The sequence below is a fragment of the Sardina pilchardus genome, chromosome 4, assembly GCF_963854185.1.
Source record: "Sardina pilchardus chromosome 4, fSarPil1.1, whole genome shotgun sequence".
Taxonomy (NCBI): domain Eukaryota; kingdom Metazoa; phylum Chordata; class Actinopteri; order Clupeiformes; family Clupeidae; genus Sardina; species Sardina pilchardus.
The window spans coordinates 34,337,089-34,392,088 of NC_084997.1; the positions used below are offsets into that span (position 1 = coordinate 34,337,089).

Below are 55,000 nucleotides of genomic sequence, written 5' to 3' on the forward strand. Positions count from 1 at the left end.
TGCTGGGTAGATTGAGGTATTTTGAAATTTGCGGTGTGATTTTGTGAATTGTGTGTGAATTTTCAAAATTGTGTGTGAGTTTTCAAAATTGTGTTTTAGCACAAAAAGTTTAATTTTGATCATTTACTCTACAAACTATATGTCGTTTTGTTGCAGTGCTTCATTTTGCTGTGTAGATTGAGGTATTTTGCAGTTTGGGGTGTGGTTTTGTGGATTGTGTGTGAATTTTGAGAAAACCACTCTAGTTTTCAAAATTGTGTTTCAGCAATTGGAATGCTCATCACACCACTCAGTGTTCAGCTCATGTGTGTGTGTTCTTTCTCTCTGCAGCTCCTGTGACTCTGGATCCCAACACTGCAAGCCGATATCTCATCCTGTCTAAGGATCTGACCAGTATGATATATGATGCTGAGGAGGAGCAGCAGCTTCCTGATAACCCAGAGAGGTTTGATGAGTATGCCAGTGTCCTGGGCTCTGAGGGCTTTAACTCAGGGACTCACTGCTGGGATGTGGAGGTTGCTGAGAATCCACGGTGGATTGTGGGTGTGATAACAGAGTCTCTCCAGAGGAAGGGAGAATATGATGATGTCAGTGGAGAGTGGTGTGTGGGGTATGATGATGATGAATATGAAGCACGTGCTTCTCCACATGCCTCCACTCTCCTCACAGTGCAGCAGAAACTCCAGAGGATCAGAGTGCAGCTGGACTGGGACAGAGGAAAGCTGTCATTCTCTAACCCTGATAATAACACACATCTACAAACCTTTACACACACATTCACTGAGAGAGTGTTTCCTTACTTTGATGGCTGTAGGGTATCTCCTCTGAGGATGTTACCAGTGCAGGTCTCAGTTAGAGTAGAGCAGCCCAGTTAGAGCTGATGGTGTCTCTGTGTGGACCAGAACTGATCAGCATGAGGAGATGAATCAGTTAGAGGAGACTCTGAGAGAAAACACCACTGTGGACTGAGAGAAAGCACCAGCATCAAACACACCCTCTTCTCCCAAGTGATCATTTGACATTCATTGTACACTCCACCTTTTAAATGTTGTGTAGGGATAAATGTTTTTGATATATAATTAATTCGGTAAATTTCACTTATGCCTCCATCAGAATCTGCTTCAGAGGCGTGTAGGCAACATGTCACTGATCAGGTGTGACTGAAAGACTGCTGCACTGCCACTGTAAGGCCAGCAGGGGGCAGAGTGCCATAGCATAGCAGGCATGATGAGGGGGTGGGATGAGAGGCAAACAGGGGCGTCACTAGGCCTGTTTTACTGGGGCACGGTAAAAAAAATGTTAAACAAAGTGCTGCTGTCAATGTCTTACATGTACACAAAGATGCAAAAAACAACGGTGACGGCCCTTTGCAGTGCAGAACCATCAAATACGGCCAGTAGCCTTAGGAGCCTACTGCAAACTATCTAACGAACTACACTCTCACGTTGTGGAACGCCACTTTGCGCTGCGCTAGGGTGTAATAAACATGCAGGATGGACAGCTGATAATTTAAGATCAGTAGACTGTTGGAAAAGTGAAGGCTATTTAACTTATAACTTAACCCTATGAGCCCGATTGACGCAAAGTGCGTCAAAAAACACACTCATTCTTCCAAGTTGCGATGCAGCGAGATGAGACCTTTATTGCACGAAAGAGCAGAAGTGGGGCTTTACAACGAGACTAGACACTTGTCGGTACAACCAAGTAGGAAAATGAAAATAAAAAAACATGAAATTAAATCAAAGTATATCATATTTACAGCTTTGCGTTCACCCGCGCATCCATTAGGCTACTCTCGCTTGAATTACTCGCAAAACCGGGATGTCACGCATAGGCTATCAGATGAAAGAGGAGAAACAGAGCTTTCCATTGATACCAAATACATCGATCCTTCAGTGTTATACAAACAGATGAAGTGACAAACAAATAATAATGTCATATAGCGTTACTCTCGTTTGATTTACTCATGAACCCGCAATCAGACAGATATGACACGCATGTCAGATGAAAGAGGAGATACAGAGCTATCCACAGATACCAAATACAACATTCTAGGTTATAAAACAGACCAAGTGACAGCAAAATAATAACTTAATTTAGCTCCACTTACCCCTTGTTTTTGTGTTTTTTGTAGCCTGTTCATAATCCAACGTTATCCTGTGTTTCTCTATCTATGGCAAGGCACATTCATAATCCGGTTTTGAGATCTAGCAAACTAGCATTGCATCCAATTCGAGGCATATATTGCATCCAAATTTGTTTGACAAATAAACTGTTTTTTTGCCTTAACTTTGTTCATTGCAATGTAGTAAAAAGTTCTTATAGAGAATCATCATGTGTGCACGTCATGTGTGCGCTACCTCGTAAACAAGTCAGGTCAGATCAGCTCTCACAAGTATGGAGCACACAAAGTGTCAAAAAATCATTTTTCATCGATAAATAAAAATTGCCATTTTATTTCTGTAAGGCATACACCACATATTTCTGTAAATTGCTCAGCCCCAAAGTGTCTCTCCACCATGGTTCTTAATGCCATTTTCAGGGCCAAACATGAAAGTCATGTCGAGCTGTCAGCTTGCTGTGGTGAGATACACATCAAAATGTAAGAATTTGTATAGGTTTTGGTATTTTTATTATTTAAAAATCAAAATCAGACATAGCCTATTTTTTTTTTTTTTTTGGGGGGGGGGCTTGTGGCGGGGGCAGTGCCCCAGTAAACCATAGGCTTCAAATACATCAATAATCATAAATAAGTGGGATTCTACACACATGATGCGTGCAGCAAAGACACAACATGCACATCAGTGAGCACTGGTGATGGGGGCATATGTATCATGGGGTAAAGACACAACATGCACATCAGTGATCACTGGTGATGGGGGCATATGTATCATGGGGTAAAGACACAACATGCACATCAGTGAGCACTGGTGATGGGGCATATGTATCATAGGGTAAAGACACAACATGCACATCAGTGAGTACTGGTGATGGGGGCATATGTATCATGGGGTAAAGACACAACATGCACATCAGTGAGCACTGGTGATGGGGGCATATGTATCATGGGGTAAAGACACAACATGCACATCAGTGAGCACTGGTGATGGGGGCATATGTATCATGGGGTAAAGACACAACATGCACATCAGTGAGCACTGGTGATGGGAACATATGTATCATGGGGTAAAGACACAACATGCACATCAGTGAGCACTGGTGATGGGGGCATATGTATCATGGGGTATGGTGCTTACTGGACCACTGTTAGAGTGGTGTGGAACGTCTTCACAATAAACATCTCCTACCAGATTGATCTCCTTGATTATTTCCAAGATATATTTTAGATCTCCACACTGTGTTCTGTGTACAGCTCAATTAAAGAGGCTCTGAAAACAAAAGTAGTGAAAACTGTGTGTGACTCCCTGAGGGATGTTGCAAATAGTCCACACACACCAGGAAGTTAATTAAAGTGTGGGAGGAATGAGTCTGATTTGAATGTTGGTGAGTGTGACTCAGAGGAGGATAAACGATACCAAACATATTTCAGTAACTCAGGGAACTGGTGCTACCTGTATGCTGACTCCATACTTGTAATATCTTAATGTTACTTGTAAGGGAGGAGCCTTCCAGTAATTTCCATGTCAGCTGGCATGAACCCAGACGAATGAGCACACACTCATAAGAGACAGTATGTATATATTCTTCTGAATGCAAACAATTCAGGTGGATAGGCTGGAGAGGCTGAGGTATGACTGAAGTGTAAACGTTGTGAATATCCGTTGATGTGAATGAACAGTAATCATTCTCAGCGTTCATTTGTTCTGTTCTATAAAAAAAAAAAAAAAAAAAGTAAAAATATTTTAACTGGGGCAGCTGTGGTGTACTGGTTAGGGCTTCGGGCTTGTAACCGGAGGGTTGCCGGTTCGATCCCCGATCAGTCCACCGCGGCTGAAGTGCCCTTGAGCAAGGCACCTAACCCCTCACTGCTCCCCGAGCACCGCTGGTTGGGCAGGCAGCTCACTGCTCTGGGTTAGTGTGTGATTCACCTCACTGTGTGTGTGCTGTGTGTTCACTAATTCGGTTAAATTGGGTTAAATGCAGAGTAACGAATTTTCCTCACGGGATCAAAAAAGTATATATTCTATTCTTTCTATTCTAATCTCTAAGTGCTTTGCTTTACACATGCACATGAGACTCCACTAACCAATCAGAATTAATCATGTCAAGGCTTGTCCCTCTGACGTGGTAGCGTGGCTTCTTCCTGTAGCAGCAAGTGAACGTTAAACTGTTCATTTCTTACGCTGAAGCTGAAAGGAAAACAGGTTAACACTTACTACAGGCTCAATCACTTGGATTTGTGGTTCCAGAGAAGACCAATCCAGCCCTGAGACTGAAGATCTGAAAAACTGAAGAAAGAGAACAAGTGATGGTAATAATTTATGAGTATTATTTTGGAGTTCTATACTATTGCAAGCAGCCTTGAATGATGGATCTGTGCAAGCAAGGATACTTGTTGTGTTAGAATGAAAACACTTTCCCTTCCCCCCTGTGAAATGCTAATTGACAACATTCCTTGTTGGAACTTGAAACCAACTCGCCCTAAGACAAAGGATTCTACCTTGATGTAATATATCTATATGTCATGAAATGTAAATGTATTCATGTCTGGTATCATTATGATAGTCTTAGTGTAAGGATTGTCATGATTCCAGTGTAAGAATGTTTGGAATATTCTTTAAGTGATGTTTCTGACATATATGATCTCCCTCCACATGTAAGTCTAATCAGAGTGAGAAGGTGTGGCTAGGTGTGACTAGGTGTGAGTGAGTGTGACTGAAGCCATCTAAGTGAACCAATGACTTTGCCTTGTTTTTGGCGCCCTGTTCCCTTTGTTCATACTCGTATAAATGTGATGAAATTGCAGTGTTGGTCAGAAGAATGAGAGATTAACTTTGAAGGAAGAGGAAGTAAGGCCATATAGGCCTGGGGGTCAATCCCAAGGCCTGGCCTATTCAGACTAAAGCTATGTTCTACTCTCTCTGCTTGTGAGAATAAAACCTGATTCCGAAAATCGTCCGATTCCGGTCACCAGCCGATCTATCGGTGCATCTCTAATTAAACTATTTATCAACGTCCATCAATATCTGTGTCTAATTCAATTGCTACTTAGCAACCTCCATAGCAAGCAACTCTAAAAATACATAACTTATAACAACACACTGTAAAATACACAACATGTAAATCCTCATTCGCTCTGTTTTACCCCATCTCTCTCTTTTCATTATTATTTGTGTTAACTACAAATTAGATTTTAAATTTCATTTTTGGCATTTTCATGCACTGGTAATTCCTTGGAATTGCATTTCTAGTTTATTGTGTTGTCTCTATAATAACAGCCTACCATGCTGTTGTTTATTATGGTGTCTTTATACAACAGTGAAGTCTATTCTAATAGAGTAATCACTCACTTTCATTTTCCAGGATGTAAGGTAGACTTGCTTTACAAACTCAGTTGTGAAACTATTCTAACCTAACGGTAACACTTTAGTTTGGGGTGTCACTGTTACAGTGTACCTACCTAATTAGGTACAGTGGTACAACCTGTGTAACAACATGTACTATCAGGTACTATCATTGTACTTGCATTATGTATTTGTGGGTACCTACATATAGTTGTTACATTGTAATACTGAGTGCTTTTACAAAACTTTGCCAATTTGCCTACATTTTTCATCAGAGGCAAAGGGCTGACCTGAGACCTGCTGGATGGGGTAAATCTGGTCATGAAAGATTCGATATACAAACCATTCTTAGCTCCAGTCAAGGGGTCATTGTCTTCAGTGTACATGTAACTGTGCTGCTACAACCTTGTTACGGGTTTATGTCACTGTATCAAAGAGTAATAAGTGTGTACCATCACAGTTGATAAATGTAACAGCTACACTGCTACACCTTTGTTACTCTTTGATACTGTGGAATAAACCTGTTAAGTGCACCAGTCAATTACTTGCATGCACATATGACATGTGTGTGTTGTGTCTTTGATGTCTTGGAACATGTCTGCCATTACCCTATGTAGCACATGTATCAACTGTGTTGGTACACACTTATTACTCTTTGATACAGTGACATAAACCCGTAACAAAGTTGTAGCAGCACAGCTGTTACATGTACACAGATGACAAAAGGCCTTGACTGGAGCTAAGAATGGTTTGTATATTAAATCTATCATGATCAGATTTACCCCATCCAGCAGGTCTCAGGTCAGTTCTTTGCCTCTGATGAAAATGTAGGCAAATTGGCAAAGTTTTGCAAAAGCACTCAGTATTACAATGTAGCAACTATATGTAAGTGCCCACAAATACATAATGTAAGTAATGATAGTACCTAATAGTACATGTTGTTACACAGGTTGTACCACTGTACCTAATTAGGTAGGTACACTGTAACAGCGACACCCCAAACTAAAGTGTTACCATTCTAACCAATCAGAGTGCTTCTGTACCATCAAGGCTCCTCCCTTTGACTAATTTGAGTCTGTACTGTAGTCTTGCCGCGTTCAGACCAGCTATAATAGGGACCGGCCCCGTGATTACGTTCTTGTTCCTAGTGTCAGCGTCCATGTGCAATGCAGCGAGAATGTGTGAACAACCCATCCCACCAATTATATATAATATTTCCACCTTTTCTTCTTTAAGGGGAAGGGGGTTGTCCCGTGAGGACATTTGTTCTCTGCATTTTACCCATCCGGGTGTATTGTGCACTGTGAGTACACAATATACTATGTAAATTCCAGGTTGAGAGTTGTGTTTCGCAAAGATCAGTGATTTCATAGTGCCTGTTAACAGGGTCCTTCGGGATGTCTATACCACCTGGAACTACACACTTTAGCATTTTAAGTCAAATCTGTTGCTCATGTCAAACATCACAACAGATTTAATGAAATAGGTCTCTCTCTCTCTCTCTCTCTCTCTCTCTCTCTCTCTCTCTCTCTCTCTCTCTCTCTCTCTCTCTCTCTCTCTCTCTCTCTCTCTCTCTCTCTCTCTCTCTCTCTCTCTCTCTCTCTCTCTCTCTCTCTCTCTCTCTCACACACACACACACACACACACACACACACACACACACACACACACACACACACACACACACACACACACACACACACAGAAAAAGCCTCTTCCATATTTGCTAAAATCACATTTTATAATTAATCAAAATGTTTTAAATGGATGCTACTGTATGTGCTTATGGTTTAGCTGATCAACCATTTCAAATAGCTGTTTCATATTGTAGTACAATACTATTCAGAGTCCTTTTCAACCCAAGCCCCTCCCTCTGTTTCTCGCCTTCTTGAAAGAGGAAGTGGGTGACTGCGATGATTGATTCATGTGTAAGTGTAACGCTGTGTCAAAGCATTACAATGCACACACAGACACAGCATTTGGTTTCAGCCACCGTAAAACAGCTCGATCGATTGTATTTTCTTGTTAGGAAACTGAAGTGATCTTCAAGTAAACTTCAAAAGAGAGTCAACCAGCAACTAGACGATGGCATCCAGACCTTTCTCAGAAGAGGAATTCTCCTGTCCGGTGTGCTGTGACATCTTCAGGGATCCCGTCCTCCTCTCCTGTAGTCACAGCTTCTGTAAGGTCTGTCTGCAGCAGTGGTGGCACTCTAAGGGCTGCAGAGAATGTCCAGTCTGCAGGAGGATATCCTCAGACACTCAGCCTCCTCTGAATCTCCAGTTAAGGAATCTGTGTGAGACCTTCTTACAGGAGAAAAGTCAGAGAGCTTCAGCAGGGTCTGAGGTGCTCTGCAGTCTGCACAGTGAGAAACTCAAGCTCTTCTGTCTGGAGGACAAACAGCCTGTGTGTCTGGTGTGTAGAGACTCCAAAACACACAGACACCACAACTTCAGTCCCATCAGTGAGGCTGCACTAGATACTAAGGTATGGATTTTCACATCAAACGTTCATTTAAAGCTGCACATAGGAAGGATTATATATTCATAATAGGAGTTATGAATGTCTCACAAAACTAGAGTGGAAATAATGTTCTCCCCAGCAATGGGCATGTGAGCATGGCCACTGAGTGTGGCACGGTGTGGTGCTAGATTTGTGTTTGGGGGCATATGCACGTGATTGGTGCGTGTGGCACGGTGGGGTAAAATTAACAGACTAAATGTAATAGTATTAGTCTATTAGTAATTTAGCAATAGTAATTTATTATTTTAGCAATAGTAATTTATTATCATTTTAGCAATAGTAATTAGAGTGCATGAAAATGCACTCTACTGTTATGCTGTTTATTCTTATTAGAGTGCATGAAAATGCACTCTACTGTTATCCAACATCTTCTTATTAGAGTGCATGAAAATGCACTCTACTGTTATCCGATTTTTTTTTATTTTTATTTTTCCTCTAACGTTTTTGTGTGTGCAATTCAGCTTCAACCGTTTAACGTAGAAACTTCATTCAAACTGCGGTGCATAGGTCTTACTTAGGTGACTTCAGCTATGTATTTTTCAACTTTGTAACTTTTATACTTTTTAAACGATTAAATAAAAAACTATTAAAATGTCCCCATAGACTTAACATTACATTATGACATCATAATAGGGCAATTAGAATCTTATGCCAGGTGGCCAGTCCAGGTGCAGCAGCTCTCTCTCTCTCAGGCTATAAGCATACAATCTCATTAAGACTACAGATCCTGTTTCATACTTCCTCTGTCCACAACTGTTTCAAAATAAAAGTCCTCACTGCAATAATACACTATTAAATCATTTAACCATTGAAAATACTCAACTATTCAACTGTTCAACCATTCCAACTGTCAGTTATCATCAACTATGCCTCCAGTCAACTACATGAAACCTCCATGTACCTAGCAACCAACATAGCAACTATTAAAATTAAGCTTTTATGACAGTTTCCATAGCAACCAACATGATTATACTACAGTAACTTCTTTATTTCTGATAGTGGCCATCATGGATACCCTAGCAACAAATGTTTCAAAATAAAAGTCCTCACTAACAAGTTAGCATGGTTAGCATAGTTAGCATTGTTAGCATTTTTAACATAACTGCTAGAAATGGTTAGCTAAGTTAGCTAATCAACCTGGTTAGCATTGTTAGCATAGTTAGCATTGTTAGCATAGTTAGCATGTTTAGCATAACTGTTAGAAATGATAAGCTAAGTTAGCTAATCAGCCTGGTTAGCATAGTTAGCATTGTTAGCATTTTCAGCATAACTGCTAGAAATCATTAGTTCAGTTAGAACTTTAATGTTTAAGCTTTAAACTGTCTACCTTCACACTATCAGCTTTCTTTAAACTATGCAACCACCATGTTTACCCTAGCTACACCTTAGTAACTATATCTACATTATCTACTGTATCTATACATTTTTGCATTTTCATGCACTCGTAATTTCCCTGGAATTACATTCTCTAGTTAGAGTGCATGCAAATGCACTCTACTGTTATCCGACATCTTCTTATTATTACAGTGCATGAAAATGCACTGTACTGTTCTTCCTAGGCTTTTTCTTATTATTATTATTACAGTGCATGAAAATGCATTGTACTGTTCTTCCAATTCTTCTTATTACAGTGCATGAAAATGCACTGTACTGTTATTCCAAGTCTTCTTCCGCAACTTCTTCTTATTATTCTTCTTCTAACGCACGCAATTCAGCTTGAACCGTTTAACGTAGAAACTTCATTCAAACTTTGTTGCGTAGGTCTTGCTTATGCCATGTGTGCTTTGTATTTTTCAACTTTGTAACTTTTATACTTTTTAAACTATTAGTTAAAAACTATTACAATTTCCCCCATAGACTTAACATTGCTCATTATGACATCACAGCAGCAATTAGAATGTTACGCCAGGTGGCCAGTCCAGGTGCAGCAGCTCTCTCTCTCTCTCAGGCTACATACACTGGCTCTCTTAAGACTAGCCAGTTAAATTGATTACACCTGTATCTGTATCCACTACTCTCAGTAGAGAGCTGTGTCTCTCCAGTCTACAAGAATATAAGGCACATTCCATCCAACTTTCTATCCATTCATCTTCTTCAGACCATTCACTCATCCACCCATTAAACTGTCTATCAACATCTATTAAACAATCTGCCTATCAACATCCATTAAACTCTCTGTCTATCAACATTAATTAGACTATCTACATTCAACTTTTAAATGATTTACTCTGTCTCAGGCTTTAAGCACACTCTCTCTTAAGACTAGCCAGTTAAATTGATTACACCTGTATCAACTACTCTGAGAGCTGTATCAGTGTCTCTCTTAACAAGAATATAAGGCACATTCCATCCAACCTTCTATCCATTCATCTTCTTCAGACCATTCACTCATCCACCCATTAAACTGTCAATCAATATCTAATAAACAATCTGCCTATCAACATCCATTAAACATTCTGTCTATCAACATTAATTAGACTATCTACATACAACTTTCAAAGTATTTACTGTGGGTGCCTCTCAAGCAGCGTTTATATGTCCTCCCTCGCTCCTCGATCCTCAATGATCTACATAAAGAAAGATAGAAGAAGGGCTAGACTATCCCATTGTTGCCGCTCCATCATTCTTTATGTAGATCAGTGAGGATCGAGGAGCGAGAGAGGACGCGTAAACGCTATATGAGAGGCACCTTCTGTCTCAGGCTTTAAGCATACAATCTCATTTAGACTACAGATTCTGTTTCACTACTTCCTCTGTCCACAACTGTTTCAAAATAAAGGTCCTCACTGCAATAATACACTATTAAATCATTTAACCATTGTAACTACTCAACTATTTAACTGTTCAACCATTCCAACTGTCAGTTATCAACTATGCCTCCAGTCAACTACACGAAACCTCCATGTACCTAGCAATCAACATACCAACCATTAAAATTAAGCGTTTATGACCGTTTCCATAGCAACCAACATGATTATGCTGCAGTAACTTCTTGCTTCCTGATAGTGGCCACCATGGATACCCTAGCAACAAATGTTTCAAAATAAAAGTCCTCACTAGCAAGTTAGCTAGTTAGCATGGTTAGCATAGTTAACATTGTTAGCATAGTTAGCATAGTTAGCATTTTTAGCATAACTGCAAAAAACATCTAACTAAGTTAGCTAATCAACCTGGTTAGCATTGTTAGCAATTTTAGCATAGTTAGCATTTTTAGCATTATTGCTAGAAATCATCAGTTAAGTTAGCTAATCAACCTGGTTAGCATTGTTAGTTTAAGTTAGCAATGTTACCATAGTTAGCATTGCTAGCATAGTTAGCATTTTTAGCATAACTGCTAGAAATCATTAGCTAAGTTAGCTAATCAACCTGGTTAACACTGTGAGCATAGTTAACATAGTTAACATTTTTACCATTACTGCATGAAATCAGTAGCTAAGTTAACCAATCAACCTGGTTATCATTGTTACCATAGTTAACATTTTAACATGAATAGAAATCAGCAAATCAAAATGTTTCAGCTTTAAACTGTCTACCTTCACACTATCAACTCTCTGTAAACTATGCAACCACCATATTTATCCTAGCTACACCTTAGTAACCATATCTACATTATCTATCTATTTTTGCATTTCATGCACTGGTAATTCCTTGGAATTGCATTTCTAGTTATTAATCTTCTTCTAACGCACGCAATTCAGCTTGAACCGTTTAACGTAGAAACTTCATTCAAACTTTGCTGCGTAGGTCTCGCTTATGCCATGTGTGCTTTGTATTTTTCAACTTTGTAACTTTTATACTTTTTAAACTATGAATTAAAAAACAATTTCCCCATAGATTTAACATTGAGTTATTTCCCCATAGACTTAACATTGCTCATTATGACATCACGGCAGCAATTAGAATCTTACGCCAGGTGGCCGGCCACCTGGGCACCAACTGTCAGTTTCTCTGGCTTTAAGCATACAATCTCTCTGAAGACTACACATATCCTGTTTAACTGTTTCCTCTGTCCACAACTGTTTCAAAATAAAAGTCCTCACTGCAATAATACACTATTAAATCATTTAACCATTGAAACTACTCAACTATTGAACTGTTCAACCATTCCAACTGTCAGTTATCATCCACTATGCCTCCAGTCAACTACATGAAACCTCCATGTACCTAGCAACCAACATAGCAACCATTAAAATTAAGTGTTTATGACCGTTTCCATAGCAACCAACATGATTATACTGCAGTAACTTCTTGTTTCCTGATAGTGGCCACCATGGATACCCTAGCAACAAATGTTTCAAAATAAAAGTCCTCACTAGCAAGTTAGCTAGTTAGCATGGTTAGCATAGTTAGCATTGCTAGCATAGTTAGCATTTTTAGCATAACTGCAAAAAATCATCAACTAAGTTAGCTAATCAACCTGGTTAGCATTGTTAGCAAATTTAGCATTGTTAGCATAGTTAGCATTACTGCTAGAAATCATCGGTTAAGTTAGCTAATCAACCTGGTTAGCATTGTTAGTAAAGTTAGCATTGCTAGCATAATTAGCATTTTTAGCATAACTGCTAGAAATCATTAGCTAAGTCAGCTAATCAACATTTTAACATGAATAGAAATCATTAGTTAAGTTAGAACTGGAATGTTTCAGCTTTAAACTGTCTACCTTCACACTATCAACTCTCTGTAAACTATGCAACCACCATGTTTACCCTAGCTACACCTTAGTGACCATATCTACATTATCTATCTATTTTTGCATTTTCATGCACTGGTAATTCCTTGGAATTGCATTTCTAGTTATTATTATTACAGTGCATGAAAATGCACTGTACTGTTCTTCCTAGGCTTCAACTTCAACTTTTTATTATTACAGTGCATGAAAATGCACTGTACTGTTATTCCAAGTCTTCTTATTACAGTGCATGAAAATGCACTGTACTGTTCTTCCTAGTCTTCTACTTCAACTTCTTATTATTACAGTGCATGAAAATGCACTGTACTGTTCTTCCTATTCTTAAACTTCATCTTCTTATTACAGTGCATGAAAATGCACTGTACTGTTCTTCCTAGTCTTCAACTTCTTCATCTTCTTATTATTCTTCTTCTAACGCACGCAATTCAGCTTGAACCGTTTAACGTAGAAACTTCATTCAAACTGTGTTACGTAGATCTTACTTACGCGATGTGGGCTTTGTATATATCAACTTTGTAACTTTTATACTTTTTAAACTATTAGTTAAAAACTATTACAATTTCCCCCATAGACTTAACATTGCTCATTATGACATCACGGCAGCAATTAGAATCTTAGGCCAGGTGGCCGGCCACCTGGGCACCAACTGTCAGTTTCTCTGGCTTTAGCATACAGTCTCTCAGAAGACTACATATCCTGTCTGTTTCCTCTGTCCACAACTGTTTCAAAATAAAAGTCCTCACTGCAATAATACACTATTAAATCATTTAACCATTGAAACTACTCAACTATTGAACTGTTCAACCATTCCAACTGTCAGTTATCATCCACTATGCCTCCAGTCAACTACATGAAACCTCCATGTACCTAGCAACCAACATAGCAACGATTAAAATTAAGTGTTTATGACCGTTTCCATAGCAACCAACATGATTATACAGCAGTAACTTCTTGTTTCCTGATAGTGGCCACCATGGATACCCTAGCAACAAATGTTTCAAAATAAAAGTCCTCACTGCAATAATACATTATTAAATCATTTAACCATTTAAACTACTCAACTATTGAACTGTTCAACCATTCCAACTGTCAGTTATCATCCACTATGCCTCCAGTCAACTACATGAAACCTCCATGTACCTAGCAACCAACATAGCAACCATTAAAATTAAGCCTTTATGACCGTTTCCATAGCAACCAACATGATTATACTGCAGTAACTTCTTGTTTCCTGATAGTGGCCACCATGGATACCCTAGCAACAAATGTTTCAAAATAAAAGTCCTCACTAGCAAGTTCGCTAGTTAGCATGGTTAGCATTGTTAGCATAGTTAGCATTTTTAGCATAACTGCAAAAAATCATCAACTAAGTTAGCTAATCAACCTGGTTAGCATTGTTAGCAAACTTAGCATTGTTAGCATAGTTATCATTTTTAGCATTACTGCTAGAAATCATTGGTTAAGTTAGCTAATCAACCTGGTTAGCATTGTTAGTAAAGTTAGCATTGCTAGCATAATTAGCATTTTTAGCGTAACTGCTAGAAATCATTAGCTAAGTTAGCTAATCAACATTTAACATGAATAGAATTAACATGAATTAGCTCAGTTAGAACTGGAATGTTTCATCTTTAAACAGTCTACCTTCACACTATCAACTCTCTGTAAACTATGCAACCACCATGTTTACCCTAGCTACACCTTAGTAACCATATCTACATTATCTATCTATTTCTGCATTTTCATGCACTGGTAATTCCTTGGAATTGCATTTCTAGTTATTCTTCTTCTAACGCACGCAATTCAGCTTCAACCGCTTAACGTAGAAACTCCATTCAACTTTTGTCCCGTAGGTCTTACTTACGCGATGTGGGCAAAGTATTTTTCAACTTTGTAACTTTTATACTTTTTAAACTATTAGTTAAAAACTATTACAATTTCCCCCATAGACTTAACATTGCTCATTATGACATCACGGCAGCAATTAGAATCTTACTCCAGCTGGTCAGCCACCTGGGCACCAACTGTCAGTTTCTCTCAGGCAATCTCTCTGAAGACTACATATTCTGTTCCCCTGTATCCTCTGTGCACAACAGTATCAAAATAAGTCCTCCTAATTCCATCCAACTTTATATCCATTCATCTTCTTCAAACCATTCACTCATCCACCCATTCTAAACAGTCTGCCTATCAACATCAATTAGACGTTCTATATTCAACTTTTAAACAATCTACTCTGTCTCAGGCTGGCTCTCTTAAGACTAGCCAGTTAAATTGATTACACCTGTATCTGTATCCACTACTCTCAGTAGAGAGCTGTGTCTCTCCATTCTACAAGAATATAAGGCACATTCCATTCAACATTCTATCCATTCATCTTCTTCAGACCATTCACTCATCCACCCATTCTAAACAGTCTGCCTATCAACATCAATTAGACGTTCTACATTCAACTTTTAAACAATCTACTCTGTCTCAGGCTGGCTCTCTTAAGACTAGCCAGTTAAATTGATTACACCTGTATCTGTATCCACTACTCTCAGTAGAGAGCTGTGTCTCTCCATTCTACAAGAATATAAGGCACATTCCATTCAACATTCTATCCATTCATCTTCTTCAGACCATTCACTCATCCACCCATTAAACTGTCTATCAACATCTATTAAACAATCTGTCTATCAACATCCATTAAACTCTCTGTCTATCAACATTAATTAGACTATCTACATTCAACTTTTTAATTATTTACTCTGTCTCAGGCTTTAAGAGTACACTCTAGCTCTCTTAAGACTAGCCAGTTAAATTGATTACACCTGTGTCAACTACTCTCAGAGAGCTGTATCAGTGTCTCTCTTAACAAGAATATAAGGCACATTCCATCCAACCTTCTATCCATTCATCTTCTTCAGACCATTCACTCATCCACCATTAAACTGTCAATCAATATCTATTAAACAATCTGCCTATCAACATCCACTAAACATTCTGTCTATCAACATTAATTAGACTATCTACATACAACTTTTAAAGTATTTACTGTGGGTCCCTCTCAAGCAGCGTTTATATGTCCTCCCTCGCTCCTCGATCCTCAATGATCTACATAAAGAAAGATAGAAGAAGGGCTAGACTATCCCATTGTTGCCGCTCCATCATTCTTTATGTAGATCAGTGAGGAGCGAGAGAGGACGCGTAAACGCTATATGAGAGGCACCTTCTGTCTCAGGCTTTAAGCATACAATCTCATTAAGACTACAGATCCTGTTAACTGTTTCCTCTGTCCACAACTGTTTCAAAATAAAAGTCCTCACTGCAATAATACACTATTAAAGGGATATTCCGCCATTTTTGGAAATACGCTCATTTTCCACCTCCCCTTGAGCAAAACAATCGATATTTACCTTGTTCCCGTTCATCCAGCCATTCTGTGAGTCTGGCGATACAACTTTTAGCTTCAGCCTAGCATAGATCACTGAATCGGATTAGACCATTAGCTTCTCGCCTGCTAGCTTCATGTTTAAAAGTGACTAAGATTTCTGATAATTTTCCCATTTAAAACGTGTCTCCTCTCAAGTTAGAAAGTGCAATAAGACCAACTGAAAATGAAACCTGGCGTTTTTCTAGGCTGATTTGACATGGAACTACACGCTCATCTGGCGTAATAATCAAGGCAACTTGCAAACATACCATAGGCGCAGTGATATCGTACGCAGCATCTGAAAATAGTCCCCATAGACATCAAGCAGTAGTAGTGCCAGTAGCTGCAAGTTGCCTTGATTATTACGCCAGATGAGAATGTAGTTCCATGTCAAATCAGCCTAGAAAAACGGCAGGGTTCATTTTCAGTTGGTCTTATTGCACTTTCTAACTTGAGAGGACACACGTTTTAAATGGGAAAATTACCAGAAATATTAGTCACTTTTAAACATGAAGCTAGCAGGCGAGAAGCTAATGGTCTAATCCGATTCAATGATCTATGCTAGGCTGAAGCTAAAAGTTGTATCGCCAGACTCACAGAATGGCTGGATGAACGGGAACAAGGTAAATATCGATTGTTTTGCTCGAGGGAAGGTGGAAAATTAGCGTAATTCCACAAATGGCGGAATATCCCTTTAAATCATTTGACCATTGAAACTACTCAACTATTTAACTGTTCAACCATTCCAACTGTCAGTTATCATCAACTATGCCTCCAGTCAACTACATGAAACCTCCATGTACCTAGCAACCAACATAGCAACCATTAAAATTAAGTGTTTATGACCGTTTCCATAGCAACCAACATGATTATACTGCAGTAACTTCTTGTTTCCTGATAGTGGCCACCATGGATACCCTAGCAACAAATGTTTCAAAATAAAAGTCCTCACTAGCAAGTTAGCTAGTTAGCATAGTTAGCATTGTTAGCATAGTTAACATTTTTAGCATAACTGCAAAAAATCATCAACTAAGTTAGCTAATCAACCTGGTTAGCATTGTTAGCAAATCTAGCATTGTTAGCATAGTTAGCATTTTTAGCATTACTGCTAGAAATCATCGGTTAAGTTAGCTAATCAACCTGGTTAGCATTGTTAGTAAAGTTAGCATTGCTAACATAATTAGCATTTTTAGCACAACTGCTAGAAATCATTAGCTAAGTTAGCTAATCAACATTTTAACATGAATAGAAATAATTAGTTAAGTTAGAACTGGAACGTTTCATCTTTAAACTGTCTACCTTCACACCATCAACTCTCTGTAAACTATGCAACCACCATGTTTACCCTAGCTACACCTTAGTAACCATATCAACATTATCTATCTATTTTTGCATTTTCATGCACTGGTAATTCCTTGGAATTGCATTTCTAGTTCTTCTTCTAACGCACGCAATTCAGCTTGAACCGTTTAACATAGAAACTTCATTCAACCTTTATTGCGTAGGTCTCGCTTATGCCATGTGTGCTTTGTATTTTTCAACATTGTAACTTTTATACTTTTTAAACTATTAGTTAAAAACTATTACAATTTCCCCCATAGACTTAACATTGCTCATTATGACATCACGGCAGCAATTAGAATCTTACTCCAGCTGGTCAGCCACCTGGGCACCAACTGTCAGTTTCTCTCACATACAATCTCTCTGAAGACTACATATTCTGTTCCCCTGTATCCTCTGCGCACAACAGTATCAAAATAAGTCCTCCTAATTCCATCCAACTTGATATCCATTCATCTTCTTCAAACCATTCATTCATCCACCCATTCTAAACAGTCTGCCTATCAACATCAATTAGACGCTCTACATTCAACTTTTAAACAATCTACTCTGTCTCAGGCTGGCTCTCTTAAGACTAGCAAGTTAAATTGATTACACCTGTATCTGTATCCACTACTCTCAGTAGAGAGCTGTGTTTCTCCATTCTACAAGAATGTAAGGCACATTCCATCCAACATCCTATCCATTCATCTTCTTCAGACCATTCACTCATCCACCCATTAAACTGTCTATCAACATCTATTAAACAATCTGTCTATCAACATCCATTAAACTCTCTGTCTATCAACATTAATTAGACTATCTACATTCAACTTTTAAATTATTTACTCTGTCTCAGGCTTTAAGAGTACAATATGGCTCTCTTAAGACTAGCCAGTTAAATTGATTACACCTGTATCAACTACTCTCAGAGAGCTGTATCAGTGTCTCTCTTAACAAGAATATAAGGCACATTCCATCCAACCTTCTATCCATTCATCTTCTTCAGACCATTCACTCATCCACCCATTAAACTGTCAATCAATATCTATTAAGCAATCTGCCTATCAACATCCGTTAAACATTCTGTCTATCAACATTAATTAGACTATCTACATACAACTTTTAAAGTATTTACTGTGGGTCCCTCTCAAGCAGCGTTTATATGTCCTCCCTCGCTCCTCGCTCCTCAATGATCTACATAAAGAGAGATAGAAAAAGGGCTAGACTATCCCATTGTTTCCGCTCCATCATTCTTTATGTAGATCAGTGAGGAGCGAGGGAGGACGCGTAAACGCTATATATTAGAGGCACCTTCTGTCTCAGGCTTTAAGCATACAATCTCATTAAGACTACAGATCCTGTTTCACTACTTGCTCTGTCCACAACTGTTTCAAAATAAAGGTCCTCACTGCAATAATACACTATTAAATCATTTAACCACTGAAAGTACTCAACTATTGAACTGTTCAACCATTCCAACTGTCAGTTATCATCCACTATGCCTCCAGTCAACTACATGAAACCTCCATGTACCTAGCAACCAACATAGCAACCATTAAAATGAAGTGTTTATGACCGTTTCCATAGCAACCAACATGATTATACTGCAGTAACTTCTTGTTTCCTGATAGTGGCCACCATGGATACCCTAGCAACAAATGTTTCAAAATAAAAGTCCTCACTAGCAAGTTAGCTAGTTAGCATGGTTAGCATAGTTAGCATTGTTAGCATAGTTAGCATTTTTAGCATAACTGCAAAAAATCATCAACTAAGTTAGCTAATCAACCTGGTTAGCATTGTTAGCAAATTTAGCATTGTTAGCATAGTTAGCATTTTAGCATTACTGCTAGAAATCATCGGTTAAGTTAGCTAATCAACCTGGTTAGCATTGTTAGTAAAGTTAGCATTGCTAGCATAATAAGCATTTTTAACGTAACTGCTAGAAATCATTAGCTAAGTTAGCTAATCAACATTTTAACATGAATAGAAATCATTAGTTAAGTTAGAACTGGAACGTTTCATCTTTAAACTGTCTACCTTCACACTATCAACTCTCTGTAAACTATGCAACCACCATGTTTACCCTAGCTACACCTTAGTAACCATATCTACATTATCTATCTATTTTTGCATTTTCATGCACTGGTAATTCCTTGGAATTGCATTTCTAGTTCTTCTTCTAACGCACGCAATTCAGCTTGAACCGTTTAACGTAGAAACTTCATTCAAACTGTGTTACGTAGATCTTACTTAGGACATTGGAGGGATGTATTTTTCAACTTTGAAACTTTTATACTTTTTAAACTATTAGTTAAAAACTATTACAATTCCCCCCATAGACTTAACATTGCTCATTATGACATCACGGCAGCAATTAGAATCTTAGGCCAGGTGGCCGGCCACCTGGGCACCAACTGTCAGTTTCTCTGGCTTTAACCATACAATCTCTCTGAAGACTACATATTCTGTTCCCCTGTATCCTCTGCGCACAACAGTATCAAAATAAGTTCTCCTAATTCCATCCAACTTTATATCCATTCATCTTCTTCAAACCATTCACTCATCCACCCATTCTAAACAGTCTGCCTATCAACATCAATAAGACGCTCTACATTCAACTTTTAAACAATCTACTCTGTCTCAGGCTGGCTCTCTTAAGACTAGCCAGTTAAATTGATTACACCTGTATCTGTATCCACTACTCTCAGTAGAGAGCTGTGTCTCTCCATTCTACAAGAATATAAGGCACATTCCATCCAACATTCTATCCATTCATCTTCTTCAGACCATTCACTCATCCACCCATTAAACTGTCTATCAACATCTATTAAACAATCTGTCTATCAACATCCATTAAACTTTCTGTCTATCAACATTAATTAGACTATCTACATTCAACTTTTAAATTATTTACTCTGTCTCAGACTAGCCAGTTAAATTGATTACACCTGTATCAACTACTCTCAGAGAGCTGTATCAGTGTCTCTCTTAACAAGAATATAAGGCACATTCCATCCAACCTTCTATCCATTCATCTTCTTCAGACCATTCACTCATCCACCCATTAAACTGTCAATCAATATCTATTAAACAATCTGCCTATCAACATCCATTAAACATTCTGTCTATCAACATTAATTAGACTATCTACATACAACTTTTAAAGTATTTACTGTGGGTCCCTCTCAAGCAGCGTTTATATGTCCTCCCTCGCTCCTCGATCCTCAATGATCTACATAAAGAAAGATAGAAGAAGGGCTAGACTATCCCATTGTTGCCGCTCCATCATTCTTTATGTAGATCAGTGAGGAGCGAGAGAGGACAAGTAAACGCTATATGAGAGGCACCTTCTGTCTCAGGCTTTAAGCATACAATCTCATTAAGACTACAGATCCTGTTTCACTACTTCCTCTGTCCACAACTGTTTCAAAATAAAGGTCCTCACTGCAATAATACATTATTAAATCATTTAACCACTGAAACTACTCAACTATTGAACTGTTCAACCATTCCAACTGTCAGTTATCATCCACTATGCCTCCAGTCAACTACATGAAACCTCCATGTACCTAGCAACCAACATAGCAACCATTAAAATTAAGTGTTTATGACTGTTTCCATAGCAACCAACATGATTATACTGCAGTAGCTTCTTGTTTCCTGATAGTGGCCACCATGGATACCCTAGCAACAAATGTTTCAAAATAAAAGTCCTCACTAGCAAGTTAGCTAGTTAGCATGGTTAGCATAGTTAGCATTTTTAGCATAACTGCAAAAAATCATCAACTAAGTTAGCTAATCAACCTGGTTAGCATTGTTAGCAAATTTAGCATAGTTAGCATGTTTAGCATTACTGTTAGAAATCATCGGTTAAGTTAGCTAATCAACCTCTTTAGCATTGTTAGTAAAGTTAGCATTGCTAGCATAATAAGCATTTTTAGCGTAACTGCTAGAAATCATTAGCTAAGTTAGCTAATCAACATTTTAACATGAATAGAAATCATTAGTTAAGTTAGAACTGGAATGTTTCATCTTTAAACTGTCTACCTTCACACTATCAACTCTCTGTAAACTATGCAACCACCATGTTTACCCTAGCTACACCTTAGTAACCATATCTACATTATCTATCTATTTTTGCATTTTCATGCACTGGTAATTCCTTGGAATTGCATTTCTAGTTAAACTTCTTCTTCTAACGCAGCCAATTCAGCTTTAACCGTTTAACGTAGAAACTTCATTCAAACGTTGTTGCGTAGGTCTTGCTCATGCCATGTCTGCTTTGTATTTTTCAACTTTGTAACTTTTATACTTTTTAAACAATGAATTAAAAAACGATTTCCCCATAGATTTAACATTGAGCTATTTCCCCATAGACTTAACATTGCTCATTGTGACATCACGGCAGCAATTAGAATCTTAGGCCAGGTGGCCGGCCACCTGGGCACCAACTGTCAGTTTCTCTGGCTTTAAAAATACAATCTCTCTGAAGACTACATATTCTGTTCCCCTGTATCCTCTGCGCACAACAGTATCAAAATAAGTTCTCCTAATTCCATCCAACTTTATATCCATTCATCTTCTTCAAACCATTCACTCATCCACCCATTCTAAACAGTCTGCCTATCAACATCAATAAGACGCTCTACATTCAACTTTTAAACAATCTACTCTGTCTCAGGCTGGCTCTCTTAAGACTAGCCAGTTAAATTGATTACACCTGTATCTGTATCCACTACTCTCAGTAGAGAGCTGTGTCTCTCCATTCTACAAGAATATAAGGCACATTCCATCCAACATTCTATCCATTCATCTTCTTCAGACCATTCACTCATCCACCCATTAAACTGTCTATCAACATCTATTAAACAATCTGTCTATCAACATCCATTAAACTCTCTGTCTATCAACATTAATTAGACTATCTACATTCAACTTTTAAATTATTTACTCTGTCTCAGACTAGCCAGTTAAATTGATTACACCTGTATCAACTACTCTCAGAGAGCTGTATCAGTGTCTCTCTTAACAAGAATATAAGGCACATTCCATCCAACCTTCTATCCATTCATCTTCTTCAGACCATTCACTCCTCCACCCATTAAACTGTCAATCAATATCTATTAAACAATCTGCCTATCAACATCCATTAAACATTCTGTCTATCAACATTAATTAGACTATCTACATACAACTTTTTAAGTATTTACTGTGGGTCCCTCTCAAGCAGCGTTTATATGTCCTCCCTCGCTCCTCGATCCTCAATGATCTACATAAAGAAAGATAGCAGAAGGGCTAGACTATCCCATTGTTGCCGCTCCATCATTCTTTATGTAGATCAGTGAGGAGCGAGAGAGGACGCGTAAACGCTATATGAGAGGCACCTTCTGTCTCAGGCTTTAAGCATACAATCTCATTAAGACTACAGATCCTGTTTCACTACTTCCTCTGTCCACAACTGTTTCAAAATAAAGGTCCTCACTGCAATAATACATTATTAAATCATTTAACCACTGAAACTACTCAACTATTGAACTGTTCAACCATTCCAACTGTCAGTTATCATCCACTATGCCTCCAGTCAACTACATGAAACCTCCATGTACCTAGCAAACAACATAGCAACCATTAAAATTAAGTGTTTATGACCGTTTCCATAGCAACCAACATGATTATACTGCAGTAACTTCTTGTTTCCTGATAGTGGCCACCATGGATACCCTAGCAACAAATGTTTCAAAATAAAAGTCCTCACTAGCAAGTTAGCTAGTTAGCATTGTTAGCATAGTTAGCATTTTTAGTATAACTGCAAAAAATCATCAACTAAGTTAGCTAATCAACCTGGTTAGCATTGTTAGCAAATTTAGCATTGTTAGCATAGTTAGCATTTTTAACATTACTGCTAGAAATCATCGGTTAAGTTAGCTAATCAACCTGGTTAGCATTGTTAGTAAAGTTAGCATTGCTAGCATAATAAGCATTTTTAGCGTAACTGCTAGAAATCATTAGCTAAGTTAGCTAATCAACATTTTAACATGAATAGAAATCATTAGTTAAGTTAGAACTGGAACGTTTCATCTTTAAAACGTCTACCTTCACACTATCAACTCTCTGTAAACTATGCAACCACCATGTTTACCCTAGCTACACCTTAGTAACCATATCTACATTATCTATCTATTTTTGCATTTTCATGCACTGGTAATTCCTTGGAATTGCATTTCTAGTTCTTCTTCTAACGCACGCAATTCAGCTTGAACCGTTTAACGTAGAAACTTCATTCAAACTGTGTTACGTAGATCTTGCTTATGCCATGTGTGCTTTGTATTTTTCAACTTTGTAACTTTTATACTTTTTGAACTATTAAATAAAAACTATTAACAGTTTCCCCATAGACTTAACATTGCTCATTATGACATCACGGCAGCAATTAGAATGTTACCCCAGCTGGTCAGCCACCTGGGCACCAACTGTCAGTTTCTCTCAGGCACACAATCTCTCTGAAGACTACATATTCTGTTCCCCTGTATCCTCTGCGCACAACAGTATCAAAATAAGTCCTCCTAATTCCATCCAACTTTATATCCATTCATCTTCTTCAAACCATTCACTCATCCACCCATTCTAAACAGTCTGCCTATCAACATCAATTAGACGCTCTACATTCAACTTTTAAACAATCTAGGGCTGGCTCTCTTAAGACAAGCCAGTTAAATTGATTACACCTGTATCTGTATCCACTACTCTCAGTAGAGAGCTGTGTCTCTCCATTCTACAAGAATATAAGGCACATTCCATCCAACATTCTATCCATTCATCTTCTTCAGACCATTCACTCATCCACCCATTAAACTGTCTATCAACATCTATTAAACAATCTGTCTATCAACATCCATTAAACTCTCTGTCTATCAACATTAATTAGACTATCTACATTCAACTTTTAAATTATTTACTCTGTCTCAGGCTTTAAGAGTACTCTGGCTCTCTTAAGACTAGCCAGTTAAATTGATTACACCTGTGTCAACTACTCTCAGAGAGCTGTATCAGTGTCTCTCTTAACAAGAATATAAGGCACATTCCATCCAACCTTCTATCCATTCATCTTCTTCAGACCATTCACTCATCCACCCATTAAACTGTCAATCAATATCTATTAAACAATCTGCCTATCAACATCCATTAAACATTCTGTCTATCAACATTAATTAGACTATCTACATACGACTTTCAAAGTATTTACTGTGGGTCCCTCTCAAGCAGCGTTTATATGTCCTCCCTCGCTCCTCGATCCTCAATGATCTACATAAAGAAAGATAGAAGAAGGAGACTATCCCATTGTTGCCGCTCCATCATTCTTTATGTAGATCAGTGAGGAGCAAGAGAGGACGCGTAAACGCTATATGAGAGGCACATTCTGTCTCAGGCTTTAAGCATACAATCTCATTAAGACTACAGATCCTGTTTCACTACTTCCTCTGTCCACAACTGTTTCAAAATAAAGGTCCTCACTGCAATAACACACTATTAAATCATTTAACCATTGAAACTACTCAACTATTGAACTGTTCAACCATTCCAACTGTCAGTTATCATCCACTATGCCTCCAGTCAACTACATGAAACCTCCATGTACCTAGCAACCAACATAGCAACCATTAAAATTAAGTGTTTATGACCGTTTCCATAGCAACCAACATGATTATACTGCAGTAACTTCTTGTTTCCTGATAGTGGCCACCATGGATACCCTAGCAGCAAATGTTTCAAAATAAAAGTCCTCACTAGCAAGTTAGCTAGTTAGCATGGTTAGCATAGTTAGCATTGTTAGCATAGTTAGCATTTTTAGCATAACTGCAAAAAATCATCAACTAAGTTAGCTAATCAACCTGGTTAGCATTGTTAGCAAATTTAGCATTGTTAGCATAGTTAGCATTTTTAGCATTACTGCTAGAAATCATTAGCTAAGTTAGCTAATCAACATTTTAACATGAATAGAAATCATTAGTTAAGTTAGAACTGGGATGTTTCATCTTTAAACTGTCTACCTTCACACTATCAACTCTCTGTAAACTATGCAACCACCATGTTTACACTAGCTACACCTTAGTAACCATATCTACATTATCTATCTATTTTTGCATTTTCATGCACTGGTAATTCCTTGGAATTGCATTTCTAGTTCTTCTTTTAACGCACTTAATGGAGCTTCAACCGTTTAACGTAGAAACGTCATTCAAACTGCGCTGCGTAGGTCTTACTTAGGCCATGGGAGCTTTGTAATTTTCAACTTTGTAACTTTTATACTTTTTGAACTATTAATTAAAAACTATTAAAATTTCCCCATAGACTTAACATTGTGATTATGACATCATAATAGGGCAATTAGAATCTTATGCCAGGTGGCAAGGCCAGCTGCAGCAGCTCTCTCTGTCTCAGGCTTTAAGCATACAATCTCTCTGAAGACTACATATCCTGTTTCCTCTGTCCACAACTTTTTCAAAATAAAAGTCCTCACTGCAATAATACACTATTAAATCATTTAACCCTTGAAACTACTCAACTATTTAACTGTTCAACCATTCCAACTGTCAGTTATCATCAACTATGCCTCCAGTCAACTACATGAAACCTCCATGTACCTAGCAACCAACATAGCAACCATTGAAATTAAGCGTTTATGACCGTTTCCATAGCAACCAACATGATTATACTGCAGTAACTTCTTGTTTCCTGATAGTGGCCACCATGGATACCCTAGCAACAAATGTTTCAAAATAAAAGTCCTCACTAGCAAGTTAGCTAGTTACCATTGTTAGCATAGTTAGCATTGTTAGCATAGTTAGCATTTTTAGCATAACTGCTAGAAATTATTAGCTAAGTTAGCTAATCAACCTGGTTAGCATTTTTAGCATAGTTAGCATTGTTAGCATAGTTAGCATTTTTAACACAACTGCAAAAATCATCACCTAAGTTAGCTAATCAACCTGGTTAGCATTGTTAGCAATTTTAGCATTGTTAGCATAGTTAGCATTTTTTACATTATTGCTAGAAATCATCAGTTAAGTTAGCTAAACAACCTGGTTAGCACTGTGAGCATAGTTAGCATAGTTAATATTTTTACCATAACTGCATGAAATCAGTAGCTAAGTTAACAATCAACCTGGTTATCATTGTTACCATAGTTATCATTTTAACAGGAACAGAAATCATTAGTTAAGTTAGAACTGGAATGTTTCAGCTTTAAACTGTCTACCTTCACACTATCAACTCTCTGTAAACTATGCAACCACCATGTTTACCCTAGCTACACCTTAGTAACCATATCCACATTATCTATCTATTTTTGCATTTTCATGCACTGGTAATTCCTTGGAATTGCATTTCTAGTTTTCGGCGATATTCTTCTAACGCTTTTTGTGCGTTCAATTCAGCTTCAACCGTTCGACGTAGAGACTTCATTCAAACTGCGCTGCATAGGTCTTACTTAGGTGACTTCAGCTATGTAAATTTCATCTTTGAAAACTTTATCGTTTATTTTATATGAATTTTTAAAAACATTTTTTCTCCCATAGACTTAACATTGGATTATGACATCACAATGAAGTCGTTAAGCAATTAGAATCTTAAGCCAGGTGTTCAAAGCCACCTGGCAGCAACTCTCTGTCTCAGGCTTTCTGGCTCTCTTAAGAGTACATATCCTGTTCAACTGTTTCCTCTACCCACAACTGTTTCAAAATAAAAGTCCTCACCATTTTTGCATTTTCATGCACTCGTAATTTCCTTGGAATTACATCTCTAGTTATCGATATTATTAGAGTGCATGAAAATGCACTCTACTGTTATCCGATTTATTCTTATTAGAGTGCATGAAAATGCACTCTACTGTTATCCGATTTATTCTTATTACAGTGCATGAAAATGCACTGTACTGTTCTTCCTCGGTCTTCTTCTTCTTCTTCTTCTTATTCTTCTTCTAACGCACGCAATTCAGCTTCAACCGTTTAACGTAGAAACTTCATTCAAACGTTGTTGCGTAGGTCTTGCTTATGCCATGCCTGCTTTGTATTTTTCAACTTTGTAACTTTTATACTTTTTAAACTATTAGTTAAAAACTATTACAATTTCCCCCATAGACTTAACATTGCTCATTATGACATCACGGCAGCAATTAGAATCTTAGGCCAGGTGGCCGGCCACCTGGGCACCAACTGTCAGTTTCTCTGGCTTTAAGCATACAGTCTCTCAGAAGACTACATATCCTGTTAACTGTTTACTCTGTCCACAACTGTTTCAAAATAAAAGTCCTCACTGCAATAATACACTATTAAATCATTTAACCATTGAAACTACTCAACTATTGAACTGTTCAACCATTCCAACTGTCAGTTATCATCCACTATGCCTCCAGTCAACTACATGAAACCTCCATGTACCTAGCAACCAACATAGCAACCATTAAAATTAAGTGTTTATGACCGTTTCCATAGCAACCAACATGATTATACTGCAGTAACTTCTTGTTTCCTGATAGTGGCCACCATGGAAACCCTAGCAACAAATGTTTCAAAATAAAAGTCCTCACTAGCAAGTTAGCTAGTTAGCATGGTTAGCATAGTTAGCATTGTTAGCATAGTTAGCATTTTTAGCATAACTGCAAAAAATCATCAACTAAGTTAGCTAATCAACCTGGTTAGCATTGTTAGCAAATTTAGCATTGTTAGCATAGTTAGCATTTTTAGCATTACTGCTAGAAATCATCGGTTAAGTTAGCTAATCAACCTGGTCAGCATTGTTAATAAAGTTAGCATTGCTAACATTATTAGCATTTTTAACGTAACTGCTAGAAACCATTAGCTAAGTTAGCTAATCAACATTTTAACATGAATAGAAATCATTAGTTAAGTTAGAACTGGAATGTTTCATCTTTTAACTGTCTACCTTCACACTATCAACTCTCTATAAACTATGCAACCACCATGTTTACCCTAGCTACACCTTAGTAACCATATCTACATTATCTATCTATTTTTGCATTTTCATGCACTGGTAATTCCTTGGAATTGCATTTCTAGTTATTTTTATTTTTCCTCTAACGTTTTTGTGCGTTCAATTCAGCTTCAACCGTTTAACGTAGAAACTTCATTCAAACTGTGCTGCGTAGGTCTTACTTAGGTGACTTCAGCTTTGTATTTTTCAACTTTGAAAACTTTATCGTTGAATTTATATTAATTTTTTAAGACATTTTTTCTCCCATAGACTTAACATTGGATTATGACATCATAATAGGGCAATTAGAATCTTATGCCAGGTGGCCAGCCCCACCTGCAGCAGCTCTCTCTCTCTCAGGCTTTAAGCATACAATCTCTCTGAAGACTACACATATCCTGTTAAACTGTTTCCTCTGTCCACAACTGTTTCAAAATAAAAGTCCTCACTGCAATAATACACTATTAAATCATTTAACCATTGAAACTACTCAACTATTGAACTGTTCAACCATTCCAGCTGTCAGTTATCATCAACTATGCCTCCAGTCAACTACATGAAACCTCCATGTACCTAGCAACCAACATAGCAACCATTAAAATTAAGCGTTTATGACCGTTTCCATAGCAACCAACATGATTTTACTACAGTAACTTCTTTATTCCTGATAGTGGCCACCATAGATACCCTATCAACAAATGTTTCAAAATAAAAGTCCTCACAAGCAAGTTAGCTAGTTAGCATGGTTAGCATTGTTAGCATAGTTAGCATTTTTAGCATAACTGCTAGAAATGGTTAGCTAAGTTAGCTAATCAACCTGGTTAGCATTGTTAGCAAAGTTAGCATTGTTAGCATAGTTAGCATTTTTAGCATAACTGTTAGAAATGATTAGCTAAGTTAGCTAATCAGCCTGGTTAGCATTGTTAGCATAGTTAGCAATGCTAGCATAGTTAGCATTTTTAGCATAACTGTTAGAAATGATTAGCTAAGTTAGCTAATCAGCCTGGTTAGCATTGTTAGCATTGTTAGCATTTTTAGCATAACTGCTAGAAATCATTAGTTCAGTTAGAACTGTAATGTTTAAGCTTTAAACTGTCTACCTTCACACTATCAGCTTTCTGTAAACTATGCAACCACCATGTTTACCCTAGCTACACCTTAGTAACTATATCTACATTATCTACTCTATCTATACATTTTTGCATTTTCATGCACTCGTAATTTCCCTGGAATTACATTCTCTAGTTACAGTGCATGAAAATGCACTGTACTGTTCTTCCTAGGCTTTTTATTACAGTGCATGAAAATGCACTGTACTGTTCTTCCTCGGTCTTCTTCTTCTTCTTCTTCTTCTTCTTCTTATTATTCTTCTTCTAACGCACGCAAATCAGCCTCAACCGCTTAACGTAGAAACTCCATTCAAATTTTGTCGCGTAGGTCTTACTTACGCGATGTGGGCTTTGTATTTTTCAACTTTGTAACTTTTATACTTTTTAAACTATTAGTTAAAAACTATTACAATTTCCCCCATAGACTTAACATTGCTCATTATGACATCACGGCAGCAATTAGAATCTTACGCCAGGTGGCCGGCCACCTGGGCACCAACTGTCAGTTTCTCTGGCTTTAAGCATACAGTCTCTCAGAAGACTACACATATCCTGTTAAACTGTTTCCTCTGTCCACAACTGTTTCAAAATAAAAGTCCTCAATGCAATAATACACTATTAAATCATTTAACCATTGAAACTACTCAACTATTGAACTGTTCAACCATTCCAACTGTCAGTTATCATCCACTATGCCTCCAGTCAACTACATGAAACCTCCATGTACCTAGCAACCAACATAGCAACCATTAAAATTAAGTGTTTATGACCGTTTCCATAGCAACCATCATGATTATACTGCAGTAACTTCTTGTTTCTTGATAGTGGCCACCATGGATACCCTAGCAACAAATGTTTCAAAATAAAAGTCCTCACTAGCAAGTTAGCTAGTTAGCATTGTTAGCATAGGTAGCATTTTTAGCATAACTGCAAAAAATCATCAACTAAGTTAGCTAATCAACCTGGTTAGCATTATTAGCAAATTTAGCATTGTTAGCATAGTTAGCATTTTTAGCATTACTGCTAGAAATCATCGGTTAAGTTAGCTAATCAACCTGGTTAGCATTGTTAATAAAGTTAGCATTGCTAGCATAATTAGCATTTTTAGCGTAACTGCTAGAAATCATTACCTAAGTTAGCTAATCAACATTTTAACATGAATAGAAATCATTAGTTAAGTTAGAGCTGGAATGTTTCATCTTTAAACTGTCTACCTTCACACTATCAACTCTCTGTAAACTATGCAACCACCATGTTTACCCTAGCTACACCTTAGTAACCATATCTACATTATCTATCTATTTTTGCATTTTCATGCACTGGTAATTCCTTGGAATTGCATTTCTAGTTACAGTGCATGAAAATGCACTGTACTGTTCTTCCTAGGCTTTTTCTTATTATTATTATTCTTCTTCTAACGCACTTAATGGAGCTTCAACCGTTTAACGTAGAAACTTCATTCAAACTGCGCTGCGTAGGTCTTACTTAGGCCATGGGAGCTTTGTAATTTTCAACTTTGTAACTTTTATACTTTTTGAACTATTAATTAAAAACTATTAAAATTTCCCCATAGACTTAACATTGTGATTATGACATCATAATAGGGCAATTAGAATCTTATGCCAGGTGGCCAGGCCAGCTGCAGCAGCTCTCTCTGTCTCAGGCTTTAAGCATACAATCTCTCTGAAGACTACATATCCTGTTTCCTCTGTCCACAACTGTTTCAAAATAAAAGTCCTCACTGCAATAATACACTATTAAATCATTTAACCCTTGAAACTACTCAACTATTTAACTGTTCAACCATTCCAACTGTCAGTTATCATCAACTATGCCTCCAGTCAACTACATGAAACCTCCATGTACCTAGCAACCAACATAGCAACCATTGAAATTAAGCGTTTATGACCGTTTCCATAGCAACCAACATGATTATACTGCAGTAACTTCTTGTTTCCTGATAGTGGCCACCATGGATACCCTAGCAACAAATGTTTCAAAATAAAAGTCCTCACTAGCAAGTTAGCTAGTTACCATGGTTAGCATAGTTAGCATTGTTAGCATAGTTAGCATTTTTAGCATAACTGCTAGAAATGATTAGCTAAGTTAGCTAATCAACCTGGTTAGCATTTTTAGCATAGTTAGCATTGTTAGCATAGTTAGCATTTTTAACACAACTGCAAAAATCATCACCTAAGTTAGCTAATCAACCTGGTTAGCATTGTTAGCAGTTTTAGCATTGTTAGCATAGTTAACATTTTTAGCATTATTGTTAGAAATCATCAGTTAAGTTAGCTAAACAACCTGGTTAGCACTGTGAGCATAGTTAGCATAGTTAATATTTTTACCATAACTGCATGAAATCAGTAGCTAAGTTAACAATCAACCTGGTTATCATTGTTACCATAGTTATCATTTTAACAGGAATAGAAATCATTAGTTAAGTTAGAACTGGAATGTTTCAGCTTTAAACTGTCTACCTTCACACTATCAACTCTCTGTAAACTATGCAACCACCATGTTTACCCTAGCTACACCTTAGTAACCATATCCACATTATCTATCTATTTTTTTTTTTTTTTTAAAGGTTATTTTTTGGGCTTTTTATGCCTTTAATTGGACAGGACAGTAGAGAATGACAGGAAGCGAGTGGGAGAAAGAGCTGGGGTGGGATCCGGAAAAGACCACGGGGCGGGAATCGAACCCGGGTCGCCGGCGTGCAGTGCAGGTGCCCCAGCCTGTTGCGCCACGGCTGGGGCCGTTTATCTATCTATTTTTGCATTTTCATGCACTGGTAATTCCTTGGAATTGCATTTCTAGTTATTATTATTCTTCTTCTAACGCACTGAATGGAGCTTCAACCGTTTAACGTAGAAACTTCATTCAAACTGCGCTGCGTAGGTCTTACTTAAGCCATGGCAGCTTTGTATTTTTCAACTTTGTAACTTTTATACTTTTTGAACTATTAATTAAAAACTATTAACATTTCCCCATAGACTTAACATTGCGATTATGACATCATAATAGGGCAATTAGAATCTTATGCCAGGTGGCCAGGCCAGCTGCAGCAGCTCTCTCTCTCTCAGGCTTTAAGCATACAATCTCTCTGAAGACTACATATCCTGTTTCCTCTGTCCACAACTGTTTCAAAATAAAAGTCCTCACTGCAATAATACACTATTAAATCATTTAACCATTGAAACTACTCAACTATTTAACTGTTCAACCATGCCAACTGTCAGTTATCATCAACTATGCCTCCAGTCAACTACATGAAACCTCCATGTACCTAGCAACCAACATAGCAACCATTGAAATTAAGCGTTTATGACCGTTTCTATAGCAACCAACATGATTATACTGCAGTAACTTCTTGTTTCCTGATAGTGGCCACCAAGGATACCCTAGCAACAAATGTTTCAAAATAAAAGTCCTCACTAGCAAGTTAGCTAGTTACCATGGTTAGCATAGTTAGCATAGTTAGCATTTTTAGCATAACTGCTAGAAATGATTAGCTAAGTTAGCTAATCAACCTGGTTAGCATTTTAGCATAGTTAGCATTGTTAGCATAGTTAGCATTTTTAGCATAACTGCAAAAAATCATCACCTAAGTTAGCTAATCAACCTGGTTAGCATTGTTAGCAATTTTAGCATTGTTAGCATAGTTAGCATTTTTAGCATTATTGCTAGAAATCATCAGTTAAGTTAGCTAAACAACCATAGTTAGCATTGCTAGCATAGTTAGCATTTTTACCATAACTGTTAGAAATCATTAGCTAAGTAAACCAATTAATCTGGTGATCATTGTTAACATAGTTAACATTTTAACATACCTGTTAGAAATCATTAGTTAAGTTAGAACTGGAATGTTTAAGCTTTAAACTGTCTGCCTTCACACTATCAACTCTATTTAAACTATGCAACCACCATGTTTGCCTTAGATACACCTCTAGTAACCATATCTACATTATCTATCTACACATTTTTGCATTTTCATGCACTGGTAATTCCTTGGAATTGCATTTCTAGTTATTACAGTGCATGAAAATGCACTGTACTGTTCTTCCTAGGCATTTTATTATTATTCTTCTTCTAACGCACTTAATGCAGCTTCAACCGCTTAACGTAGAAACTCCATTCAAACTATGTCGCGTAGGTCTTACTTACGCGATGTGGGCTTTGTATTTTTCAACTTTGTAACTTTTATACTTTTTAAACTATTAGTTAAAAACTATTATAATTTCCCCCATAGACTTAACATTGCTCATTATGACATCACGGCAGCAATTAGAATGTTACCCCAGCTGGTCAGCCACCTGGGCACCAACTGTCAGTTTCTCTCAGGCTTTAAGCATACAATCTCTCTGAAGACTACACATATCCTGTTAAACTGCTTCCTCTGTCCACAACTGTTTCAAGATAAAAGTCCTCACTGCAATAATACACTATTAAATCATTTAACCATTGAAACTACTCAACTATTTAACTGTTCAACCATTCCAACTGTCAGTTATCATCAACTATGCCTCCAGTCAACTACATGAAACCTCCATGTACCTAGCAACCAACATAGCAACCATTAAAATTAAGCGTTTATGACCGTTTCCATAGCAACCAACATGATTTTACTACAGTAACTTCTTTATTCCTGATAGTGGCCACCATGGATACCCTAGCAACAAATGTTTCACAATAAAAGTCCTCACTAGCAAGTTATCTAGTTAGCATGGTTAGCATTGTTAGCATTGCTAGCATTTTTAGCATAACTGCAAAAAATCATCAACTAAGTTAGCTAATCAACCTGGTTAGCATTGTTAGCATATCTAGCATTGTTAGCATAGTTAGCATTTTTAGCATTACTGCTAGAAATCATCGGTTAAGTTAGCTAATCAACCTGGTTAGCATTGTAAGTAAAGTTAGCATTGCTTGCATAATTAGCATTTTTAGCACAACTGCTAGAAATCATTAGCTAAGTTAGAACTGGAATGTTTCAGCTTTAAACGGTCTACCTTCACACTATGAAGTCTCTGTAAACTATGCAACCACCATGTTTACCCTAGCTACACCTTAGTAACCATATCTACATTTTCTATCTTTTTTTGCATTTTCATGCACTGGTAATTCCTTGGAATTGCATTTCTAGTTTTTATTTTTCTTCTAACGTTTTTGTGCGTCCAATTCAGCTTCAACCGTTTAACGTAGAAACGTCATTCGAACTGTGCTGCGTAGGTCTTACTTAGGTGACTTCAGCTTTGTATTTTTCAACTTTGTAACTTTTATACTTTTTGAACTATTAAATAAAAACTATTAAAAATTCCCCATAGACTTAACATTGCGATTATGACATCATAATAGGGCAATTAGAATCTTATGCCAGGTGGCCAGGGCCACCTGCAGCAGCTCTCTCTCTCTCAGGCTTTAAGCATACAATCTCATTAAGACTACAGATCCTGTTTCACTACTTCCTCTGTCCACAACTGTTTCAAAATAAAAGTCCTCACTGCAATAAAACACTATTAAGTCATTTAACCATTGAAACTACTCAACTATTTAACTGCTCAACCATTCCAACTGTCAGTTATCATCAACTATGACTCCAGTCAACTTTATGAAACCTCCATGTACCTAGCAACCAACATAGCAACCATTAAATTTAAGCGTTTATGACCGTTTCCATAGCAACCAACATGATTTTACTACAGTAACTTCTTTATTCCTGATAGTGGCCACCATAGATACCCTATCAACAAATGTTTCAAAATAAAAGTCCTCACTAGCAAGTTAGCATGGTTAGCATTTTTAGCATAACTGCTAGAAATGATAAGCTAAGTTAGCTAATCAACCTGGTTAGCATTGTTAACATTGTTAGCATTTTTAACATAACTGTTAGAAATGATTAGCTAAGTTAGCTAATCAACCTGGTTAGCATTGTTAGCATAGTTAGCATTTTTAACCTAACTGCTAGAAATCATTAGTTCAGTTTGAACTGTAATGTTTAAGCTTTAAACTGTCTACCTTCACACTATCAGCTTTCTTTGAACTATGCAACCACCATGTTTATCCTAGCTACACCTTAGTAACTATATCTACATTATCTACTGTATCTATACATTTTTTCATTTTCATGCACTCGTAATTTCCCTGGAATTACTTTCTCTAGTTCTTCTTCAGACACTTTTTCTGCGTTCAATTCAGCTTCAACCGTTCGACGTAGAAACTTCATTCAAACTGCGCTGCGTAGGTCTTACTTAGGTGACTTCAGCTATGTAATTTTCATCTTTGAAAACTTTATCGTTTAATTTATATGAATTTTTTAAAACATTTTTTCTCCCATAGACTTAACATTGGATTATGACATCACAATAAAGTCGTTAAGCAATTAGAATCTTAAGCCAGGTGTTCAAAGCCACCTGGCAGCAACTCTCTGTCTCAGGCTTTCTGGCTCTCTTAAGACAACATATCCTGTTCAACTGTTTCCTCTACCCACAACTGTTTCAAAATAAAAGTCCTCATCATTTTTGCATTTTCATGCACTCGTAATTTCCTTGGAATTACATCTCTAGTTTATTATCATTTTCTGGATATACACTATCCCATAGCATATTTCCTTCTACAAAACTGGTTCATTCAAGATCAGCTCGGTGGTGCATTAGCCAATAGTGAAGTCTGTACTTTTTTCAGGAGGAACTCAAAATGACGCTGGATTCCCTCAGAGAGAAACGAAAGACTGAAGACAGAGTGAAACTCAGAAGTGTCCAATCAGTGACATGTATTCAGGTGAGAGATGAATAGTCATTAACTTCACTTCCATTCAGTTTTATAGCAAAAACTGAATTGAGGGTTTATTGTGTGTGTTAATGTAGAGTCAGACCCAGCAAAAAGAGCGGGAGATCAAAGATGATTTTGAGAGGCGTCGCCAGGGTCTACGAGATGAAGAGGCAGCCAGGATTGCTGAACTGAGGGAGGAAGAGGAGCAGAAGACCCAGACGATGAAGAAGGAGATTAAGAAGATAAGCAGAAAGATCTCCTCTCTTTCAGAAACAATCAATATCATTGAAAAGATGATGGGAGTTGATGATGTGACTTTTCTACAGGTAAGAAGCAATCCTGAGATTTTCTATTTAAGTGTCACTAACAACTCTAACTGCTCATTAAACTGCTCTGATAACTGGGGTGCTTTATATACAGTATATATAACTATCCCACCTATCCATGTGACATATATCTCATCCACACAGCACATATAGCATGTTATATTATATGTCATATGATATAAGGGCTGTGTAGATGAGATTCATGTCACATGAATCTGTGGGTGTGATATACTGCATGTTAGTTATATATGCTGTGTGGATGGGATGTATGTGCTACATGTTTTAGATGCTGTGTGGATGAAATATATACACATGGATGGATGGTTTAAATGTGTTACAGTACATGTTTTAGATGCTGCGTGGATGGGATGTATGTGTTACATGTTTTATATGCTGTGTGGATGAGATATATGTCACATGGATGGATGGTATACAGTATGTGTTGAGGACATGTTTTATATGCTGTGTGGTGCTGTGTGATGGAACATGAAAAGAAGATGTGTGGTGATGGTTATCTCTATAGCCGCATTCACATACGTCGCTACTCACCCATCTCTGAGCGAGAACTGTCAATGGAATGTGAATGTGTTCTAGCTGAATGTGGCCAGGACAGGCGATGCGAGGACTAGCGATGCGATGTTGGCGGGTGCGAGTGAAGCGAGTACCAAATCAGAAATGTAGAATAGAGATGATTGACAGTTAAAGGGACACTTCAGAAGAATGGGAGAAATACGGATTTCAATGAAACCCATGAATAGGACTTCCTGCTTTCAATGATGTAAAATGATGATTTTTACATCATTGAAAGCAGGAAGTCCAACATTGAAATCCGTATTTCTCCCATCTCAAGGCAAACTGAGGGAATGATGCACCATTCAACAGCATGACTTGTTTGCTAAAGATACAAAGCTTAATGCTAATCGGTCAAGTGTCCCTTTAACGAACATGTTTGCAGTGGGAAGTAAACTAGTGGGGAGCCATGGCAACCGACGCCGGCAGCAGAATTTTTTTTCTGCCAGCGAATAGAATTTCGGCGAGAAGCGAGGAGCGATGGGCGAGTAGCGACGTATGTGAATGCGGCTTATGGGATAATAAACTATCTATCTATCTATCTTTCTATCTCTCATAATGCCTTTCCTCCATTGTTCTTTTGTAGACCTACAAGTGTGCAGTGGAAATGTGAGTAATGTACCTCCTTTATTTTTCTTCTCTGTGGTTCTGAACCCAAACCCACAGCAGCACTGACTTCTGATTGTTATTCCAGAGTCCAGTACACACTGCAGGATGTGCTTCCACCACCTCCATCAGGACGCACACAGAGGTCTCGTGCACCACCTCCAACAGGCCCAACAAGGGGTTTGCAGGCAGTACTGCCACCAACTCCAGCAGGGCGCACAAGGGGCTTGCAGGCAGTACTGCCACCAACTCCAGCAGGGCGCACACAGAGCGGTCATCCACCACCGTCGCCATCATCCCCACAGCAGCGAACACAAGGCTTGGTCCTACGGCCACGTCCACGTCCACTGCCACCCCCACAACCACCCCCAAAACCAACCATACAGCCACGCCTACTGCCACCCCAACAACCACCCCTACAGCCACAGCCACAGCCACAGCCACAGCCACACCCACAGGGCCCTAGTTCCCTGCGCCGGCGCCACACATTTGATGGGTGGTGGAGAGATGTAGTTCAACACACAAGTGTTAGCAATTAAGAGTGGATATTACTAATTGATAAAGTAAATGCACATTGTTGCTGCTGCTCCCGAAGTGATTTATTCACAGTGATTTATTTTTGTGTGTGTAAATAAATCACCTCGGGAGCAGCAGCAACAGTAGGCCAGTCAATCTAGCTCAAAAAAGGGCCAAAACTTAAACTAATTGCAATAGTAATGGTTCATACTTTTTATTGATCCTTAAACCCTCCTGCATCACATATAAAAAATCTACCCATTTATATTCAGTGGAACATACTTTTATTCAAGGTCAAAGGTAGCAATTTCCAATGCATTTTGGCATTGGGATTTACTACTGGTGAAATGGGTAAAATTTTAAACTATAGATATCAAATTGAAACTTTCACAGTTGTTTACTCACATTAAGGCAATTTTTTTTTGTATTGCAAGTTTTCTGAAATGTGATGTTTAGATATGCAAATGAGACCAGTTTTACTTAAATATGCAATAATTTGCATATATTGCTAGAAAACTAAATCTGAACAATAGGTACAGTCAACTTCAAAATAATTGCTGCATTTTGCTTCTATATTGGATACCAAAAGCCTATGCAAAGGGAATATTAGATATCACTTCATATCACCTCAGAAATGAGGAAATCAAGTCACGTGAAAATCAATGCGTTTCAATGGAAGTACATTATAGAACGAATGATTGTCAATGATATGGTATGATGGAAGTATCTCAAGTCACATGCCAAGTCACATAAGGAAGATATTGACCTTTAGACAACATATCAAGTGAGTTGGCATGCACTGAGATACTTCCATCATACCATATCATTGACAATCATTTGTTCTATAATGTACTTCCATTGAAACACATTGATTTTGACTCGACTTGATTTCCTAATTTCTGAGGTGATATGAAGTAATATCTAATATTCCCTTTGCATAGGCTTTTGGTATCCAATAAAGAAGCAAAATGTAGCAATTATTTTGAAGCTGACTGTACCTATTGTTCAGATTTAGTTTTCTAGAAATATATGCAAATTATTGCATTTTTAAGTAAAACTGGTCTCATTTGCATATCTAAACATCGCATTTCAGAAAACTTGCAATACAAAAAAGCTTTGCCTTAATGTGAGTAAACAACTGTGAAAGTTTCAATTTGATATCTATAGTTTAAAATTGTACCCATTTCACCAGTAGTAAATCCCAATGGCAAAATGCATTGGAAATTGCTACCTTTGACATTGAAAAAAAGTATGTTCCACTAAATATAAATGGGTAGATTTTTTATATGTTAATTAGATATACCTAGGGGTCACAAAAACTTGGAATGATTACTATTGCAATTAGTTATGGGTCAAACGCTAGATTGACTGGCCTACAGTGTGCAGGTACTTTTTACAATTTTTACAGATGTTTCTTTACTCTGCGCCCGCAAAAAGTTGGATGTGTGTGCACTCTCTGCAACTTTGGAAATTACAAATTACCACAACGCAAGTGTGGCAACAGTGGTATAGGCAGGATGATGGACTGCACTTTGTGGCCACATTACCACCTCGAACGTGCTTTATTTGTTTGATACCCGAACATTGTGCTGTCCATTGTCTCCTAGTTAAACATGTCATCGATGGGGTGTAGGATATGGGATTTCTGTTGATATTAAATATGCTGATATTTTCTTTAAGTATATTTTTTGGCCTTTCTGCCTTTATTATGACAGGACAGCGAAATTGTAGACAGGAAGCAAGTGGGAGAGAGATGTGAGGCTCGGGACATGACCTCAGGTCAGATTTGAACCTGTGTCCCCGTGGGCACTTGGAACTGTATGTGGTACGAGCGCTGTAGCCTGCTGCGCTACAGCGCCCCCATATGCTGATATTTTCAAACTTATTTTGCCTTTTTTTCCCATAATGATACTGATATACAGTCTACTATTTCCTGAAGTAGAATTAACCACTCATCTTATTTTGATGGCCTACATGTTGCAGATACAGGCCTATTTCCTTTCATTATACCCTACATATACTTTAAAGGCACAGTCAGTGATTGTACAGTATGCTATTTCAAGGCCATAACATCTGCAGAACTAGAGTTCAGGGGTGACTGCAGGGAAGAAGCTACTGCACCTCTGCACCTGCAAGTCCTGGTGTGAAGAGACCTGTAATGTCTCCCAGCATCTTACATCTGACTGAGTTGTATGTTATTTTTCATGCTCCAAATAAACTAGAACTAAAAGTTTTCAACGCTTAAAGACTGTCTGCTTTTTTTCCATCCCGGGTTGAATGTGGCCCTCTGATCAAAATACTGGCTGGTTGAACGCGCCCCTCTGATCAAAACACTGGCTGGTTGAACGCGCCCCTCTGATCAAAACACTGGCTGGTTGAACGCGCCCCTCTGATCAAAACACTGTCTGGTTGAACGCGCCCCTCTGATCAAAACACTGGCTGGTTGAACGCGCCCCTCTGATCAAAACAGTGGTCCCTGCAGTAAAATGGATGCAGGGCAGCAAAGAATAGGGAAGACTACGGAATAGTCCAGGAAATTCCCTCCGACTCCAGTGACAATCAGCACAGAGACGACAGAGATGATGAGTGGCTGCCAGAGATTAATAGAGGCATGGGAGATGAGGATGATGAAGGAGATGCAGAGAGTCAGGATGCTGACAGTCAATACGATGAGGCACAGGAGGATGAGGGACAAGAGGATGAGGTACAGGAGGATGAGGAACAGGAGGATGAGGGCAGCATGATGAGGGACAGGAGGATGAGGGACAGGAGGATGAAGGCACAGGAGGATGAGGGACAGGAGGATGAGGGACAGGAGGATGAGGCACAGGAGGATGAAGGACAAGAGGATGAGGCACAGGAGGATGAGGCACAGGAGGATGAGGGACAGGAGGATGAGGGACAGGACGCAGAGGGATCTGTGGAACATGGCCATATGGTACTTGCCCAGAGAAATGTTCGCAAGGCACCTGCCTGCACTCAAGAACATGTCCGGAAACTCCAAGACAACGACTTTGATGGAGATTTGCCATCAGCATGGTCATGGGGTTCATTCAATATCCTTGGGCACAGATGTAGAGTGGACCAATGTCCAGTGAGGATGGCCTACGTCTAGGCATAATTGCAGATGCCTTGTCTGTAAACAGACATGAGCACATTCTGAGTTATCTGCAAGCTAAGTACGCTTCAGAAAACATTTGTGGCGGTAGCAGACCATGAAGAATTCCAATCAATTGATGAGCAAATCTTTCCCTTCAGAGGCATACTGTCAATCAAGCAATACATTCTTTAAAAGCATGGGTGAGTCAGGGACCTCAGGTGAAATTGTGGGTGAAGGCAGGGACCTCAGGTTATGTGTACAGGTTTGAAGTGTATCAGGGCTTTTAAATCATTTTAGGGAGGCTTCAGCCCCTCAGAAATAGGCCTAACATCCCAGTGATGTCAGAGGATGTAGGGCCTCTCTCTCTCTCTCTCTCTCTCTCTCTATGCCCAGGGTTGCCCAATCAGAATCATTTTCTGCACTTCCCACCCCCCCCCCCACACGCACACCTCTCCCTCCACCTCTGCCTGTTGAATGAGGAAGTAGGAACTGAGGCAGACGGACTGCGTTGATTGATGACTTCCCTCTGAAATCTAAAAAGGTACAAGAGTATGAAATGCAGACTCTCCAAACAGATACATCATGTTTGTAAAATAATTTGGACTTTTGGATTCAGTATGTTCAATGCGTTCTTTTCCAGATACTGACAACCTCCAACGGTGAAGTTGAAAGTGAAAGCAAACAGTTGGAAACCATTCAGACGATGCAAAAAAGAGACCACGAGTACGTCGATTATGGCCTCTAAATCTTTTACTGAGGAGGACTTCTCCTGTCCTGTGTGCTGTGATATCTTCAGGGATCCCATCCTCCTCTCCTGTAGTCACAGCATCTGTAAAGTCTGTCTGCAGACGTTCTGGGAAACTAAAGGCTCCAGAGAATGTCCAGTCTGCAGGAGGAGGTCATCAAAGGAACATCCTCCGCTTAACCTCCACTTAAAAAACCTGTGTGAGAACTTCTTACACAGACCTTCAGCAGGGTCTGAGGTGCTCTGCAGTCTGCACAGTGAGAAATTCAAGCTCTTCTGTCTGGAGGACCAGCAGCCTGTGTGTGTGGTTTGTCGAGACTCCAATACACACTTTAATCACAGCTTCATCCCCATCAGTGAGGCTGTAGAGGATATAAAGGTATGTATAGTATTTTGAAAGAATAGTGTTTAAGAGTTCTTGCACTCAAGCGGAGCGTTACAAATTGACATTACCGTATCAAATGTGATGCTTGATAAGCTGCTACGGCTCATGTTTTCCGCATTACAGTGTGGCACGGTAGCATATTTCGTGACATTACCTTATCCATGAGGCTACATTATTAAATAGTGAAAACACTGTTATAATCACCCACTTTGAGTGTTGGAGCTTACCGATTGTGCATATTCAGTTTTAACTAGACGTGAAGTGATAATGCCATAGCATACTTTGTTTGGATCTGTCCCTTTCTGTCAAACTTCACTGAAGTCATTCATACATTTGCACAGACGTCTGCAATATTGTGGAGCAGCATAGTTTATTCTCTTGTCTCTTGATTCATTTGTAATGGAGATTGAAGTCCTTATGCCAGTCTCTACTGTGTTAAATTGATATTATCAGAGGCACCCCAAACCTTTTTGTCAACCGTGAGTTTTTGAATTATGAATCTACACACCTCAAGCACGTCTTGACTCTTTATAAACAAACCTCAAAGCAAAAGTGAAATTTCGAAAAGTCAATTCCTTGTTGGCTATGTGATGACACACAATTTTACTATAGGCTGTTCTCCATTCAGTTCACCTTGCTTACAGTACGTTTTCAAAATCAAAGACTGGTTGGTGTTCTTTCTGGATTGAAATGGCATTCAGAAGGTCAATGAGAAAGTCCATGTTCCACGTTTTCATATCAACCTAAACTAAGCAGGTGCTGAATCAGTCTGGTTCTTTTTTAAACTAGATGCACCGCATAGCGGTACACAATATGACCGCCGCTCAGTTCTGCACATTCACTCCACAAAAAGAAATTACGCTTGTCAACTGTCCTGTATCTCCTATTTGTGCAATTTATATGCGCATATCTCCTAAACTTGTAGAGTGTGTGTGGGTTGGCAACGTGTGTGAGTGTGTGTGTGTGTGTGTGTGTGTGCGTGTGTATGTGTGCGGGCATACGTGTCTGTGTGTGCATGTGTGGAATCTGTGGATGTGTGTGTATCTGTGCGTGTGTGTGAGTAGTTCTATGTGTCATTCTTGACCAGCAACCCTTCCCTCAAAAGCTTCATCTGCAGGCCGACGGGTGTACAGTCACTAAATGTACATAAATTGATTTATTTTATAGCCCCCCCATGGATGAAATTCCACAAAACGTGACATACTCTCACGGGAGAGAGAAAAAAAAAGAAAAACTTTGTGATCATGATATGACCGCTACGCTAGCTATGCTAGCGGTGGTCATAATTGTAGTAATGTGATGTTGCACTGTTTTAATTCAGGCATTTAGATAGGCCCACCAGGGGTCCTCGGGGTCAAGTATAAATAGATAGCAGGTATGCTGCCAGTGTATATGAGTGATGCAGCAAGTGTTCAATAAAGTGGAACCTGCGAAGTTGACTACGAGTCACTTTATTACAATAATAAATCACACCTCTTTCATAAAGGCCGCCTCGATTTCCAACTTGCGCGATGTGGGTGTGTCAGAAGCTAGGACGGCAGAATATGCGTAAAACAGAAGTGCACAACTGAAACACATAACAAAAGTGGATGCGCTATTTACGCGGGAAGGGGAGAATTCCGCCCTTAGATCTTTCCTGCACTGTTAGAGGCTAATCTTTTGCCCTAATTTATTACAGTAGTTGTTATTCTGTCTGCATGATTTTTAGGAGGAACTCAAGTTCAGTCTGGAGTCTTTAAGAAATAAATTGAAGACCTTTAAAAAAGTTAAACACATCGATGATCAAACAGCTGCACACATTAAGGTAAGAGATATACAGTACATGTATTAGGCATCAACCTTTGTTTATATTGTCAAAATAAAAAACAGTCTATCAGGTGAGATGTGATCTGGGAACCAAAGACTAATTTTCTTGTATTTGAGGCATGGTTAACGAATGCCCAGAGCCTTTTATTGGGCATTACATGTCTATCAAATAATAATAATAATAATGCACAGGTTCTGTATAGCGCTTTACAAAAACACAGAACAAAAAAGATACAAAAGAAGAAGGATGTTTTGGAAATGTGCCACTAGTCAGGTGTAGAAGGTTGAAGGTCAGGTGGATAGACTGCCCTGTATATCATATCTACTGGATGCCAATAACATATCCATCTATCTATCTATCTATCTATCTATCTATCTATCTATCTATCTATTCATCCATCCATCCATCCATCCATTCATCTGCTGATCTAGAGGCAAACCCAAAACACAGAGAAAAAGATCAAGGAGGAGTTTGAGAAGCTCTACCAGTTTCTACGAGATGAAGAGGCGGCCAGGATAGCTGCACTGAGGGAGGAAGAGGAGCAGAAGAGTCAGATGATGAAGGAGAAGATTGAGAAGATGAGCAGAGAGATCTCATCTCTTTCAGACACAATCAGAGCCATAGAAGAGCAGATGGGAGCTGATGATGCTTCATTCCTGAAAGTAAGAACAGTAACTTTAAACCTTAAAACATGTTTCTACTTCAGGGGCACTGATGACTAATAAAACTGATATTTGATGAACTACAGATGTCTGAAAATAGTAATAATTGGCATTTGTTCTTTCACAGGGCTACCAGAGCAACAAGGCAGTGGAAAAGTGAGTTCTCTCTCTCTCTCTCTCTCTCTCTCTCTCTCTCTCTCTCTCTCTCTCTCTCTCTCTCTCTCTCTCTCTCTCTCTCATTCTCACTCAGCACTGACTCCTGAATGTTATTCCAGAGTCCAGTGCACAACACTGCAGGATCCAGAGAGGGTTTCAGGAGCTCTGATCAATGTGGCAAAGCACCTGGGCAACCTGAAGTTCAGAGTCTGGGAGAAGATGCAGGAGACTGTTCAGTACAGTGAGTTCTGTCTAACACACTCACACACACACACACACACACACACACACACACACACACACACACACACACACACACACATAGAATATGAAAATGATTGTTAGGAGGTGGCCTAGCAACAAGCTCACTCCAAGTTCAGGGAAATTAGATGTGCTGTCCAAAGCAGTCCCTAACTGTGTGTCCAAGTCCTGGACCAACCCGCGCATCGCCTTCTCCAGGTGACCAGCCCATGTGTTCATTCATTCAGGTTATTTAGTAGGGAGTGACAGTGGCCCTCATTTATGAAACGTGCGTACGACCAAAAACAGGCTTAAAACAGGCGTACGCTTGTTTCCACGCAAAGTATGGCATTTATCAATGTGAACGTGATCGGTGGCTACGCTCAAATCTCACGTCTAGTCTCAACTCGTGTACGCAAGTTTTTCAGGCGGCATAGCATCGTGCAGCAGTAAATCGGCGGTGCATTAGAAAGTTGAATAGTTGAATTGATGGACTATCTCCATCAATTGATGGACTATCTCGGACAACACCTTTCCTGCATGTGCAGCCTATTTGCTGTAATGTAGCATATTATATTGACACATTTCATGGCTTAGAATAGCCATAGGCGATGATTGCTTTCTCTTTGGCAAATGCAACATTCATGAATTAGGCCTAGGCATATACTGTATATTTTAAATTATTTTCAAAGGGCTAATTTCAGTGTCGTACGGTTTTGTAATGAATTTATTTATATGATGCGTTCTCTCTGCGAAAATAAAGTCTGCGCTTAAATCGCTCTACTTTCCCGCCTTCCTTGATGACTGAGCTGTCAAAATTAACAAGGTTCAGCTGGACGTCACTGTGGCTCGAGATCACTAATGATCTCTTTTGGACGTACAGTATAATGCACTTTCATGTCGTAAATTCTAGGGGCGAGGCCATTAAAATGAGCATAATATAGGGGCGTGATATTTAAATCACGCTTGTTTCCAGCCGCCACATTTATCAACACACGTTTATTCTTACGCTGGAATTGGAGTGATACAAAAGTTTGATGAATCACACGTGAGCCCCGTCGTTAGATGATTTCTGCGCTCAGATATACGCTGGTTTCTACGCTCTGTTGATAAATGAGGGCCAATGCCTTTTCATGAACATTAGAATAAATACAATGTAAAAACGGCAGAGTTAGCATGACTGCTAATTTTCATCCGCATAACTCCTACTCCTACCCCAAAACAAAGAGAGAGAAAAAAGAAATGGGCCCAAACACAAAACACATCCGAGGGGAAGGAAGGGAAAATCCATCAAAGAGGCCAGGGTGGCCAGGGTGGACACCACAAGGTGCTGGTAGCCCCCAAGTAGGGTTGGGCATCGATAACCGGTTCCGTCTTGGAACCGGGTTTAACTTATCAATTCCATCGACATTGTACGTCTTTTTTTGTTATCGATTCCCTTAACGATTCCCTCAGCCTGCATGACGTCGGACTTTTTCTGGTTTTCCTGAAATGTTGTGTTACTTTGCCAAACTGTATAGAAGTAACCACCTTGGCCCGCTCTCTCTCCCTCTCCCTCTCTTGTGCGCGCTCAATGGACACACGCCCCTTGACATGCACAATCGTGAAAGCAATGAGGCATAGAAGACAACTAGCGACATTAGCCTATAATTAATTTCGGTTAGCATCATAGCGAGGCTACTGCACAAATTTGATTCAAACTCTTGCATTCAAGTTGACTGATCATCTCAATGTTTTCCAACTCTAAGACTCAAAAGGGCCTGTCCCAAGGAGAAAAAGTATTAGCCTACCTTGCAACTTAAACACATGTGGGGAAACTGAACAGTCCAACCAGTAGACTAAGCTAGCCAACTATGCTACTTTGTTTACAATTTGAGGCTTCAAGCCGACAGCTGAATTAAAGAGGCAGAGTTGTAATATGAATAGGCCTAGTCATGAATGTCATGAATATCAGAAATGTCAGTAGATTAGAATATATAAAGAATTATATTATATCATATATATACTGTAGGCTATACATCTTTATAATTCTTTATAAATAATATGTATATTCCTTATTGTGTTTTAAATAAAGACAAGCTTTTTCTACGCCTTATTGTTAAAAAATCATTCACATTATATGAAAGGAGAGCGATAAAAGGTGACCTTTTGGCGTTAAAGGCGATGCAATGAAAAATGTGGGTGCACCTACATTTTTGGGGAATCGATAAGAGAATTGATAAGGAATTGGATTGATAGGCAGAATCGATAATGCCATCGATATTGATAAAAACTTATCAATACCCATCCCTACCCCCAAGCAGGCCTTTCCTCATGCCAAACAGAGTTCCTCCATTAAAGCCGCTTCATGGCTTTTAAAGTAGCTCGCAGCTATCAGGTCAAAGAAAATTGCTGTTGCTCCCTTGTGGATGAGCTGTGAAAAGTGTGCTGTCCAGGGGGTCAGGATTTGACTGATTAGCTTTGCCGATTAGCAAGGCACTTCCTCGTCGCCACTTTCCAGAAATACATCATGTCCGGTACCATTTCTCCTCATGCTTAGTGTGGGCACGAGCTGTCCTTCTGTACCTTACGTCAGTCAGTAACATGGCACTTAATTGGCTAAGTAAAACGGCACCGGAAACAAGCCGCTTGAAACGCCATGTTGAAGCCTGAAAAAATCGTTCAATTTTGGCAATTTTCACTAGCCTAGCATTCCCATTGAAATGAACGGGGGCGGGACTTGTTCACTTTCTCCAGTTCTTATAATACCTCCATGGTGCTGTCAACACAGACAGCACATCACAACAACTGGAAAAAAAAAGCAAACAAAAAAAATATATTAAATGATCATCTTCAGAACCCCAGAGTTTATGTTTGCTTCTGTCTGCAGCTCCTGTGACTCTGGACCCCAACACCGCAGCTGGACGACTCGTCCTGTCGGAGGATCTGACCAGCGTGAGACGTGGTGATGAGTGGCAGCAGCTTCCTGACAACCCAGAGAGATTTGATGAGTATTGTGACATCCTGGGCTATGAGAGCTTTAACTCTGGGACTCACTGCTGGGATGTGGAGGTTGGGGAGAATCCATGGTGGATTGTGGGTGTGATGACAGAGTCTCTCCAGAGGAAGGGAGACTACACCTCTATGAGTGGACATTTGTTTTTCTGTTATAAGGATGGTAGGTATGGAGCACGTTCTGCACCAAAGCCTTTCAGTTCCCCCACAGTGAAGAGGAAACTCCAGAGGATCAGAGTGCAGCTGGACTGGGACAGAGGAGAGCTGTCATTCTCTGACCCTGATAATAACACACACCTACACACTCTCACACACACTTTCACTGAGAGAGTGTATCCATTCTTTAACACTGGTGTCTCCCCTCTGAGGATCTTACCAGTGAAGGTCACAGTTAGAGTAGAGCAGGCTAATTAGAGCTGATAGTGTCTCTGTTTGTACCAGGACTGATCAGCATGAGTCTGTAGACTCTGTAGATAAGAAGAGAATAAATATTAGCATGGGCCTCTTTGACTTCTTTAATCCTGTTTTTGCCATGTAATGATTTGCAAATGGCCTGGATGATACTGTTTTTAATGTTGTAGATGTTCAATCGCTGACTGTACTTTTAAACACAATGCAAGTTAAACCTACAGCATTTCACCTATAGCTCCTGTAAGAAGTGTTACTGTGACAAGGTGCAAACCCACTATCACGGTAGCGCTATATACCTACTGCATGTTATACATTTTCTTTAAAATACAATGCAAGTTAACTGTAAGAGAGCTGTATGGCTGTGTTCAAAACAACCCTAAACCTACAGCATTTCACAGCTCCTGTAAAAAGTATTACTGTGACGGGGTGCAAACCCACCATTACGGTAGCAATGCGCTATACTGTACATTTACTCATGCGTTATACATTTACTTTAAAATACAATATTATTCAAAGGTCTTGTATTTTCTGTTTCCAAAAATAAAGTAGGCCTACTATTAACTTCATAATATCTTGTTATCCAGAATATGACTAAATAAACTTGAAGATACTGTAGAGTTGCGGACAGGTGAACATGACGTTAGAACATGACCTAACGTGAGAACAGAGACGTTCCACGATGCACCTCGCCACTCGGATTGGCCGGCATCATCGCATAACCTCACATACAGAGTATTCCTGCTTCCTAGAAAAAGTCACACAACCTCACATACAGAGTATTCCTGCTTCCTAGAAAAAGTCACGCAACCTCACATACAGAGTATTCCTGCTTCCTAGAAAAAGTCACGCAACCTCACATACAGAGTATTCCTGCTTCCTAGAAAAAGTCACGCAACCTCACATACAGAATATTCCTGCTTCCTAGAAAAAGTCACGCAACCTCACAAACAGAATATCCCTGCTTCCTTGAGGAAGTCACACTCATGCAATAATGCAGGCTAACACAATTGATAGTAAATTATTTTGTGATCCATTCAGCCTCTAGTTTACCTTTAAATCTCTAGGCAAATACAGCCACAATGGACCCGTGGTGCAGATAACTCCTTGCAATATGAGTGTGACCAACAGGTGGAGCCCTTACCTAATTATCAGAGCAGGCTGGCATGACTGATGATGTCAGATTAAAAGCCTCTCTCTCTCTCTCTCTCTCTCTCTCTCTCTCTCTCACACACACACACACACACACACACACACACTCACACACACAGAACAGTAGAGGAATGTGGAATGTTAATGTGTGTTTTCTGACACTTGGCTTCTGACGGTAGTCTTCAATGTGCCTCCTGTGTTTTAGTGTCCCTTCATGTCTCAAGTCACCAGGGGGACCAATGTCTTCCACAACACAGAGGCCAAGTCCTACATGGCCTCCTCACTGGATCCGAATGAGCGACTGTCGTGTAGCATTTAGCGCTCTCTGGGCCAGATGTACTAACGTTTTGCACCCATTTTAGACGTAACGTGCACGTAATAGCATGGCGATGGTATGTACAAATCGGCCGCAATGAGGGAAACGCGCAGACTGCCTGCCGTGGGAGCTGAGAATGGCTATTTGCGCTTTTCCGTGTCATGCATATTAATTCCTGGGCGGATCAGCTGAAAATGGGTGTAACGCGCAAGTACAGAGGAGGAGAGGTGCTAATAGCGATTGATTAAGTATTCCGCCATATGTATGAAAACGGCGCACGTCTATTTTGCGTTGAAAAACTTCCGCTTTCTGAAAGCAGGTGTAATCCAAATTGCGGTTAAATGCGTCTATTAGAAAAACATCTAGAGACAGCTGAATCAATATTCAGAGCATCAGTTTTCTTCATTGTACTATGTCAAAAGCAACCTTAACTTTTGTTTGTCTCTCTAAAATCGTGTTTTCTCTTTCACGACATAGCCTACACTTCCCAATCTGTTAGACAGGCATTAAGTCATATAGTCTACGTGCAGCAAATAGTTCACAAGTATTTTTTTTAAGTGGATTAGTAGAACTACTAGGCCTACTCTGTCTGTCGCAGCTCGTTGACATCTTTGTATCATGTATGATCGCTAAACTTTGATTCCTTTTAATGTTGCAATATTCAACTGCGCTCGTTGTTCAGCTCTGCATGCGCGCAATTGGCGTGGTACAGGGGGCGGGAACGGGCGGCACAGAATGCAGTTAACGTAATGAAGTGATAGCTTAGTAAATTCGACGCAATATAGCAAAGCACAGCGTTCGCACTCTGCGCATACAAAAACTCGCTATTAGCGCTGTCTTAGTACATCTGGCCCTCTGTTTTTTAATGCTCTCAATCATGTAGCATTTAGCGCTCCCTGTTTTGTAATGCTCTCAATCATGTAGCATTTAGCGCTCTCTGTCGTGTAGCATTTAATGCTCTCTGTCATGTAGCATTTAATGCTCTCTGTAATGTAGCATTTAGCGCTCTCTGTTTTTTAATGCTCTCAATCATGTAGCATTTAACACCCTCTGTTGTTTAACGCTCTCATGTAGCATTTCATGCTCTCTGTCATGAGGCATTTAATACTCTCTGTTGTTTAATGCTCTCTGTCATGTAGCATTTCATGCTCTCTGCCGTGTAGCATTTAATGCTCTCTGTCCACACTGAATCCATTACATACTGTATGCCCTACTGTATTGTGCTGAGGTGGAAAACTCTACCTGTGCACTTAACTTGAACTCATCAATTAGCTGCTCTACAGAAGAGTTGTGCTAATTAGAATCAGTTGGTTTAAATGAACGTGTGGCACAGATACGTGGTAGGACTTTTACTCACTGAAACTGGATTTTTCCACCTCTGGTATTGTGTCATTTTGCTTGTTCAAAATAGCAATGGGAGCGACAGAAGGGAAATAGAAATGGGACGTCCAGCAAAAGTCCTGCTCAAAATGTCATTAGCATTATGCTGCAGAGCACTGTTTCACCTCACGTCACGTACTACAGCAAGGGCATTCCCCTTGAACACAGTGCAGCTAAACACATTAGTGTTGCTAATGCTTGCTCACATCGCATGGAGTTTGGATGTGGTCTTGGTTCCATGACACACACACACACACACACACACACACACACACACACACACACACACACACACACGCACGCACGCACGCACGCACACACACACACATGCCTTCACACTATATTCAGACTAAAATGCAGGACAAAGACCACCAACACCTGCTAACACACTTGCTTGAACACAAAACACACACACACACACACACACACACACACACACACACACATTCTCTCTCAGGCCATCCTTAAAAATATTCTTGTTTGCCGTAACCCGACCGACCCTGTCAATATAGGGCCGACCCAAATATTTGTTTTTTTCCCTCTCTAGTCCGACCGACTTGCCGGTTGCAAATTGCGTTAAGACCGACCGATTTATTTTTTAATTAGGCCTATTTTTCTTCAAACACCCAATACAAATGCAATACAATAATATTATATTTTCCTAAGTATTGTGAATACAAATTGCCTACATACAAACGTAGGCTGCGTTCTTTCTTCCAAATAAAAACCTGTGGCGTCATATGTTTATGTTTGACATGCGCTACAGGCTGCTTCCAGTCTCATTCACTGCCAGTGGTTCGCGCTTGACTGTTGCCTAATAGCTGCGGCTGTAGCCAAGAAATGTTCGCGGTCAACGTCAAAACTTATACTAGTTCGGGCACTATTATCCACCTGAAAACGCATTAAACACTTGAACATTTAGATGACTTGGCACGAAGTTATGTCCAGATATTTTCTCGGACCCATCCCTTCTCCCCATTCGTGTAACGGTGACCGTGTCAACAGACTTAAGTGAGACCTTAAGGTTTTGGTGGAAGAAACTCAAAAAATTGAGGACGTGCCAGCATTAAGTGGTTTCTTTTGGATTGAAACATTTAAGTGACCCGTTAAGGGATCGTTCTACTACAGGCTAGCAAGGACAGCTAATTCTTAAAGTGGTTAAGATCTAGCTACTGGTGGAGAAAAGAAAGCAACGTAATGTCTCTGATTTGTAGGTTGCATTGACGCGTCGTAGCGGTGGATGCAAGTAAACCAATCTAGTTACCAGTAAAATCATTGAAATGAACATATTTTTTTCATAATATATTTTCATATGATATATTTTTTGTTTACTTCTCTGACAGTAGGCTACAGCATATTTAAAGCTATAGCCTACATTTTAGTCAAGTCAAGTTTATTTGAATAGCACATTTTATACACAGGTCATTCAATGTGCTTTAGACACAAAGCAAATAGTAACAAATAAGAGCAGAGAAGGGCAATATAGTCAAAGAATAATTAAAAAGGTAAAGATCATTATAAAGCAAAAATTTAAGCAAGAGTGTTTGTGTGTTGTTACAACAAATTGGATCTAGTCATAGGTGTGCAGATAACATACGGTTAATGCACCCTCTATAAAGTATGCTGATTTTTGTTAAGTCACGTTCAGAAATATAACTATATTGCCAAAAGTATTGGGTCACCTGCCTTGACCCCCATATGAACTTCAGTCACATCCTATTCTTAATCCATAGGGCTTACTGTAATATGACATTGGTCCACCTTTTGCAGCTACAGTATAAGAGCTTTGAGCTTCAAGGTTTAGGAGTGTTTATTGGCATTTTTGACCATTCTTTCAGAAGCACATTTGTGAAGTCACACACTGATGTTGGACGAGGTGACTGGCTCTCAGTCCCCTTAATTCATCCCAACGGTGTTCTATTGGGTTGGTCAGGTGCAGGCCAGTCAAGTTCTTCCACACCAAACTCTGTCATCCATGTCTGTATGGACCTTGCTTGGTGCACGGGTACACAGTCATGCATATACCTTGTGGAAAGCCTTCCTAGAAGAGTTGAACCTGTTATAGCTGCAAAGACTGGACCAACGTCATATTAAACCCTATGGATTAAGAATAGGATGTGACTGAAGTTCATATGGGGGTCAAGGCCGGTGACCCAATACTTTTGGCAATATAGTGTCGTGTGTGTGTGTGTATGTACATATATATATATATATATATATAACATGCAAATGTTTTTAAATTCATACCAACAAAATCGCCGTGACCAAAAATGTACTTTTTTTTTTACCTTGAATCTTGAAAAAAAAAATATTTGCCTACCTACCGACCCAATTATTTTTTGGGGGGGCTGTTACTGCAAACAAAGATATTTTTAAGGATGGCCTCATGACCTCGTGACACTGCTGTTTACTCAAACAGATGTTTAAGTGACATTCCACCATGGGGACTGCTCTGGAAAATAGCCACCTTAAACAGAGAGATTGGTTACATGCACACACACACACACACACACACACACACACACACACACACACACACACACACGTGCACACACACCCACACACACACACACACACACACACACACACACGTGCATGTGCACACACACACACACACACACACACACACAGAGACACACACACAAACACACACACACACACGTGCACACACACACACACACGCATGTGCACGTGCACGTGCACGTGCACACACACAAACACACACACACACACACTTTGGGGAGAATGTACAGTATTTTCACTCGCAGTTTTCAGGTTAGTGAACATACGGTACGGGGAAGTGAAGTTTGATGTGTATATTGACGGGCCAATTAGAGGTGTACTCCTCAGAGGCTTGATGATTGTCAGACCCAAAGAAGTGGCGCAACGCAATGACGCCGATAACAAAATGGTTAAGCGTAACGCAATGGCAAAGTGTAACGCAATGCTCAGGCCATAATGAGTCTGTCGCTGTTCCGCTGCTGAACCGTAGTGAACAATAGAACGTCTGTCGCTGTTCCGCTGCTGAACCGTAGTGAACAATAGAACGTCTGTCGCTGTTCCGCTGCTGAACCGTAGTGAACAATAGAACGTCTGTCGCTGTTCCGCTGCTGAACCGTAGTGAACAATAGAACATCTGTCGCTGTTCCGCTGCTGAACCGTAGTGAACAATAGAACGTCTGTCGCTGTTCCGCTGCTGAACCGTAGTGAACAACAGAACATCTGCTGCGTGCTGCTGTTTGAGGGCATGTATTTCTTGATGTTGTAACTGACAAGTTGACACCAGTGTACTGTGTGTGTGTGTGTGTGTGTGTGTGTGAGTAAATTACTGTGAGAATGTACCCACTCTGCCAGTTAT

At 39.2% G+C, this 55,000-nt stretch overlaps 2 protein-coding genes across 3 annotated transcripts in view; both read left to right on the forward strand.

Moving 5' to 3' along the window:
• The window catches only part of LOC134079026 (zinc-binding protein A33-like), a 16,922-nt gene extending 15,899 nt beyond the window's left edge, over positions 1-1,023 (forward strand). The window contains exon 6 of the mRNA XM_062535191.1: positions 331-1,023. Within this exon, the coding sequence (XP_062391175.1) occupies positions 331-875 (545 nt within the window). The 3' untranslated portion in view covers positions 876-1,023. The remainder of the gene's footprint in view (positions 1-330) is intronic.
• A 6,448-nt stretch (positions 1,024-7,471) lies between these two features.
• On the forward strand, positions 7,472-49,288 carry LOC134079131 (E3 ubiquitin-protein ligase TRIM35-like). Of its 2 annotated transcripts, XM_062535310.1 has the most exons (7): positions 41,883-41,938; positions 42,038-42,521; positions 44,236-44,331; positions 44,766-44,996; positions 45,124-45,152; positions 45,272-45,393; positions 48,262-49,288. In XM_062535310.1, the coding sequence occupies exons 2-7, from the start codon at positions 42,132-42,134 to the stop codon at positions 48,798-48,800; spliced, it is 1,407 nt and encodes a 468-aa protein (XP_062391294.1). In that variant the 5' UTR covers positions 41,883-41,938; positions 42,038-42,131; the 3' UTR covers positions 48,801-49,288. The 2 variants fall into 2 exon arrangements, with proteins under 2 accessions (XP_062391295.1, XP_062391294.1); XM_062535311.1 differs by lacking the exons at positions 41,883-41,938; positions 42,038-42,521 and adding an exon at positions 7,472-7,952.
• The last annotated feature ends 5,712 nt before the right edge of the window (positions 49,289-55,000 follow it).

What these genes read in the sequence shown, in the direction of transcription:
- LOC134079131 (XM_062535311.1), top strand. Translation starts at nt 7,551, where the DNA reads ATGGCATCCAGACCTTTCTCAGAAGAGGAATTCTCCTGTCCGGTGTGC. An exon ending in ATGATGCTTCATTCCTGAAA is followed by an intron (nt 44,997 to 45,123) that starts GTAAGAACAGTA and finishes GTTCTTTCACAG; the next exon opens with GGCTACCAGAGCAACAAGGC. An exon ending in AGCAACAAGGCAGTGGAAAA is followed by an intron (nt 45,153 to 45,271) that starts GTGAGTTCTCTC and finishes ATGTTATTCCAG; the next exon opens with AGTCCAGTGCACAACACTGC.